Below are 72,089 nucleotides of genomic sequence, written 5' to 3'. Positions count from 1 at the left end.
GTCCCCTGGAGTGATGGTAGGGGGTTAAGTGTCCCCTGGAGTGATTGTATGGGGTTAAGTGTCCCCTGGAGTGATTGTAGGGGGTGAAGTGTCCCCTGGAGTGATTGTAGGGGGTGAAGTGTCCCCTGGAGTGATTGTAGGGGGTGAAGTGTCCCCTGGAGTGATTGTAGGGGGTGAAGTGTCCCCTGGAGTGATTGTAGGGGGTGAAGTGTCCCCTGGAGTGATTGTAGGGGGTTAAGTGTCCCCTGGAGTGATTGTAGGGGGTTAAGTGTCCCCTGGAGTGATTGTAGGGGGTGAAGTGTCCCCTGGAGTGATTGTAGGGGGTGAAGTGTCCCCTGGAGTGATTGTAGGGGGTTAAGTGTCCCCTGGAGTGATTGTAGGGGGTTAAGTGTCTTGCTCAAGGGAGAAGGTACGGTCGTTCTCAAAGCGGGACAGACACACTGATGGAACTTCACATCCTCTAACTCTACAGACTTACTCTTCCTGTAGAGGGCAGCACAGGAGAGGACACTTACTCTTCCTGTATAGGGCAGCACAGGAGAGAACACTTACTCTTCCTGTAGAGGGCAGCACAGGAGAGGACACTTACTCTTCCTGTAGAGGGCAGCACAGGAGAGGACACTTACTCTTCCTGTATAGGGCAGCACAGGAGAGAACACTTACTCTTCCTGTAAAGGGCAGCACAGGTGAGAACACTTACTCTTCCTGTATAGGGCAGCACAGGAGAGAACACTTACCCTTCCTGTAAAGGGCAGCACAGGAGAGGACACTTACTCTTCCTGTAGAGGGCAGCACAGGTGAGAACACTTACTCTTCCTGTATAGGGCAGCACAGGAGAGAACACTTACTCTTCCTGTAGAGGGCAGCACAGGAGAGGACACTTACTCTTCCTGTATAGGGCAGCACAGGAGAGAACACGTACTCTTCCTTCCTGTAGAGGGAAGCACAGGAGAGGACACTTACTCTTCCTGTAAAGGGCAGCACAGGATAGGTGACCACATAAAAAGGTTCAAATTTCCATTTTTCACTGTAACCCGAACAATAAAGTTGTAATGTATTTTGTTGGTGAATATAACAGTAACACTGAGGTTAGGGCTACTTGAAAGGCGACTAGCAGAACTTTAGCGTCTGAAACACCGGTGCTCTGTGTGTGGCTCAGTTGGTAGAGCATGACACTTGTATTGCCAGGGTTGTGGGTTCAATTCCCACAGGGGATGAAAATGTATGTACTCACTGCTGTAAGTTACTCTGGATCTGCTAAATTACTAAAAATGTGAGGGCTGTGTGTGTAGACCATGATGTGAGGGCTGTGTGTGTAGACCATGATGTGAGGGCTGTGTGTGTAGACCATGATGTGAGGGCTGTGTGTGTAGACCATGATGTGAGGGCTGTGTGTGTAGACCATGATGTGAGGGCTGTGTGTGTAGACCATAATAGAATAGCGCTGACATTGTGGGTTAGTTTTGCTTACTAAATCAAATTCTTACTAAACATGCGCGGAATAAAAACAGGCGAAGACCTTACCGTGAAATGGTTACCTGTACCCCCCCACAATGCAGTTCAAGAAATAGAGTTAAGAAAATATTTACTAAATAAAGTAAAAAATAAAATAAAGAGTAACACAATAAAATTACAAAACAATAACAAGGCTATATACAGGGAAAACTGGTACCGAGTCAATCTGCGGGGGTACAGGTTTGTTGAGGTAATTTGTGCATGAAGGTAGGGGTAAAGTGACATAGATAATAAACAGCGAGTAGCAGCAGTGTAAAAACAAACGGGGGGGATATCAATGTAGATAGTCCGGGATACAATTAGATTAATTGTTCAGCAGTTTTATGGCTTGGGGGTAGAAGCTATTAAGGAGCCTTTTGGACCTAGACTTGGCGCTCCGGTACCGCTTGCCATGCGGTAGCAGAGAGAACAGTCTATGACTTGGGTGACTGCAGTCTGACAATTTTTTGGGCCTTCCTCTGACTAGTAAATAGGTCCTGGATGGCAGGAAGCTTGCCCCCAATGATGTACTGGGCCGTACGCACTACCCTCTGTACTGAGAGTGATAAGTAGTTGTCTTACCTAGCTACTTTAAGAAGAATTCACTTACTGTCTCTCTGGAAAATGTATAGGGAATCGAAGATCAACAAAAACAAACAAACATTCAAAAAGTGTTGAATCTTTTCTTTAAATTCCAAACGTTTCCAAAACCGTATCGTAAACGAGGATTATTGACGTTACGAAAACGCTAAAAACAAAGCATCGGGATTGTAGTTCACATGGAGCCAGCTGTTTTCCATACCATCAGCTGAGAAGCCAAGACGGGGACCGGCTGTAAGGCACCTTCGGTTCTCCAGAGCTAAGCACACTGTAGATATATGGATAAGGCTCAAGTGCTCGATCTCAGGACATGTCTCCAAGGTAGTCCCAACAGATCAGGACCAACAGAGTCATGATAGACGGTACTAATGTAAAGATATAGCTAGCTTGCGCCCACAACTGCCATTACTCTTATTAATCAAATGTATTTTATAAATGCCATTTTTTTGCAGCAGCAGTTGTAACAAAGTGCTTCACAAATACCTAGCCTAAAAACCCCAAAGAGCAAGCAATGCAGAAACGAGGTGTAGGTTTTTACTAAATAAAATGACTTGGAGCCTCTGGACTTTGACTTGAGACTGATGGCTTTAAATGATCTGGCCAGGTTTTATAACATTTTTGTCACTCATTTTGTGGCACAGAGTCTCTGTGGATCACTCTCTCCACGCAGCCAGTAAACTAACATAGCAGGCATAAAAGAAACGCCTGAAACTCCATCCCCTACATACTGGTCTTGAGGAGAAGGGGGAAAAAACTGTTGGAGGAGGTTATTTTCTGCACTGTTCAACCAATCAAGTAAATGTGGAGGAGGAGTTAAGATGGAGCGTTGTCTTGTTAACAAAGAGTTTCTAAACCCAGAGGCGCAACATCCCGAGACTACCGGGAACGCTTGCTAAGCAGACCAGGCCGTGGTTTGGGGTTAGAGAAGTCATGAGAGCAGTGATTCATTCTTCGTTAGTTGTTAATTTTCTCTAAATATAAAAGGCACAACATAGATTCCAGCCAATGTCATAATTAGTTTAACATGTTATTACTCAAACCTCCTGAAAGTGATAAACTGACGTTTTCATTTCGTCACAAACAACTTTATATCGAAGGAGTGTCTTTGATGGCCTGCACATGGGCAGTACGGCGCCAGAAGACCGTTAGACCTGAAGACGTATTTCTGCTCATGAGCTTATCTGCCTATCTTCATACTGTATTGACTTTGTTGATAATGTCCAAAAGCAGAAGTCATTGTCACAGGCTCGCTTTCCATTTCCGCTGAAAACCGGATCATCACTAGTTACTACAGCCACAAAGTCTTAAACCCAACCCATTTCTACAATTGTTCTTCTTAAAATGTGATTTTAAACCTTAACCACACTGATAACCTTATGCCTAACCCTAACCTTAAATTAAGACCAAAGAGCACATTTTTGTTTTCATTAATTTTCATGATATAACCAATTTTGACTTTGTGGCTCTGCTATCTAGTGGAAACCCTCGGCAGAGGTTACCGCAGCCAGAGAAGGTATTGCAATTGCAAAAAAAATAAAAATAGATTGGCTAGTGAAATGTACACCTCGGGCCCTCTGATTGGACCAGCAAACTGTCAATCAACACAGGTCGGGAGAGCCAGAGCAGTGAGAAGGCTTTAGGAGGTTGCGAGTGTGACAGTGAATGGGAGAAGAAGAAGTAAAATTCATACATATATTAAATAGGCTAGATATAGCCTACCATTTGTATTGTATATCTTTGCCTATTTGATCTGGTCACTAACATAGGAATATGGTGCAATGCTGTAGGCCTATTTCAGAAACATCTAACCTGCTCTGCAGAACCAATAAGTTGCTCGGTCTTGACTTTTGACCAATGACCAGTCATTAGCGTGCAAAATCGAGTGCACATATCCAAGTTAGTGACCAGAATTAGCTTGTTTCGTGTTCTCTAGTTTTGCCTGGCAAAAACAGTAGCCTACCTACATTTAATATTATCCATATAAAGAAGGCTACCACTTAGCAATCTGCTAGGGATGCATCTTCGCCACAACAATAGGCAATTTCATTGATCATTTCCATTTTTTAAATATGCCTAGTTTGGGTGGGTTATAATTATATACAGTGTATTCGGAAAGTATTCAGACCCCCTTTTTTATATATAATTATTTATGACAAAAAACACAAGGAAGGGGTAACATTAAAGTATTAGAACATGAAGGACAAACAATACAGCATCAAGACACTATCAAACATGTATCAGTCTTTCTGCAACAGAGCCATCCTTATGTGTGAGGGTGCGTGTGCATGCTAGTAATATAATATATATGTCATAGTTTACTTTTTCATGATCACAATCTTGTGAAACCCAAACCCTCCAAGATCCCCCACAGTTCCCCAATAGCTGTCCCACAGTTCCCCAATAGCTGTCCCACAGTTCCCCAATAGCTGTCCCTCAGTTCCCCAATAGCTGTCCCTCAGTTCCCCAATAGCTGTCCCTCAGTTCCCCAATAGCTGTCCCTCAGTTCCCCAATAGCTGTCCCACAGTTCCCCAATAGCTGTCCCACAGTTCCCCAATAGCTGTCCCACAGTTCCCCAATAGCTGTCCCAGTTCCCCAATAGCTGTCCCACAGTTCCCCAATAGCTGTCCCACAGTTCCCCAATAGCTGTCCCACAGTTCCCCAATAGCTGTCCCTCAGTTCCACAATTGCTGTCCCTCAGTTCCACAATTGCTGTCCCTCAGTTCCACAATTGCTGTCCCTCAGTTCCACAATTGCTGTCCCTCAGTTCCACAATAGCTGTCCCTCAGTTCCACAATAGCTGTCCCTCAGTTCCACAATAGCTGTCCCTCAGTTCCACAATTGCTGTCCCTCAACCAATCAGAAAAAAGGAAAAGAAAGAAGAAAACAGAAAACAATGCAAAAAATATAAAACAAAATAATACATTTAAAACAAAGGACATCAAGGACAACTGAAATCATAACAGCAATGCCTACTGTATATGTTTGTGTGCATGTCTGGCACTATTACATGTATGTGTGTGTTCTTGTATGTGTTTATTTGAATGAGAGTGTGTGTATATGCATGTGTACAAACACCTGTACAGCATTAGCCTCAGGCAAACAGGCATTAGTTGTAAAAACACTGCCACTTAGTGTCATTCAAATGTACTTTTATTATGTTTTATTTTTACTTTTTTTTCTCCTTTATCTTTTGACCATCATTCTCTCTCTCACACAGCAACTCCACTCCCACTTGTCTCCAATTCCACATACCAACCCTCAGCTTCCCTCAGCCCCTCCCATCTATCTCTGCTGGCCACCCACTTCGTGTTTCTACGCAACACATATCTTTCAACTATGCTATGATGTTTAACGTACAATTTCAATCTATCTAATCGAATCTACAGATTGCGTGTTGAAGATAAATACTTTTACTAACAGTATTAGTATAATAAAATGGATTCCTCCCCCCACCCCCCTCAATCTACAGACAAAATCCCACAATGGCAAAGCGAAAACAGGGTTAGACAGTTTTGCAAATTTATTAAAAATAAAAAACAGAAATACCTTATTTACATAAGTATTCAGACCCTTTGCTATGAGACTCGAAATTGAGCTCAGGTGCATCCTGCTTCCATTGATCATCCTTGAGATGTTTCTACAACTTGATTGGAGTCCATATGTGGTAAATTAAATTGATGGAACATGATTTGGAAAGGCACACACCTGTCTATATAAGTTCCCACAGTTGACAGTGCATATCCGAGCAAAAAAACAAAATCATGAGGTCGAAAGGAATTGTCCTAGAGTTCCGAGACAGGATTGTGTCGAGGAACAGATCTGGGGAAGAATACCTAAACATTTCTGCAGCATTGAAGGTCCCCAAGAACACATTGTCGTCCAACATTCTTAAAATGGAAGAAGTTTGGAACCACCAAGACTCTTCTTAGAGCTAGCCGCCCAGCCAAACTGAGCAATCGGGGGAGAAGGGCCTTGGTCAGGGAGGTGACCAAAAACCCGATGGTCACTCTGACAAAGCTCCAGAGTTCCTCTGTGGTGATGGGAGAACCTTCCAAAAGGACAACCAAGTCTGCAGCACTCCACCAATCAGGCATTTATGGTTGAGTGGCCAGATGGAAGCCAGTCCTCAGTAAAAGGCATATAACAGCACGCTTGAAGTTTGCCAAAAGGCACCTAAAAGACTCTCAGAACATGAGAAACAAAACACAGTGGTGGTACTGGCCACAGGCGCCTAAGCAATGGAGAAAAAGGAGCAGCTGCATCTCCAATTTCAAAATAGGGGTGTAAAAGTATGTTTTTGCATCCCCACTTTTTTACCAGAAAAGTATCATAATCCATTGGGTAATGTCTCACTTTCAGTGATGAGTAATGTTTTGAGCTAGTCTGTATTAAAATAGATATGTCCATTTTATATAATCATTAATAACAGATCACATTTTGCACCCCCTCTGTGGTTTTGCCCACTGAAAAGTTTTACTTCAGTCCCTCACGCCACTGTTTTGGTTCAGTGCAGATAGAAAGCACTAGTTACACCACTGGTGTTTAAAATGAAAAGGCACCTGACAAAGAAAATTGTTTATCTGTTCTGTTGTGCTGTTACATTTGTATCGTTGTTTCATGTCACCGACAAGCACTTTGGCCTTGGTAGCGGCAGGTGAGCCAAACTTGCTTCGTTAGAAGATTGCGACCATATGCTCACACATCGATCATGGTGAAGCGGTACCTTTCATAGCAGACTACCATCAGGACCATTGAGAAAAATCCTGTGAAGTTGTAGTACTCGCTGCTTGAGATTGCCGGAGCTCGGACGCGAATAGGGGGAATACTTTTTCAGTCGAAAGCTCCTGCACGAAAACTGATGATTCAAACGATCCCCAAACTCTCTGGCAAGAAGTTCCCAAAATCCTCCTTCAGGACATGCCGGATAGCCTGGCACACTTCTGTGAAGATGGCACAAACTGTGGAGATTCCTAGCTTATAACTCGCAGCGATACTTTCCTGTGTGCTGCCATGCGCCAAAAAAAGGAAGGATCACAGACAGCCTTTGTGCAGCACTTACGGGCAAGCTGTGAGTTCTCTCGTACGAGAGGTAAGGGGCAAGCCGCTGAAACAAGTCGTCCAATCTGGCAATCTGAAAGTATTGAAAATGTCTTTCCTCGACAATGCTTCGCATCGGTTGGACAAGTTACGTGTCTTCTCCATCGTCCCCTCTTATAGTTTTCAGTGGACGAACTGGCCATTTTCTCAGCGTTTGTTTTCTTTCCCGTCTTCTCCTCTTGATTAGTAAGAGCAATTCAAGGTCTTGCTGTTCCAAGTTCGATCAATTGCAATTCATAGAGACATGTTTGCTTCTGCCGCAAAAAATTGAATCGTAAAGCATAGAACACCAGACGTGTACGTATGTAGCTAGCTAGCATTTGTAATAAAAAAGGCATACAACACCAGATCCGGAAGTTTCAAAATCTCGTCACTGACTCCAGTCAAAGAGTGCCTCGGACCCTCTTGCTTGGTAAGCTACTCTGGTTCCCCAAGCCCCTTACTGTATATGGGTCTTTCTATAAAAAAGGGTCCAATGTTGGATCAACATTACAAAATGGTTTGAAAATAAAATAAAAAGGATTTAGCTCACTGTAAAAATAAAATAAAAAACATAGGACTATACATCCTTTAAGCAGGGCTCATACAAACATTGGCAAGACAAATGTTGCACTCATGAGCAAAAGACGTTGAAAAGACATTGAAAATACGTATTTTGTGTGCTCACTTGAGTCTTGTAAATAGAAGTCTCTGCTTTGATCTAGTAAACATTCTTTACAGTCTTTATGCCAACAACGAAAATTCACACTCTGAAGACTGTGCGCCGGAGGCTTTCCAGGTCAACTGCACATGTGAAATGGAACAAGCAGATCCTTTCACCTCCACTGGCTGTGGTGATCTTCAGAAACTCCTCCACTATGAAGTGTTTTGCCCTCAAGACACGAAGATCCTCCCCTGGTTCGGATGTTTGAGGTGTAGTATAGTGTGCAAACTCTGGGAAATAGTCCTCAATTTTAGATTTCCCAGCCAAAACCTTCTCAACTAGAAGGTCCTGTTTGTTCAGGAAGAGGAAGACGGGACTGCCTAACAGCCACCTGTAGTTCCAGATGATCTTGAACAGGTGTAGTGCCTCATGAAGCCTGTTGGTCTCGTTGTCTTCCCGGCTCACCATATCGTAGCTGCTGCTGTCCACCACAAAAATAATGGCAGTAACATCTGAAAATTGCTGTAACCACTTCCTCATGCTTTCTTTCCTTTGACCTTTAACAGTAAAAAAATGACAAATGATACCGTCCTGATGGCAGTGTCTCTCTAAACATTGTTGTTTTGATATTGGAAAACGCGCTTTCGCCTCTTCGGGGCATTTTACATGCAAATATCTCATCTGTTCGACTATCGTTTTTTTCCCCAGATTCATCTGCTCCTAATACTAGTAACCGTTTACTTCTTAGGTAAATCTTTTTATCTTTTTCAATCTGTTTATCGATCCTTTTTGCTGCCCGCCTTGCCTTTTCCTTACTATGCTGGTCTCGGTGCTTATCGTCAAGAACATAAGCAGCCATTTTCCCGGAAACCCAATGATAGAAATGTAGTATATAAATAATACTAGATTCCTAGACTTCTTTAATATATGAACAAACAAAAAAAACGAGTACTCTTCAAAGTCTCCAGTCTATGAGAAAGACAAAGTGTTACACTAGACTAGCCTGTCCCCTATATAAAATCACTCCGGAGCCCTAGACGGTGGCAGAAGTTATCGCAAAAACATCGCAGTTAAAAAAAATGCGTAAACTATATTATTCAATTTTCTTGAGCGACTCACCACCACTGCGAAACGATAAAAAAAACAATTAAAGGGAGACTTCCTTATTCAGCCGAATCGAATGTCCTATTGTAGCGTAACTTCAGGAATTGTCCTTCAGCTTCCTTATTCAGCCGAATCGAATGTCTTGTGTAACTTCAAATACAGGTTTTGTCCCATTCCCCTCCTCCGAGGTTGTTTGCTTTGTGGTTGCCTAGAAGCCGCATTTTTGTTTCAGAATATGAAGAGGTTATGGTTCAAAGTCCCACTTGCTCTAATATCGAGGCAGCCTGTACGTACTTGTCTTGCACCAAGCAAAGTTTTTATTTCAATTTCTTAAGTAGCCTACGCTGACAGCCTGGTCTCATATACTAGACGTAACATAGTAAAAGTAAATCCGAGACACTGAAATGAGTATGATATGTTATATTTAATATAATTACATAAGACAGAATGTTGCTTGAGACAAAAGTAGGGTGGTTGATTGGGTGTATAACACAAATGTCTAGCAACCCAAACGTTTGTGTTCAAATCTCATCATGGAAAACTTTTGCATTTTAGCTAACTACCAACTTTGTAACTACTTACTACTTTTTATAGCTACTTTACAACTACTTTGCATGTTAGCATAACCTTAACCCGGATTTAACACCTAGCCAAAAATTGGAATTCGTAACATATGATACATTTGCAAATTAGTTACATATTATACGAATTGCAATTCGTAATATATATTGTATGATTTGCAATTCGTAACGTATAAGAATTGTAATTCGTATCATAAGAAATGGATGATGGACATCCCAAATTCAATACATACCATACGAATCATAATATACAGAATAGAGGTCGACCGATTATGATTTTTCAACGCCGATACAGATACCGATTATTGAAGGACCAAAAAAAGCCGATACCGATTAATCAGCCGATTAATTTTTATTTAAATTTGTAATAATGACAATTACAACAATACTGAATGAACACTTATTTTAACTTAATATAATACATCAATAAAATCAATTTAGCCTCAAATAAATAATGAAACATGTTCAATTTGGTTTAAATAATGCAAAAACAAAGTGTTGGAGAAGAAAGTAAAAGTGCAATATGTGCCATGTAAGAAAGCTAACGTTTAAGTTCCTTGCTAAGAACATGAGAACATATGAAAGTTGGTGGTTCCTTTTAACATGAGTCTTCAATATTCCCAGGAAAGAAGTTTTAGGTTGTAGTTATTATAGGAATTATAGGACTATTTCTCTCTATACCATTTGTATTTCATTAATCTTTGACTATTGGATGTTCTTATAGGCACTTTAGTATTGCCAGTGTAACAGTTTAGCTTCCGTCCCTCTCCTCGCTCCTACCTGGGCTCGAACCAGGAACACATCGACAACAGCCACCCTCGAAGCAGCGTTACCCATGCAGAGCAAGGGGAACAACTACTCCAAGTCTCAAAGCGAGTGACGTTTGAAACGCTATTAGCGCGCACCCCGCTAACTAGCTAGCCATTTCACATCGGTTACACCAGCCTAATCTCGGGAGTTGATAGGCTTGAAGTCATAAACAGCGCAATGCTTGAAGCATTGCGAAGAGCTGCTGGCAAAACGCACGAATGTGCTGTTTGAATGAATGCTTACGAGCCTGCTGGTGCCTACCATCGCTCAGTCAGACTGCTCTATCAAATCATAGACTTAGTTATAACATAATAACACGCAGAAATACGAGCCTTAGGTCATTAATATGGTCGAATCCGGAAACTATCATCTCGAAAACAAGACGTTTATTCTTTCAGTGAAATACGGAACCGTTCCGTATTTTATCTAACGGGTGGCATCCATAAGTCTAAATATTCCGGTTACATTGCACAACCTTCAATGTTATGTCATAATTACATAAAATTCTGGCAAATTAGGCGACACAAACTGTTGCATATACACTGACTCTGCGTGCAATGAAGACAAGAGAAGTGACACAATTTCACCTGGTTAATATTGCCTGCTAACCTGGATTTTTTTTAGCTAAATATGCAGGTTTAAAAATATATACTTCTGTGTATTGATTTTAAGAAAGGCATTGATGTTTATGGTTAGGTACACATTGGAGCAACGATACGCACCGCATCGATTATATGCAACGCAGGACACGCTAGATAAACTAGTAATATCATCAACCATGTGTAGTTAACTAGTGATTATGATTGATTGATTGTTTTTTATAAGATAAGTTTAATGCTAGCTAGCAACTTACCTTGGCTTCTACTGCATTCGCGTAACAGGCAGGCTCCTCGTGGAGTGCAATGTAATCAGGTGGTTAGAGTGTTGGACTAGTTAACTGTAAGGTTGCAAGATCGAATCCCCGAGCTGACAAGGTACAAATCTGTCGTTCTGCCCCTGAACGAGGCAGTTAACCCACCGTTTCTAGGCCGTCATTGAAAATAAGAATGTGTTCTTAACTGACTTGCCTAGTTAAATAAAGATTAAATAAAGGTGTAAAAAAAATATATATATATTTTTTTAATCGGCCAAATCGGTGTCCAAAAATACAGATTTCCGATTGTTATGAAAACTTGAAATCGTCCCTAATTAATTGGCCATACCGATTAATCGGTCGACCTCTATTACAGAATCATACTAATTGTAGTGTACCGTATTTACATTGACTATCTTACATCTACCCAACATTCTCTGGTCCACATTAGGGAAAACCCACACAACGTGTTGATTTATAGGGGAGAGTTGGGTATTCTGTGACCCACGGAGGCCTACATTTTCCATCACTGTGAAAAGGACATATTTTGTAGCTTTTGTATTGACATCTACAGTATATATGCCACTCTGTAAACACAGAAACCTTGATGTTATCTGAGTTACTGACTGCTGTATACGGAACGTGCCAGGATGATAGATATGACATACCGATTCAGCTGATGATATAGCAAACAAGTTACAACTCTTGTTTTTTGGAATTCGGTGTCACATTTCCTTTTTTGGAGGCCGAAATGTAGCTAAAACGTTGCTCTCCACAGCTCCAGGGTTAAAACTAGAATGCATACTATTGCATGTTAATCAAAAAAGGTCAATAGCTTCTCATGCAAGTATTATGGGATGGGGTAATCTCAAACCAAGTTGACTTTGTTGAGAGACCTCATCTCTCCAATCTATGCCGACTAGTTCCAATCTATTTTCTATTACTTTTAATTCACTTTACACAAAAATACAGGAATCTTCAATATCTTCCACCCCATTGGACAAAACCAACTGTTATTGGTTCAGGGACCTTGCCTCTACAATCCACAGAAATTACTTTTGTGCTTTTTGACATTGTACATTTTTTTATAATTTTTTATTGAATTGACATTTAAATACTTCCTTAAAACTTCAATAGCTACCATCCCATAATACTTGCATGAAAACAACCAACTGTTATTGGCATAGAATGTTCACTTTAAATCAACATCTTCGGGATGGTTTCCTTTTCATTTTCGTAAACAAGGGTAGCAGCCAGCTTGTTGAGTTTAATAGGACTATAGCGCCATCTGTTGAGCAGGAGGAGTACAGAGGTATACTGGCTGTCAAGTTGTGTGTGCTGCTGACGTCAAGCCTACAATATGTTGGTATGTGGAAGTGTGTGTCTGTGTGTGTGTATGCAGATGTCCAAGATGAGGACCCCATCTGGCCTTTGCTTCATCAACTTTTTATTTCCATAATTGTTACAAGGTACAACCGGGTAATAGTTCTGAAACAAACAACAACTGTAGTGACCTTTAACCCTCACTACAATACACTCTTAGAAAAAATGGTTCCAAAAGGTTTCTTTAGTTGTCCCCATTGGAGAACCGTTTTTGGTTCCATGCAGAACCCTTTCGGGTTCCATGTAGAACACTCTGTGGAAATGGGGAACGATTAAATTAAACAGAATACATCCAATATAAAAGGGAACAAAGATACATTATATACAGGGTTTCAAACATCTATCAAACATCAATTAAACACATTTTGTCCAAGCCATTTATAGTACAATATTACTGGGAATGGGAATGAGAGGGCTACTGAGTGTTGGAAAGGGATCACAGCAGTGATTGAATGAGGGTATGAGGCGTGAGATGAGGTGTTCAGAGGCTTGACCAGTGCAGGACAGGATTTTACTGGGCAGACATAAAACAATAACACAAGATACTACACAGTTAGACAACAGAGCTAAGAATGAGTTAGTCCAAGCAAGGAGTAAAATCATTGATGTGTAATAATGTGATTACTTTATGTAGACTCAATCACATAAACAATGTGAGAAAATTGATAGGGGGACTCACAGAGCTCGGAGAGGAAACATTCAATGTGCCAGTGGATGAGCGGGCACATGAGACCTGGCTTCAGTTCATGTCAGGAGAAAGTTGACAATGGTAGTGGAGAAGTCATCACCTCTTAATCAGGGAACAAGAGGGGACTTAGCTGTAAATACAAATAGCAGATACATTCCATTACAGCTGCGCCATTGTAGGTTTGGACAACAAGTTTCTCTATGAAGTCAAACTCAGACATCTCAAAATTCATAAAGTCAAACACAGACTGCGCATCTCGCCCACTTGACACATCAAAGTAGCCCAAGAAACGTTCCTGAATAAAGCCCTGGTCCTCCACATACCTGACGATAACTGACAACTGCAAGCAGAATGGTGGCACCATAGGTCCCAGAGCAGTGTGGCAATGTTTACCCCCTTGGGGCCTGGAGTTTTTCCTTATATGAACCCTATAAAGAATGACAGTGATCCATCAGTTGTAAAAAGGTTTCATATGGGACCAGTTTCCCTAATCAGGTCACATGGTTTTAAAAAAACTCCTGGTCCTGGGCGGGGATGAACCCCCTGTCAAACTGCAGCTACTTTATATCTGTTCATATAAATTATATTTAGACCGGATTAGGAGGGGGATTTCCTCTACCCAGACACAGACAACAGAACTCACAGGGCTGAGCTTTATGCATCTCTGCATCATGCAGGCCTATGCAACTGTAGGCCTCATCAAACATTTACTCACATCTGTCATCACTATTATGTTGATTCATTAATTCCAGTGAATCATTATGGATTAAAAACGTATAGGCAGCCTAGCCAGACCAATTTTAAATATAAACTAAATTTGATCACATTCACATTTTCTCCCGACAAATAAATTGACTATAAATACATAACGTTACCAATTAGTTTACCCTGATTAGATGGACAGGGCGCATAGGATGTAACGCTATGCAGCTGCTCTTATTAGTAGCCTACAGCTGATCAGACTGAAAAATTGCCTAATTTTCATCCCATACAGCATGTTAGATTTCTAATGTTTAGGTGTAGAGTTTTTTGCTTGGGTCTGTCCGGAGTGATTACGTGTTATCATCTTTGCTAAATAAATACTGGAGGGAAGTGGAAAGCCTACTTGAGCGCACGCGGGGAAAAAATGCGTTGCGTCAACCTCTCTCTTTAATCTACATTTTAATGGCTGATACGATGGCAGCTAATCAAATCATTCGGAAAAGACAGTCAAAAATTCGATATGTGGGTATTTATATGCGACCTGCTTTTGTTTTGCCGTTTAGCTGAACGATCGAAGTTCTTCAGGTCACTGTACCCACCTTTCGACCAAGCCTGAGACTTTCCAAAAATCAGGCAAGGCCAGCAATACAGGCGGCTGGACGAAAGGCTCCCTGTTAACCAGCTATACTTTTGATACAAGTTGAAATTGAACGCACTCACCTTATCATCCTCGTGAAACTGATCTCAGGCAGAGGTCGACCCTCACTTTTAATTAGCACCTTTTCCGTGTACCCCAAAGAATGAAGGGGGTTTTAACATAGAACCCCCATAATGCTCTGTGGCACAATCCCAATACAACACACTAGGTTCATTATCTGATCCTAATTCTATGATTGGATGGACAACATGTCCGTTCATACTGCTAAAGCTGTGATTGTTTGGAGGACATCCTCCGGTAGTGGTCATAATTACCATGTACACTACTTTTCAAAAGTTTGGGGTCACTTAGAAATGTCCTTGTTTTTGAAAGAAAAGCTACTTTTTTGTCCATTAAAATTAGAAATACAGTGTAGACATTGTTAATGTTAATGTTATAAATGAATACTGTAGCTGGAAACGGCAGATTTTTAAAGGAATATCTACATAGGCGTACAGAGGCCCATTATCAGCAACCATCACTCCTGTGTTCCAATGGCACGTTGTGTTAGCTAATCCAAGTTTATCATTTTAAAAGGCTAAATGATCACTAGAAAACCCATTTGCAATTATGATAGCACAGCTGAAAACTGTTTTCCTGATTAAATAAGTGATAAAACTGTCCTTCTTTAGAATAGTTGAGTATCTGGAGCATCAGCATTTGTGGGTTTGATTACAGGCTCAAAATGGCCAGAAACAAAGACCTTTCTTCTGAAACTCGTCAGTCTATACTTGTTCTGAGAAATGAAGGCTATTCCATGCGAGAAATTGCCAAGAAACTGAAGATCTGGTACAACACTAATCTAAACCCATAATAGATAAGAATCTGGGTTTGTTTTTGCTGTTTTTTGTTTTCACTAGCAAAGTGCAAAGAAATGTTAGTTCAGGTTCGGGGTGCGTTCCCGCTTGAATTTGGCTAAAAGGGCAGTGAATATGTTCGTACTTTAAGAAGTTGTTATAGAGCTCCTGTGTGTATCAGACACACAGTGTTTTCTCTTAGAGATGATTCTGAACTGAAGACACGTGTAACCACGTCTTAACCTATTGGCGATAGTCATTCACTCTGTCTCATATTGCAATGCATGCTATTTCTCAAAGGGTGTGAATCATTTCTGAAGGTAATGTATGCTATTTCTCAAAGGGTGTGAATATTTTCTGAAGGCCCTGTTTGCTATTTGTCAAGAGGTGTGAATAATTTTTGAAGGCACTGTTTGCTATTTGTCAAGGGGTGTGAATAATTTTTGAAGGCACTGTTTGCTATTTGTCAAGGGGTGTGAATAATTTCTGAAGGCACTCTATTGCTATTTGTAGTGTGAATATCATCACCTATAGACCTACAAAATTACGAGGAATGCATTTACTCAATTCAACAAATAGGATGTATTATTCACAAAATAATTGACACTCAAACAATTACAGTGTACATGAAATACATGATACTGTCACGTTCGTTTTCCTCCTCGTCTGAGGAGGAGCATGGATCGGACCAAAACGCAGAGTGATATGAATACATCTTCTTTTATTGGAGACGAAGACAAAACGAACACTATACAAAAAACCACGAACGTGACGCTACAAACGAAAGTGCACACACAGCTACTAACGTTAGACATAGACAATTACCCACAACACCTAAAGCCTATGGCTGCCTTAAATATGGCTCCCAATCAGGGACAACAATAAACAGCTGTCTCTGATTGAGAACCAAACCAGGCAACCATAGACTTTCCTAAACACCTACACTGAACACAACCCCATACATTCTACAAAACCCCCCTAAACAATACACACACCCTAAACTAGACAATACACACAAACATCCCCCATGTCACACCCTGACCTAACTAAACTAATAAAGAAAATCAATATAACAGAGGCCAGGGTGTGACAGATACAATGCATTCAGAAAGTATTCACACTCCTTGACAAATAGTATACAGTGCCTTCAGAAATCAAAGGGGCTATTTCTGTTTTGTTTTTTTAAATACACTTGCAAACATTTCTATAAACCTGTTTGCACTTTGTCACTTTTGGTATTGTGTGTAGATCGCTAAGAATGTATTTATTTAGGAAAGCGTCTGAAAACGAAAATGATTATTATGTAATTTGAGTGACAGAAATCCAATGTTTATATAAAATGTCTGCCTTTCCCCCACTATATTTTAACAGTTTAATAACTAAATTTAGTCATCAAATCAATGTCGTCTATATTGTTTCATGTAGTCTCAATAGGTGTCTGCAGCTTCACCATTGCACCACAATATAGCAGGGGATGTAAAGTCATAACACATGTGTTTTTCCAGCAGCGGACTATGATCGATAATGTCAGAAGCCGACATTGAAGTCTAACAAAAGAGCCCCCACAAAATTGTTATCATACATTTCTCTCAGCCAATCATCAGTCATTTGTGTTGAAGTGCTGTGCTTGTTGAATGTTCTTCCCTATAAGTATGCTGAAAGTTTGTTGTCAATTGTCAATGACCATATCCCCCGTGCATCCCGCAAAGGCGGAGGTGTTGCTAACATTTACGATAGCAAATTTCAATTTACAAAAAAAAAAATGACGTTTTCGTCTTTTGAGCTTCTAGTCATGAAATCTATGCAGCCTACTCAATCACTTTTTATAGCTACTGTTTACAGGCCTCCTGGGCCATATACAGCGTTCCTCTCTGAGTTCCCTGAATTCCTATCAGACCTTGTAGTCATAGCAGATCATATTCTAATTTTTGGTGATTTTAATATTCATATGGAGAAGTCCACAGACCCACTCCAAAAGTCTTTCGGAGCCATCATCGACTCAGTGGGTTTTGTCCAACATGTCTCTGGACCTACTCACTGCCACAGTCATACTCTGGACCTAGTTTTGTCCCATGGAATAAATGTTGTAGATCTTAATGTTTTCCCACATAATCCTGGACTATCGGACCACCATTTTATTACGTTTGCAATCGCAACAAATAATCTGCTCAGACCCCAACCAAGGAGCATCAAAAGTCGTGCTATAAATTCTCAGACAACACAAAAATTCCTTGATGCCCTTCCAGACTCCTTCTGCCTACCCAAGGACGTCGGAGGACAAAAATCAGTTAACCACTTAACTGAGGAACTCAATTTAACCTTGCGCAATACCCTAGATGCAGTTGCACCCCTAAAAACGAAAAACATTTGTCATAAGAAACTAGCTCCCTGGTATACAGAAAATACCCGAGCTTTGAAGCAAGCTTCCAGGAAATTGGAACGGAAATGGCGCCACACCAAACTGGAAGTCTTCCGACTAGCTTGGAAAGACAGTACCGTGCAGTACCGAAGAGCCCTCACTGCTGCTCGATCATCCTACTTTTCCAACTTAATCGAGGAAAATAAGAACAATCCAAAATTTCTTTTTGATACTGTTGCAAAGCTAACTAAAAAGCAGCATTCCCCAAGAGAGGATGGCTTTCACTTCAGCAGTAATAAATTCATGAACTTCTTTGAGGAAAAGATCATGACCATTAGAAAGCAAATTACGGACTCCTCTTTGAATCTGCGTATTCCTCCAGGGCTTAGCTGTCCTGGATCTGCACAGCTCTGCCAGGGCCTGGGATCGGGAGAGACACTTAAGTGTTTTAGTACTATATCTCTTGACACAATGATGAAAATAATCATGGCCTCTAAACCTTCAAGCTGCATACTGGATCCTATTCCTACTAAACTGCTGAAAGAGCTGCTTCCTGTGCTTGGCCCTCCTATGTTGAACATAATAAACAGCTCTCTATCCACCGGATGTGTACCAAACTCACTAAAAGTGGCAGTGATAAAGCCTCTCTTGAAAAAGCCAAACCTTGACCCGGAAAATATAAAAAACTATCGGCCTATATCGAATCTTCCATTCCTCTCAAAAATTTTAGAAAAAGCTGTTGCGCAGCAACTCACTGCCTTTCTGAAGACAAACAATGTATACGAAATGCTTCAGTCTGGTTTTAGACCCCATCATAGCACTGAGACTGCACTTGTGAAGGTGGTAAATGACCTTTTAATGGCGTCAGACCGAGGCTCTGCATCTGTCCTCGTGCTACTAGACCTTAGTGCTGCCTTTGACACCATCGATCACCACATTCTTTTGGAGAGACTGGAAACCCAAATTGGTCTACACGGACCAGTTCTGGCCTGGTTTAGATCTTACCTGTCGGAAAGATATCAGTTTGTCTCTGTGAATGGTTTGTCCTCTGACAAATCAACTGTGCATTTCGGTGTTCCTCAAGGTTCCGTTTTAGGACCACTATTGTTTTCACTATATATTTTACCTCTTGGGGATGTTATTCGAAAACATAATGTTAACTTTCACTGCTATGCGGATGACACACAGCTGTACATTTCAATGAAACATGGTGAAGCCCCAAAATTGCCCTCGCTAGAAGCCTGTGTTTCAGACATAAGGAAGTGGATGGCTGAAAACTTTCTACTTTTAAACTCGGACAAAACAGAGATGCTTGTTCTAGGTCCCAAGAAACAAAGAGATCTTCTGTTAAATCTGACAATTCATCTTGATGGTTGTAAAGTCGTCTCAAATAAAACTGTGAAGGACCTCGGCGTTACTCTTGACCCTGATCTCTCTTTTGACGAGCATATCAAGACTGTTTCAAGGACAGCTTTTTTCCATCTACGTAACATTGCAAAAATCAGAAATTTTCTGTCCAAAAATGATGCAGAAAAATTAATCCATGCATTTGTTACTTCTAGGTTAGACTACTGCAATGCTCTACTTTCCGGCTACCCGGATAAAGCACTAAATAAACTTCAGTTAGTGCTAAATACGGCTGCTAGAATCCTGACTAGAACCAAGAAATTTGATCATATTACTCCAGTGCTAGCTTCCCTACACTGGCTTCCTGTTAAGGCAAGGGCTGATTTCAAGGTTTTACTGTTAACCTATAAAGCGTTACATGGGCTTGCTCCTACCTATCTTTCCGAGTTGGTCCTGCCGTACATACCAATACGTACGCTACGGTCACAAGACGCAGGCCTCCTAATTGTCCCTAGAATTTCTAAGCAAACAGCGGGAGGCAGGGCTTTCTCCTATAGATCTCCATTTTTATGGAACAGTCTGCCTACCCATGTGAGAGACGCAGACTCGGTCTCAACCTTTAAGTCTTTACTGAAGACTTATCTCTTCAGTAGGTCATATGATTGAGTGTAGTCTGGCCCAGGAGTGTGAAGGTGAACGGAAAGGCTCTGGAGCAACGAACCGCCCTTGCTGTCTCTGCCTGGCCGGTTCCCCTCTCTCCACTGGGATTCTCTGCCTCTAACCCTATTACAGGGGCTGAGTCACTGGCTTACTGGTGCTCTTTCATGCCGTCCCTGGGAGGGGTGCGTCACTTGAGTGGGTTGAGTTACTGACGTGATCTTCCTGTCTGGGTTGGCGCCCCCCCTTGGTTTGTGCTGTGGTGGAGATCTTTGTTGGCTATACTCGGCCTTGTCTCAGGATTATAAGTTGGTGGTTGAAGATATCCCTCCAGTGGTGCGGGGGCTGTGCTTTGGCAAAGTGGGTGGGGTTATATCCTTCCTATTTGGCCCTGTCCGGGGGTATCTTCGGATGGGGCCACAGTGTCTCCTGACCGCTCCTGTCTCAGCCTCCAGTATTTATGCTGCAGTAGTTTGTGTCGGGGGGCTAGGGTCAGTTGGTTATACCTGGAGTACTTCTCCTGTCTTATCCAGTGTCCTGTGTGAATTTAAGTATGCTTTCTCTAATTCTCTCGTTCTCTCTTTCTTTCTCTCTCTGAGAACCTGAGCCCTAGGACCATACGTCAGGACTACCGGGCATGACGACTCCCTGCTGCCCCCAGTCCGCCTGGCCTTGCTGCTATTCCAGTTTCAACTGTTCTGCCTGCGGTTACGGAACCCCTACCTGTCCCAGACCTGCTGTTTTCAACTCTTAATGATCGGCTATGAAAAGCCAACAGATTTATTACTGATTATTATTTGACCATGCTTGTCATTTATGAACATTTTGAAAATCTTGGCTCTCTCTAATTTTCTCCTTCTCTCTTTCTTTCTCTCGGAGGACCTGAGCCCTGGGACCATACGTCGGGACTGCCGGGCGTGGTGGCTCCTTGCTGTCCCCAGTCCGCCTGGCCTTGCTGCTGTTCCGGTTTCAGCTGTTCTGCCTGCGGTTATGGAACCGCCACCTGTCCCAGACCTGTTGTTTTTCAACTCTTAATGATCGGCTATGAAAAGCCAACTGAAAATTATTCATGATTATTATTTGACCATGCTTGTCACTTATGAACATTTTTGAACATCTTGGCATAGTTCTGTTATAATCTCCACCCGGCACAGCCAGAAGAGGACTGGCCACCCCTCATAGCCTGGTTCCTCTCTAGGTTTCTTCCTAGGTTTTGGCCTTTCTAGGGAGTTTTTCCTAGCCACCGTGCTTCTACACCTGCATTCTAGCTGTTTGGGGTTTTAGGCTGGGTCTCTGTACAGCACTTCGAGATATTAGCTGATGTACGAAGGGCTATATAAAATAAACTTGATTGATTGATTGAATTTGTTTACTGTAAAATAACATTGTATCTGGTCAAACACCATTTTTTCCAAAAGTTTACCAAGGGTTGGTAACAGACTGATTGGTCTGCTATTTGAGCCAGTAAAGGGGGCTTTACTATTCTTAGGTAGCGGAATGACTTTTGCTTCCCTCCAGGCCTGAGGGGAAACACTTTTTTTCACCCCCTTTTTCTCCCCAATTTCGATCTTGTCTCATCGCTGCAACTCCCCAACAGGAGGCGAAGGTCAAGTCATGCATCCTCCAAAACATGACCACTCTTCTTAACACCCGCCCGCACCAATGTGTCGAAGGAAACACTGTTCAACTGACGACTAAGGTCAGCCTGCAGGTGCCCGGTCCGCCACAAGGAATCACTAGAGCCTTGGCTGAAGTCCCCCCGGCCAAACCCTCCCGACACTGGGCCAATTGTGCATCGACCTATGGGACTCCCGATCACAGCTGGTTGTGATACAGCCCGGGATCGAACCCAGGTCTGTGGTGATGCCTTTAGCACTGCAATGCAGTGTCTTAGACCGCTGCGCCACTCAGGAGGCTGCAAACACTTTCTGGTAGGCTTAAATTAAAGATATGGTAAAGAGGAGTGGCAATATTGTCCACTATTAACCTCAGTAATTTTCCATCCAAGTTGTCAGACCCCGGTGGCTTGTTATTGTTGATAGACAACAATACTTTTTTCACCTCTTCCACACATTTACTTTACGGAAATCTAAATTACAATGCTTGAATTTCATAATTTGGATGTGTAGTGTCAGCGTTTGTTGCTGGCATATCATGCCTAAGTTTGCTAAAGTATTTGTATCATTAATCTTTGTTTCATAGTGTAGTTTCTTCTTCTTTTTATTCAGTTTAGTCACATGATTTCTCAATTTGCAGTACGTTTGCCAATCGGTTGGGCTGCTAGACTTATTTGCCATACCTTTTGCCTCATCCCTCTCAACCATACAATTTTTCAATTCCTCATCACTCCAAGGGGATTTAACAGTTTTTACAGTCATTTTCTTAATGGGTGCATGCTTATTAGTAACTGGAATAAACAATTTTATAAATGTGAATAAGTGCAGCGCCTGGTTTCTCCTCATTACACACCACAGACCAGCAAATATTATTTACATCAACAACATATGAATCACTACAAAACGTATTGTATGACCTCTTATACACTATATTAGGAAAGTATACCTGTCTGTTGATATCACATACATTATCAAGCATTTCACACATATTATCCAGATACTGACTGTTAGCACTTGGTGGTCTATAGCAGCTTCCCACAAGAATGGGCCTGTAGCCATATTACATGCAGCCACACTTAGAAAAAAATTGTTCCAATGGGGCTCTGTGTTCTATAGAAGAACCCTTTTTGGTTCCAGGTAGAACTCTTTTGGGTTCCATTTACAGTTTTTCTCAGTCGCTTTGGTGCATTTCTTAGATCAAAAGTGCAATTCTTGATACTACTTGTACAAATTCCAAATCATCTAGTCACTTGTGCACATCATTAAAGCAATTTCTTATTCCTTTGAACAAATTGCAATTGATAATGTACAAGTGTCAGCTTTTTTCCACATTATCAATTGCTCATGTCATGTTGATCAAAATATAGTAGATGGTTCTCTGTTGAATAGTCTTACCCCTCAAAACATCTAGGCATTAGTTCCTTGCATAAGCCATTACATGCAAAATTGTTGAACTATTTGTCATAAACTGTCAAGCATAGTTTTACACATTTCTATTAGACCTTTTGTACAAAAACGTGAATTGATGAATCGTGCAGGTGAAATTGACCCTCACTCATGAAGGAATGTAAAGTGTTAGTTCCACCAACAATCAACCAGTTGTCTAAATTGCTCAAAGGTGCATCTCATGAAGAATCAATTGGCAAGCATATATAGACAGACCACAACACAGAGTTGCAATTTTCCAATAATGGATGGACCAGGAAACGAACAGGGTCAACAGCCAAGAGGAGGAAGAAGAGGAGCAAGGATGTGTGGTGGAAGGCAAAACAGAGGAAGAGGCAGAAGAGTATATAGGCGCATATCTGATGAGTTAAGGGCCACTATTGTAGACCATGTTGTCAATCATGGCCTTACAATGGCTGAGGCGGGTCGAAGGGTGCAGCCGAATATTGGGAGATCAACCGTGTCCTCAATAGTTCAAACGTTTTGAAGAGAGAACAGGTATGTCCACCAATGTACAGTGCACTGTTACTGTATATAAGCAGTATACTGTATACTTCCTACAATGCTTCATATTACAGTAGTCCACTTGTATTTCACAGCATACAGAAATATACTCTATACAGATACATACTGCACCTTACATGCACCCACCTGTATGTTTTACAGTAAAATGTGTGTTCGCATAGTTTTTGTCTATGTGAAAGTGTGCGATGCATCACTGCATTTTTCCCCACATAGGACTGCAAGATTACCTCAAACCGGTGGCAGAGGACGCCTTTTCACACCTCAACAGGAGGAGGCTATTTGCACCATGGTCCGAGCAAACAATGCCATGAGACTCAGGGAAATACAAAGGACCATTATAGAAGACAACGATGTCTTTGAAAACATCCATACGGTTAGCATCTCAACCATCGACAGGGTGCTGCATAGAAACCAGATGAGTATGAAACAGCTGTACCGTGTACCATTCCAAAGGAATGAGGACAGAGTTAAGGAGCTACGGTACCAGTATGTACAGGTAAAACATATATCTATGTAACTACTTTACAGCAACATTTTATAGTGATACATAGTACAGTAAGCATAAACTGCACACATTTCCATTGCTGTGGAAGGAACATGCAATATATGTACATTTTATGTCACTCTTCCTTACCAAAACAAATTCAACTGTGTGTTCTGGGATATAGCGTATAATGGAGTTGGAATCAAGTGAACCCTCTCACAACTTTGTATACGTGGATGAGGCTGGCTTCAACCTGACCAAATGCAGAAGGCGGGGTCGGAATATCATCGGTCACAGAGCTACTGTGGATTTGCCAGGCCAACGGGGAGGAAATATCAGCATGTGTGCTGCTATTTCGGAGCATGGTGCCGTAACCCATATCCCCCTTATAGGGCCATACAACACCCAGCATCTACTCAACTTTTTAGAGACTCTCTACAGGGCTCTCATCCCTGATGATGAGAGGGGTCTGTTTAGAGAGGATTTGCCAAAGTATGTGGTCATTTGTGATAATGTGAGTTTCCATCGATCAAACATCATAAGGCAATGGTTTGTGACCCACCCGAGGATGCTCATAGAATTCCTCCCACCTTATTCACCATTCCTTAACCCAATTGAGGAGTTATTTTCAGCATGGAGGTGGAAGGTGTACGATCGTCAGCCACACACACAGATGACCCTGCTGGCTGCAATGGATGCAGCATGCGAGGACATCACAGTAGACACCTGCAGAGGATGGATAAGGCATTCCAAAAGATTCTTTCCACGTTGCATTGGAAGGGAAAATATCCGGTGTGATATGTGAGAATATGTGGGCCGACAGACAGGAACGTCTGGATGTGTAGAGACAGCACAACAGTGCTGCGGGCAAAGTTGTGCCTTAGGGGTGGTTTCCTGTGTTTCTTTCTAATTTAGTTTTTTTTCCTTTGTGCCCCTTGGGTTGTCCAGTCTCTTTCAATCAATAACCCACATACAGTAATATGTAAATAGTACTGTTGAAATTGATATATGCCATAGAAGTGCAGCCTTGTGCATTTTCAATACAGTAACTGTCATCCAAACTGTAGCCTAAGTTTACATCAGGTAATACTGTCAAAGTACACAGTTACATTGACAACATGCCTAAACATTTTGACGATCTTGTTCGTGAACACTGACTCAATGACTTATCATTCTGATGACACTGACATGATCATTGGCATGAATATTTACTTTTGAGAGACGTACTAAGGGTTTTTAGTGACTGACTAGCTTTAGAAACATATCTATTGTATATTGCAGTTTGTACAAATTGTTCTGAGAAATGCACTTATTATTTTGCACATGTTAGGGATGATGTGAAAAATGCACCAAAGCGACTGAGAAAAACTGTAAAACCCTCTGTGGAAAGGGTTCTACATGAAACCCAAAAGGGGTTCTACCTGGAATCAAAAACCAAAAGCTCATTGGCAAGGGAAACATTGAGGGCCCAGTTGAAACAATCTAGCAAAAGCTCAAGACAGAGAGAGGCAAACAGGCGGAGTAGAAATATGAAATGCAAATGAAAGAAACCTGAACCAACTGTCACTGGTTTAAGCCATGTTCATTTAATTTGGAATAAGATTTTATTTTCATATTTACTATTATTATACTACTAAATTTAATTTTAAACAAATGGGAGAATGGTTGATTTAAAGACCCCCACAAAGTTAGATTTTTGGTGCATTTAAGGGAGCTCATGTCTCCTTCGGGGTGGCCCCTCCCCAAACTTCCCAGAAAGCTTGATGTCGTCTCATGTTATGATCATTTTAGACACTAGATGGAGCATGTATATAAGGAAACAGATTGGGTCAAGGCTAGGACTAGGAAGACTGTAGCCTTAGGTCAGGTGTTAGCTGAATTAGGCCTACTAGCCTATGCATATTTTGTTTTTACACTTTCATTTCCTATCAAATCTGGGCCATAAACCCCAACTTTATTCACAGGTTAGGTTAGAAACGGAATAAAGTACAGAGCAACCACTGATGGTTGGTGTACATCAGAGGCCCGTTCTACTGGTGTACACAGTAAAGCTTGCTGTCTCTAATAAGCACCAGTTGTGTTGAGTGTTGAAGTAAATAAACACCCAGTCTATTAATTCAAGTTTTACGGTATGGCTGTCTTTCAGAGGGTTTGAATTGAAGCAGCAAAAACACGTTTCCTTGATCTAGAGTCATCTTCTTCTCTTTGTCTTCAGATACCAATATTGAGGTCACCTTCAAAATGATAATGAATCTGAACCCTGGTCTCGCACGGGAGACACCAACGTCTTAACCGTTATCCCAACAGGGAAGTCCCACTTAAGCAGAGGGTGACACTGATTTTGAAGTCACAGGCAGAGCTACCTCTGGGGCTCCCGAGTGGTGCAGCAGTCTAAAGGCACTGCGTCTCAGTGCAAGATGCGTCCTTACAGTCCCTGGTTCGAATCCAGGCTTTATCACATCTGGCCGTGATTGGGAGTCCCATAGGACGGCGCACAATTGGCCCAGCGTCATCTGGGTTTGGCTGGGGTAGGCAGTCATTGTAAATAAGAACTTGTTCTTAACTGACTTGCCTAGTTAAATAAATAAAAATTTAATCATGAGACAATAAGTCCAACTCCTGTCCGCTACATTAGTCCAGGACTAGACATAGTCTAATCTGTGTCTGTGTAAACGTTACACAGTGGTGGATTCTGGGTAAACATCCCATAGTGGTGGACTCTGGGTAAACATCCCATAGTGGTGGACTCTGGGTAAACATCCCATAGTGGTGGACTCTGGGTAAACATCCCATAGTGGTGGACTCTGGGTAAACATCCCATAGTGGTGGACTCTGGGTAAACATCCCATAGTGGTGGACTCTGGGTAAACATCCCATAGTGGTGGACTCTGGGTAAACATCCCATAGTGGTGGACTCTGGGTAAACATCCCATAGTGGTGGACTCTGGGTAAACATCCCATAGTGGTGGACTCTGGGTAAACATCCCATAGTGGTGGACTCTGGGTAAACATCCCATAGTGGTGGACTCTGGGTAAACATCCCATAGTGGTGGACTCTGGGTCAACTGTCATGCCGTATCAGAACCCCAAATATAAGGTTGTTTAACTCCATTGTTTGTAAACAATGTAATTGGAAACAAACACTGCATATCTATTTGAGAGTGGTTACATCTCCAGCCCCATCCCTCTGCTTTTTACCAAAACAGTGGCGGGGTGGGCTTTGGTTATTGTTTGAATGTCACGATCGTCTTGACGTGGAAGAGAGGACCAAAACGCAGCGTGTGAAAAGTACATATTTTAATAGATGACGAAGACGTAACACGAATACTTAATCAAAACAAAACAACAGTGAAGCTACAAACGTTAGTGCATACACAAGCTACAAACGTTAAACATAGACAATTACCCACAAACACCTAAAGCCTATGGCTGCCTTAAATATGGCTCCCAATCAGAGACAACAATAAACAGCTGTCTCTGACTGAGAACCAAACCAGGCAACCATAGACTTTCCTACACACCTACACTGAACACAACCCCATACATACTACAAAACCCCCTAAACAATACACACACCCTAAACTAGACAAAACACACAAACATCCCCCATGTCACACCCTGACCTAACTAAACTAATAAAGAAAATCAATATAACAAAGGCCAGGGTGTGACATTGAACTGCAGATTGCCCCTTTAAATCATCGTCATTATACGGCAAATACACAATTGACTGGGGAGACATCAAATGCTTCGGATCACTTTCTGTTTGCATGACACCTCCAACGGAATTATGTTTGTGAGAGAAGAGAACACAGTGAAAGTAGTGTTCCCTGCCTACAGAGTGCTGTTCATCCCAAATGGCACCCTACTCCCTACATAGTGCACTACTTTTGACTATTGGCCCTTGTCAAAAGTAGTACACTATATAGGGAATAGGTTAACATTGGTGACACAGCCAGGAAATAGATGACACTTTGCACTGTGTGGGCTTGTGTTTATATAAATGGGCCCCTGCCTAGGACAGAATGTCACCACAGACAGACAGACAGACAGACAGACAGACAGACAGACAGACAGACAGACAGACAGACAGACAGACAGACAGACAGACAGACAGACAGACAGACAGACAGACAGACAGACAGACAGACAGACAGACAGACAGACAGACAGACAGACAGACAGACAGACAGACAGACAGACAGACAGACAGACAGACAGACAGACAGATAGATAGATAGATAGATAGATAGATAGATAGATAGATAGATAGATAGATAGAATTACAGGCTTAACGTGAGCTGTGTGATGATAGACATGTAAAGATGAGAGGTCCCCATTGGAACAGAGTTCAGTTGACTGTACAGAATTTCTTTGCTGTTTTTTTTCATAGAGTACATGTTAGATTTTCTTGTCACCATTTGAAAAGACACCCGTTATAATAACCTGGGAAAGTTTCCACATAGTATGGGAGCAGTAAATAATAATTTATATTTCGAAGGATAGTTAGTTGACTAAAATATATATCTGGCTCTGTCTACTACCGCTGCTTTCGACTATTTCATCAAATACTGTTTCAACACAAGTGGCAATGATGATGGAAGTGTTATTGCAATTGTCCAGAAGAATATGGACAATTGGTTTGTGGGAAAGAACATTTAAAAAAAAAAGTTGATTCTTGGCACTGTCCATCAATCATGTGGTTGCATCACACTGAATACATTGCGGTGGTTGTCTGTAAAGTAGTCGGCAGTGTTAGCTAATATAGGCTGTGCTGATTGTTTCCTGTCTGTCTCTGGCCAGTTCCCTGACTGACCTTTACTCCTGTTTCCAGATCTGTGACTAAAGAATCACTGTGTTTCTCAAATGTGAAAATCTGCCATCACCTTCAGTCTACATGAGAGAGAGAGACAGAGAGAACTAGAGAGAGAGAGAGAGAGAGAGAGAGAGAGAGAGAGAGAGAGAGAGAGAGAGAGAGAGAGAGAGAGAGAGAGAGAGAGAGAGAGAGAGAGAGAGAGAGAGAGAGAGAGCATTTCAGGAGACAGTACCTGTTCCAGCCTTATAGAACATAACAGGAGACAGTACCTGGTCCAGATGAAAGGTAGTGCTCTATGTATGGTGCCATTTGGGACCCAAGTACCCCAAACGCGTAACATTACCATGGTAACACGACTATGATAATCTCCAGTCTTTGTGTTTCACATTACTTCTGCTTTCACTCTTATGGTCCCAGTAATGTGGAATCCACACACACACACACACACACACACACACACACACACACACACACACACACACACACACACACACACACACACACACACACACACACACATTTTTTTTTCACCTTTATTTAGCCAGGTAGGCTAGTTGAGAACAAGTTCTCATTTACAACTGCGACCTGGCCAAGATAAAGCCCAGCAGTTCGACACATACAACAACACAGAGTTACACATGGAATAAACAAACATACAGTCAATAATACAGTAGAAAAAAGAAAAATCTATATACAGTGAATGCAAATGAGGTAAGAAAAGGGAGGTAAGGCAAAAAATAGGCCATGGTGGCGAAGTAATTACAATATAGCAATTAGACACTGGAATGGTAGATGTGCAGAAGATGAATGTGCAAGTAGAGATACTGGGATGCAAAGGAGCAAGATAAATAAATAAATACAGTATGGGGATGAGGTGGTTGGATGGGCTGTTTACAGATGGGCTATGTACAGGTGCAGTGCTCTGTGAGCAGCTCTCACACACACACACACAGGCATCTGGAGAACATGTGGGCATTAGACCAGAGACTTGGACTAGATTTATGAAGTGGAGTGTGTTCATGCGGAGTTGCTCTTTCACCTAATTTGCTGTTGTGTGAGAGTGTAAAACTACAGGGTGTAAAACTACAGGGTGTAAAACTACAGGGTGTAAAACTACAGGGTGTAAATCTACATGGTGTAACACTACAGGGTGTAAAACTACAGGGTGTAAAACTACATGGTGTAAAACTACAGGGTGTAAACTACAGGGTGTAAAACTACAGGGTGTAAATCTACATGGTGTAAATCTACATGGTGTAACACTACAGGGTGTAAAACTACAGGGTGTAAAACTACATGGTGTAAAACTACAGGGTGTAAAACTACAGGGTGTAAAACTACAGGGTGTAAAACTACAGGGTGTAAAACTACATGGTGTAAAACTACAGGGTGTAACACTACAGGGTGTAAAACTACAGGGTGTAAAACTACAGGGTGTAAAACTACAGGGTGTAAAACTACAGGGTGTAAAACTACAGGGTGTAAAACTACATGGTGTAAAACTACAGGGTGTAAAACTACATGGTGTAAAACTACAGGGTGTAAAACTACATGGTGTAAAACTACATGGTGTAAAACTACAGGGTGTAACACTACATGGTGTAAAACTACATGGTGTAAAACTACATGGTGTAAAACTACATGGTGTAAAACTACATGGTGTAAAACTACATGGTGTTCACCCAGTGTCCTACAGTGCACTACTTTTGATCAGGGCATAATGCACTATGCAGGACATGTTTGTCCTCTACAAATAGAAGACAAATTGTGCAAGCTATTTTTATGTCTGTTATAGATTATGGGGATATTATTTACATGCATGCTACGGCATCAACACTTAAATCGCTGGATGCTACTTATCATTGCGCACTTAGGTTTATTACGGGTGCTAGCTACAGAACTCACCACTGTGTTTTATATCAAAACGTGGGTTGGACTTCGCTGTCCATGAGAGGAGAACAACATGCTCTCGTGTTTGTCTATAAAGCACTTCTGAATAAGCTACCTAATTATTTATCATCACTCATCAATATTAGAATTAGAATTCCTAAAACCAGGTCTCAACATGGATTACGCTTGAGGCCCATGCGATTTCCACAGAGTTGGGTATGGCTGCCTTCTCCTGTTACGCTCCTTGCCTATGGAATAGCCTGCAGACTAAACTTAAACTTGAGACTCTTGTCCCCCTGTTGTTTTATTTTTGTATTGCTTGTAACTGTTTCGGGTAATGCAAGTTCTTGTGCTGTTAGGTTATTCTACTATGTGTAAATGTAATCTGTTGCTGTATTTTTTTTGTGTTATCTGTGATTGTTTTGTTTGTCTAGGTTAGTTTTTTAATCATTGTACCTAAACTGTCTGTGTGAACATGTATACGCAGGGCCCAGCTGTAAAAGAGACCTTGGTCTCAGTCTGTGTTCCTTGTTGAAATATGAAATAAAGGTATAATATTAAAAAATGTGTGTGTTTATGTGTGTTTATGTGTGTTTATGTGTGTTTATGTGTGTTTGTGTTGATGTGTGTGTGTTGATGTGTGTGTGTGTGTGTGTTGATGTGTGTTTGTGTTGATGTGTGTGTGTTGATGTGTGTGTGTGTTGATGTGTGTTTGTGTTGATGTGTGTGGGTTGATGTGTGTGGGTTGATGTGTGTTTGTGTTTTGTGTTGATGTGTGTGTGTGTGCTGATGTGTGTGTGTGTGTGCTGATGTGTGTGTGTGTGTTGATGTGTGTTTGTGTTGGTGTGTGTTTGTGTTTTGTGTTGATGTGTGTGTGTTGATGTGTGTGCGTGTTGATGCGTGTTGGTGTGTGTGTGTGTTTGTGTTTTGTGTTGATGCGTGTTGGTGTGTGTTTGTGTGTGTGTGTTGATGTGTGTGTGTTGATGCATGTTTTGTGTTAATGTGTGTGTGTTGATACATGTTTTGTGTGTGTAAATTCAGCCGTGAAATTCTAAGGAGGAAGTGACATTGATTATTTACATTTAGAAGGTGTGTGTTGTTATGTTACCTCTTTCGGCGGAGGCAGCTCAGTTCGGCCTTGTGACCGCCAAGAGTTAGTGGACACTGACATGGTGATTTCCAGGAGACACTGACATTGTGATTTCCAAGAAAGGGGCCGAAGTTTTTTATTTATTTAATCTTTATTTAACATGGCAAGTCAGTTAAGAACAAATCCACAATGGCCCCCTATTCCCTATATAGTGCACTACTTTTGACCAAAGCCCTATGGGGGAAGCCCTTAAAAATGCACTACTTTACTGGGGAGGCACTTTGGCCTTGGGAAGGTCAAGTGTTAGTGAATTCTTGGTCATGGTCATTTCCAAGACAGGGAGCTAGGGAGCTAGGGAGCGAGGGAGTTCGGGAGCTAGGGAGTTAGGGAGCTAGGGGGTTAGGGAGCTAGGGAGTTAGGGAGTTAGGGAGTTAGGGAGCTAGGGGGTTAGGGAGCTAGGGGGTTAGGGAGCTAGGGAGCTAGGGGGTTAGGGAGCTAGGGGGTTAGGGAGCTAGGGAGTTAGGGAGCGAGGGAGTTAGGGAGCTAGGGGGTTAGGGAGCTAGGGAGTTAGGGGGTTAGGGAGTTAGGGAGCTAGGGGGTTAGGGAGCTAGGGGGTTAGGGAGCTAGGGGGTTAGGGGGTTAGGGAGCTAGGGAGCTAGGGAGCTAGGGAGCTAGGGAGTTAGGGAGTTAGGGGGTTAGGGGGTTAGGGAGCTAGGGGGTTAGGGAGCTAGGGAGCTAGGGAGCTAGGGAGCTAGGGAGCTAGGGAGCTAGGGGGCTAGGGAGTTAGGGAGCTAGGGGGTTAGGGGGTTAGGGAGCTAGGGGGTTAGGGGGTTAGGGAGTTAGGGGGTTAGGGAGTTAGGGGGTTAGGGAGCTAGGGGGTTAGGGAGCTAGGGGGTTAGGGGGTTAGGGGGTTAGGGAGCTAGGGGGCTAGGGAGCTAGGGAGCTAGGGAGCTAGGGGGTTAGGGAGCTAGGGGGTTAGGGGGCTAGGGAGCTAGGGGGTTAGGGAGCTAGGGAGTTAGGGGGTTAGGGAGTTAGGGAGCTAGGGGGTTAGGGAGCTAGGGGGTTAGGGGGTTAGGGAGCTAGGGGGTTAGGGAGCTAGGGAGCTAGGGGGTTAGGGAGCTAGGGAGCTAGGGGGTTAGGGGGTTAGGGAGCTAGGGGGTTAGGGAGCTAGGGGGTTAGGGAGCTAGGGAGCTAGGGAGCTAGGGGGTTAGGGGGTTAGGGAGCTAGGGAGTTAGGGGGTTAGGGAGCTAGGGAGCTAGGGGGTTAGGGAGCTAGGGAGCTACGGAGCTAGGGGGTTAGGGAGTTAGGGGGTTAGGGAGCTAGGGAGCTAGGGGATTAGGGAGTTAGGGTGTCCCACATGACACTATTCCCGTGTAGTGTGCTACTTTAGATCAGAACACAATGGGCCCAATGGCACTGGTTAAAGTTAGTGCACTATATAGGAAAAAGGGGGTTATATGGAACTCGCAAAAGGGTCTATTTTTTTGTCTGTTACTGTCACAGTAGGACTTGATCCAGACTTTCAGATCAAAATGATTGACAGCTGACCCAAATGTGAAAAAGACACGTATATTTCTAAATCGAAAAGGGCGGCGCACAATTGGCCCAGTGTCGCCCAGGGTCTGGCCGGGGTAGGCCGTCATTGTAAATAAGATGTTGTTCTTAGCTGACTTGCCTAGTTAACTAAAGGTTTTTAAAAATTACCTTGAGGACTAAGATAGTTACAGTAAGAGAAGGATTGAGTCCCAAATGGCACCCTATTCCCTATATAGTACACTTCTTGACCAGGACCTGTTCGTCCTAAATGAGCCCTGGTCAAAAGCAGTGCTCTATATAGGTAATATGTGGTCATGTTAACTCTGGCTAGACAACAGAGGAGTTGTGATTAAACCATTACCATTATTCAGTATTGTAGTTGTGATTAAACCATTACCATTATTCAGTATTGTAGTTGTGATTAAACCATGACCATTATTCAGTATTGTAGTTGTGATTAAACCATGACCATTATTCAGTATTGTAGTTGTGATTAAACCATTACCATTATTCAGTATTGTAGTTGTGATTAAACCATTACCATTATTCAGTATTGTAGTTGTGATTAAACCATGACCATTATTCAGTATTGTAGTTGTGATTAAACCATGACCATTATTCAGTATTGTAGTTGTGATTAAACCATGACCATTATTCAGTATTGTAGTTGTGATTAAACCATTACCATTATTCAGTATTGTAGTTGTGATTAAACCATTACCATTATTCAGTATTGTAGTTGTGATTAAACCATTACCATTATTCAGTATTGTAGTTGTGATTAAACCATTACCATTATTCAGTATTGTAGTTGTGATTAAACCATTACCATTATTCAGTATTGTAGTTGTGATTAAACCATTACCATTATTCAGTATTGTAGTTCTGATTAAACCATGACCATTACTCAGTATTATACAGAGTTCAACTATTCCACTGGGTGAAGTATTCCTTGAGGTGGAAAGCATGTGGAATGTGACGCCGATGAGCATTTGAGATGAAGAGATGCAGTCACCCACTCCCAAAACGTTTCCAAATGGTATGTACAGTAACTGAAGAACTCGACCAGAAACTCAATCAAATCCAAGCTATAGTGTTTATTGGGATCAAAACATTTAAATATAGGCTTTAAAAAGCAGACTTACCACCGGAAACAAACCATTACATACAATCTAAATGATAAATTATATACAACCGATATTGTCTACATACTGCACGGCCCATCCAAATCAGCTAGGAAACCACCAATATTGTTATTTTCTTTCTTGTTAAGGGACATTTCATCAATCCTTTACAAAGACAGAAAATATTTAACTTCCAAAAGGTCTATAATGTATTAAGGCAACCATGTGTAGCTGGGTGAACTGCTGAATGTATACAATAGGGCTGCGTCTTAAAGGGCACCCTATTCCCTATATAGTGCACTACGTTTGACCAGGGCCCATAGTGCACTATATAGGGAATAGGGGTGCTATTTGGGATACATACTAGATTTCCTTCAATACGGTGACCTGGGTTATTGACAGCCTGTAAAGTGTCCTGTGCTGATCAGTATTACCGTCAGGTGACTTGGATTTCACAGCGTTGTAACACAATTGGCAAACAACAACAACAACAACAACAACAACAACAACAACAACAACAACAACAACAACGTGTTTACAATACTAATGTAAATATATTACTCGCATCCTAAACTTTGATACCTTTAATTCAAAAACTATAACAGCTAAAAGGGTTGACAAAGTCAATTATAATAATAAAAAATAATATATATATATATATAAAGGATATATGTGTGATAAATAACAATTCAGTAAGATATATTTGAATTAAAGAAACGTCACATATCTAAATACGCAATGAAAGGAACAAAGAAATCACACTATCATGAAGTCCATCATCCCGTTTTCAGACTGTTATGAAGCAGAACATACCAAACCCAGTTTAACTTCTTGATTGGAATGTAAAACCATATATATATTATTATATAAACATATACTGTTTTTACACTATTATGTTGACCCGGACTATGCTGTGTTGGCTCTCTCAAACACTTCTACAGATCTTTGGCTGAAATCCTGACTTGAGATTTGAGAACGTAACTAGAATCCTCGATGCAGATCATGACCCGGGTACATAGGGGGCCACCGTATGGGGAATAGGGTGTCATTTGAGACTCGCCCATACATCCACTTAACCAGAGGGTACACTCTTCCACTAACCAGTTACTACAGTAATATCTACAGTATATGACCTCAATGCTCTGGTGATGGGGGTAACGATGACGATGATGGCGATGTGTCTGTGGCAGCGTCGTTCAGGCCTTGTTTGAAGAAGCTGCCCTTCATCTTCAGTCTGTGGATTCTGCAAACAGACACAAACACATAGGGTTGGGCAAAGGAAGTATGTCATTGGGTGGGCTGCAACTGATCATGTCATATCTCTTTTCCTGCTCCCGTTAGTCACATGGTCAGGAAGAACTCCCTAACTATATTGAAACCGACCAATGGAAATAAGATACTTCTTTGTGTTATCCTATAATATTTTATGTTATACTTGATTATTTTTGATGAGTGAATTGCCATTGCATTGGTTTGTGGCTGTATATTTTTTCTCTTGTGTAATAAATTAAATCAACCAAGTTAGTGTCACCGAGTCTCTTACCTCTCATGCGTCCTGCTGTTCTGATCCTCTTTAGACTTGGTGAAGGTCACAGGGTCACCTCCTTGGACCAGGTGAGCAAACTTCCCGTCACTTTCCGCTCTGAAAATCACCCTGCAGGAGAAGAAAGTCACAATCACCATCTTACACACATACACTTAAAATCCCTCCATTCATCTCAACTCAAGATACTCACTGTGGATTGTTGACTAGAGTAGAGTTCAGTATAGCAGAGTACAGTAGAGTAAAGTAGGGTAGAGTAGAGTAGAGTAGGGTAGAATAGAGTAGGGTAGAATAGAGTAGGGTAGAATAGAGTAGGGTAGAGTAGGGTAGAATAGAGTAGGGTAGAATAGAGTAGGGTAGAATAGAGTAGGGTAGAATAGAGTAGGGTAGGGTAGAATAGAGTAGGGTAGAATAGAGTAGGGTAGAATAGAGTAGGGTAGGGTAGAATAGAGTAGGGTAGAATAGACTAGAGTAGGGTAGAATAGAATAGAGTAGAGTAGGGTAGAATAGAGTAGAGTAGGGTAGGGTAGAATAGAGTAGGGTAGGTTAGAGTAGAGTAGGGTAGAATAGAGTAGAGTAGGGTAGAATAGAGTAGGGTAGGGTAGAGTAGGGTAGAATAGAGTAGAGTAGGGTAGAATAGAGTAGGGTAGGGTAGAGTAGAGTAGGGTAGAGTAGAGTAGGGTAGAATAGAGTAGAGTAGGGTAGAATAGAGTAGAGTAGGGTAGAATAGAGTAGGGTAGGGTAGAGTAGGGTAGAATAGAGTAGAGTAGGGTAGAATAGAGTAGAGTAGGGTAGGGTAGAATAGAATAGAGTAGAGTAGGGTAGAATAGAGTAGGGTAGAATAGAGTAGAATAGGGTAGAGTAGAGTAGGGTCGAATAGAATACAGTACAGTATAGCAGAGTAGAGTAGAATACAGTACAGTACAGTAGAGTAGAGCGGAGTAGAACAGAGTCGAGTCAAGTAAACTTTTCAGCCCACTCTACTGTACTGTGTTCTACTCTACTCTACTGTACTCTACAGTACTCTACTCTACTCTACTAGAGTTAAGTCAATCAAGTAGTTCCCTAAGGTAAGTTCATATACAAGAGATAGATATGGTAGACTGCAGTAGACAGATGAAAGTAGATGCTGACTTGGACTGGGTCTCTCCCGTTTTGACTCTAATCCTGCGGATCATGAACTCGTTTGAGTTGAAGAAAGAGAAGTAAGAGTCACTGTCCCACTGCAGCGTGACTCTCAGCAGCTCTCCCAGGTCTACGTCAGTGGTCAGTAGGAAGGACACAGTGGTGTTGGTGGTCACGTTGGACCTGTGTTGGGGGGTTAGCACAGTTAGGTAAACGCATATGAAATAAAACAACCACAACTTTTACAACGGGGTGCTGGGCCAGAAATAATTATTTGTTTTGCTCTATTATAAATCAGCAGTGCACGGGAATTACGCACAACTTCACTGTACCATTTCAATAGACAATGTAAAGTAACACTGAAGTAACCTAATGTAAATCGACTGTAAACTAAACAGAAAATTAACACAAAAAAAGACATAACTTGGTACTAAATTGTAAGAAGTTTAATGTTTAGCAGAGCTGCTTACAGAATGAGTTGGATGTCCTCCTTCTCTCCGCGGGTTCCATAAAGAGACACTATGAAGGGCTGCTCGTTCAGACTCAGGTTCTGCTGCTTGAAGACATGGAACTTTATCTGGTAGTGGAAGACTGAGGGTGGAGAACAGGACAGATTGTTTACGCATCATAAACAAGACGAAGAAGAAGTAAAAGGAGAAGAATAAGAAGGAAGAGAACTTAGAAACTACAATACGGAACTTTGACAAGCTTTCTCAGTTTGATCTGCATTGTTTAGGAACACACCGACCCAGCTATCAATCAGCTGTTTAACAGATTCACCAACCCACCTTTGAAGGGCATACTGGCGCCGGTCTTCAGGTACATCTTGGCGCTCCTGGTGGTGCGTATCTTGTTGACCCCGAAGCCCAGGTTGTTGCAGCGGTTCTTACGGCAACTGAGACACAGGCCCCTGTTGAAAGCGTCTTTGGAGTTGCAGCGGTAGGCCGTGCTTTGCTGCTGTTTGTTCACCAGCGAGTCGATGAACAGGTGCACAGAGCGCTCGTGGGCGCACTTCACGATCTGATCCATGTCTGTTTCAATCAAATAAATCAATACATGCAGGGTATGGCACAGGAGAGGAATAGTTATGAGTGATGTGTGTCGGACATTATGTTCACCTTTAGAACACCAATGCAGAGCGAGTGTCCTCTTACTACTAATCGCCACACTGTACTGTTGTGTTGAACTACAAAACTACAAAACTAAAAAACATCAGCGTTTACCCAATCCATTCCTCTCATTCTCCCGGCTGTTTTGAACATTCTGTTCCGTTCCAGCATTAGTACGTTTCATTCAACACGTAACGTCTTGATGATGAGTTGGATAGAATCAGATGTTGTAATGCTGAAATACAACGTAAATGTGCAACAGGCACATCTGAAGGTCAATGAAAAACAGATTGGGAAACAATGATGTTCTCTTGTGTGTGCTTTTTTTGTCCTACACTTGTGTAATGATTTTTTTTTTTTTTAATCACCACAGTGTGAATCCAGGGTTGGTCGAGGACGAGGCTAAGTCTGATAAGTCTACTTAGATACCAGGAAGAGAAATCCAATAATTATATATGGAATTCTATGACTGTAGATATAGTTCTATCAAACTACAGTGTGATTGTTTGTGGGATTTGGAGTTAAGCCTGGGTCTACTTACTGTAGATGCCTAGTTCTACAGAGCCCTACGGTGGAGGTGTCATAATACCCATAAAACCTAGCGGTCAAACAGGGAAATGGTTCCAATCGTTTTTCCTCCATTTATTTTTCCCATAGGGAATTTTAGAAACACTTAAAATAAGGGCTGTGTTTCATGTAGGCTTTACCCTGGCATGACGTTTTGATAACCATGTAAATCTTTCTTGGACAAGGTGACTTTTATCAATATATTCGGCTTTATTTACTCTCAGATTCTAAATTGCTAATTATCATCAAAGTAGACATCATGCCAGACTACAAATCCCTGCTAGTTCCTGCACGTCATCTCTAGCTGACACCTTTGCTAAAGAAGTATTGTGTCAATTTAAAACTTGCACAAGACAGTTCACAGAATTGTAAATGTAATTGTAAAGTCATTACTAAATTTAGCACACATTAGATAGTTAATCCAGAGATTCTTACCTTTCCCTTGATTCGGCAGTCTCATCCTGATCATCATGGTATTTGTAGTTCTTTATGATAGCCACATTAGCAGCTAATTAGCATTTCATTTTGGAGGTAAATACAGGCAAATGATAAAAGTCACCTTGTCCTAGAGAGACTTACCATGGTTATCAAAATGTTACGCCCTATGGGAAAAATGAATGGTGGAGAAATGATTGAAACCGTTTCCTTGTTTGACCGCTCTCTGCTGCCCTACATACATAGACATGGAATCACTGGTCATTTTAATAATGTTTACATACTGCTTTACTCATTTCATATACATGTATATGCTGTATTCTATTCTACTGGATTTTAGTCAATGCCACTCCAACATTGCTCGTCCTAATATTTATATATTTGTTAATTCCGTTCTTTTACTTTTAGACTTGTTAATTGTTGTGAATTGTTAGATACTACTGTACTGTTGGACCTAGGAACGCAAGCATTTCGCTACACCCGCAATAACATCTACTAAATATGTGTCTGAGGCCAACCTTTTTTATGTTGATTTGATTTGATATTTTATGGGTATTATGACTCATACTGTGGTACTCTATTAAACTACAGTGTGAGGGTTTGTGGGAGTTGGAGTTGGAGTTAAGCCTGTGTCTTCTCACTGTAGATGCCTAGTTCTATTGAACTACAGTGTGAGGGTTTATGGGAGTTGGAGTTAAGCCTGTGTCTTCTCACTGTAGATGCCTAGTTCTATTGAACTACAGTGTGAGGGTTTATGGGAGTTGGAGTTAAGCCTGTGTCTTCTCACTGTAGATGCCTAGTTCTATTGAACTACAGTGTGAGGGTTTATGGGAGTTGGAGTTAAGCCTGTGTCTTCTCACTGTAGATGCCTAGTTCTATTGAACTACAGTGGGAGGGTTTGTGGGAGTTGGAGTTAAGCCTGTGTCTTCTCACTGTAGATGCCTAGTTCTATTGAACTACAGTGTGAGGGTTTGTGGGAGTTGGAGTTGGAGTTAAGCCTGTGTCTTCTCACTGTAGATGCCTAGTTCTATTGAACTACAGTGTGATGGTTTATGGGAGTTGGAGTTAAGCCTGTGTCTTCTCACTGTAGATGCCTAGTTCTATTGAACTACAGTGTGAGGGTTTATGGGAGTTGGAGTTAAGCCTGTCTTCTCACTGTAGATGCCTAGTTCTATTGAACTACAGTGTGAGGATTTATGGGAGTTGGAGTTAAGCCTGTGTCTTCTCACTGTAGATGCCTAGTTCTATTGAACTACAGTGTGAGGGTTTGTGGGAGTTGGAGTTGGAGTTAAGCCTGTGTCTTCTCACTGTAGATGCCTAGTTCTATTGAACTACAGTGTGAGGGTTTGTGGGAGTTGGAGTTGGAGTTGGAGTTAAGCCTGTGTCTTCTCACTGTAGATGCCTAGATCTATTGAACTACAGTGTGAGGGTTTGTGGGAGTTGGAGTTAAGCCTGTGTCTTCTCACTGTAGATGCCTAGTTCTATTGAACTACAGTGTGAGGGTTTGTGGGAGTTGGAGTTAAGCTTGTGTCTTCTCACTGTAGATGCCTAGTTCTATTGAACTACAGTGTGAGGGTTTATGGGAGTTGGAGTTAAGCCTGCGTCTTCTCACTGTAGATGCCTAGATCTATTGAACTACAGTGTGAGGGTTTGTGGGAGTTGGAGTGAAGCCTGGGTCTACTCACTGTGGAGGCCAAAGCTTCTCATCATGTCTACGGTGTGCCGGAAGGAGCAGCCTGGCTGCGCGGTTCCTCCGTTGGGGTAGATGTCCACGTGGCCCACGGGTCTCTGGATACCGATACTGAGATCTGGAGACCCCCTGGTGTTGGTGTGGAGGACGTCCACAAATGTTGCATCGTCGGGAGACAGGCGGTTTAGGTGCTCAGCGTATTCGAAGCGAGGCCCTGCCGGATCCAAGCCTGACAGAGAGAGCAGGACAGGGAGAGGGACATTAGAGAACTGGTATCTAACAGAACTACTATAATCTGCTCTGTTGTTAATAATAGTTAGTAACTACTGCATATATTCAGAACACTGTCAGCCTGCTGTTATGGTGCCAGCCTGCTGTTGTGGTGTCAGCCTGCTGTTGTGGTGTCAGCCTGCTGTTATGGTGCCAGCATGCTGTTGTGGTGTCAGCCTGCTGTTGTGGTGTCAGCCTGCTGTTATGGTGCCAGCCTGCTGTTGTGGTGTCAGCCTGCTGTTATGGTGCCAGCCTGCTGTTGTGGTGTCAGCCTGCTGTTATGGTGCCAGCATGCTGTTGTGGTGTCAGCCTGCTGTTGTGGTGTCAGTCTGCTGTTGTGGTGTCAGCCTGCTGTTATGGTGCCAGCCTGCTGTTGTGGTGTCAGCCTGCTGTTATGGTGCCAGCATGCTGTTGTGGTGTCAGCCTGCTGTTGTGGTGTCAGTCTGCTGTTGTGGTGTCAGCCTGCTGTTGTGGTGTCAGTCTGCTGTTGTGGTGTATTAGAACACATGGTTCAAGGTACAAGCCTTTTGAGTGTTAAACAGCAGTATTTTGGGGTGTTATAAATATTCATTTCGAGGGTTATAAATAGTCCTTTTGGGTGTTATAAATAGTCATTTTGGGTGTTATAAATAGTCTGTTTGGGTGTTATAAATAGTCTGTTTGGGTGTTATAAATAGTCCTTTTGGGTGTTATAAATAGTCATTTTGGGTGTTATAAATAGTCATTTTGGGTGTTATAAATAGTAATTTTGGGTGTTATAAATAGTCCCTTTGGGTGTTGTAAATTGTCCTTTTGGGTGTTATAAATAGTCCTTTTGAGTGTTATAAATAGTCCGTTTGGGTGTTATAAATTGTAACGGTTTTCTTCCTGGGATGAAGGAGAGGACCAAAACGCAGCGCGGCTAGTGTTCAACATGATTTAATAAAGAATACGTGAACACTACAAACAACAAAACAAGAAATGTGAAAACCGAAACAGTCCTATCTGGTGCAGAACACAAAGACAGAAGACAACCACCCACAATCCCCAACACAAAACAAGCCACCTATATATGATTCTCAATCAGGGACAACGATTGACAGCTGCCTCTGATTGAGAACCATATTAGGCTGAACACAGAAACAGACAAACTAGACACACAACATAGAATGCCCACCCAGCTCACGTCCTGACCAACACTAAAACAAGCACAACACATAAGAACTCTGGTCAGGACGTTACATAAATAGTCCGTTTGGGTTTTATAAATAGTAATTTGGGTGTTATAAATAGTCCTTTTGGGGTGTTATAAATAGTCCTTTTGGGGTGTTATAAATAGTTATTTTGGGTGTTATAAATAGTTGTTTTGTGTGTTATAAATAGTCCTTTTGGGTGTTATAAATAATCATTTTACATTCATACAAGTTCTCACTGATAAAAAGAATATGTGTAACATGAGTTGTTACTCCCTCAAACTGACCTCGACCTGAAGTTAGTTCAGTAGGACCTCTGAAAGGTCCATCCAGCGTTCTTAAGGCCTAAAGGCATTGCCTTAAACTGATACAGGTCAAATAAGGAGTTGTTACTGCCTTGGTTTCGGCCCTGGCCTGAACCGTTATGTTATCTGAGGTGGGTAATGGCATGCTTAGTTATACAAATAAGTTGAGATGGATGGGAAGGGCAAAGAAAAGACAGTGGTAACCTGTATCAGTTTATCGGCCTGTATCAGTTTAAAGCCATTACCCAGAAGCCTTCGGGCCTGTATCAGTTTAAACCCATTACCCAAAGCCTTCGGGCCTGTATCAGTTTAAAGCCATTACCAGAAGCCTTCGGGCCTGTATCAGTTTAAAGCCATTACCCAAAGCCTTCGGGCCTGTATCAGTTTAAAGCCATTACCCAGAAGCCTTCGGGCATGTATCAGTTTAAAGCCATTACCCAAAGCCTTCGGGCCTGTATCAGTTTAAAGCCGTTACCCAAAGCCTTCGGGACTGTATCAGTTTAAAGCCATTACCCAAAGCCTTCGGGCCTGTATCAGTTTAAAGCCATTACCCAAAAGCCTTCGGGCCTGTATCAGTTTAAAGCCATTACCCAAAAGCCTTCGGGCCTGTATCAGTTTAAAGCCATTACCCAAAAGCCTTCAGGCCCGTATCAGTTTAAAGCCATTACCCAAAAGCCTTCGGGCCTGTATCAGTTTAAAGCCATTACCCAAAAGCCTTCGGGCCTGTATCAGTTTAAAGCCATTACCCAAAAGCCTTCGGGCCTGTATCAGTTTAAAGCCATTACCCAGAAGCCTTCGGGCCTGTATCAGTTTAAAGCCATTACCCAAAGCCTTCGGGCCTGTATCAGTTTAAAGCCATTACCCAAAAGCCTTCGGGCCTGTATCAGTTTAAAGCCATTACCCAAAAGCCTTCGGGCCTGTATCAGTTTAAAGCCATTACCCAAAAGCCTTCGGGCCTGTATCAGTTTAAAGCCATTACCCAAAAGCCTTCGGGCCTGTATCAGTTTAAAGCCATTACCCAAAAGCCTTCGGGCCTGTATCAGTTTAAAGCCATTACCCAAAAGCCTTCGGGCCTGTATCAGTTTAAAGCCATTACCCAAAAGCCTTCGGGCCTGTATCAGTTTAAAGCCATTACCCAAAAGCCTTCGGGCCTGTATCAGTTTAAAGCCATTACCCAGAAGCCTTCGGGCCTGTATCAGTTTAAAGCCATTACCCAAAGCCTTCGGGCCTGTATCAGTTTAAAGCCATTACCCAAAAGCCTTCGGGCCTGTATCAGTTTAAAGCCATTACCCAAAAGCCTTCGGGCCTGTATTAGTTTAAAGCCATTACCCAAAAGCCTTCAGGCCTGTATCAGTTTAAAGCCATTACCCAAAGCCTTCGGGCCTGTATCAGTTTAAAGCCATTACCCAAAAGCCTTCGGGCCTGTATCAGTTTAAAGCCATTACCCAAAAGCCTTCGGGCCTGTATCAGTTTAAAGCCATTACCCAAAGCTTATTGGCCTTAAGCATACTGGAGTGACCTTTCAAATGGGCTGATGTAGGGAGTTCTTGGGAAACTGTGAGATGTCACCTTTTTTTGTCTATATAGATGACGTCCTCGTCTACTCCCCCAACAAGTCTCAATGCTATCTTCAGCAAACTCCATGATGCCAACTGGTTAACAAAAAACAGCTGTACAGCTTCTCACTAGGTCTAGGCAATCTCACTCACTCTAAGGGAGGGGAAATGAGTTGGGTGTTTACTTAAGCAGTGATTGGCTGACCAAAGTGGGGTGACTGCACATTGATAGACAACAAACCATTATAACTGCTATAGGGGTGCAACGTAAATACCAAAAAATAATTCGGGGAAAACTTGTATATGTTAGGTTTAGAACAGAGCCTAATGACACAGCAGTGATTAGGTTGATTGACAGATGGACAGACACCATACGAGGGCTGGGTCCTACCCAGAGCCACATACTTCTCTGTTATATATATTTTTTGGTCCTACCCACAAGCGATATTACTCTGTTATCTGGCTGTGGTCTGGTCCTACCCACCAGTGATATTACTCTGTTATCTGGCTGTGGTCTGGTCCTACCCACCAGTGATATTATTCTGTTATCTGGCTGTGGTCTGGTCCTACCCACCAGTGATATTACTCTGTTATCTGGCTGTGGTCTGGTCCTACCCACCAGCGATATTACTCTGTTATCTGGCTGTGGTCTGGTCCTACCCACCAGTGATATTACTCTGTTATCTGGCTGTGGTCTGGTCCTACCCACCAGTGATATTACTCTGTTATCTGGCTGTGGTCTGGTCCTACCCACCAGTGATATTACTCTGTTATCTGGCTGTGGTCTGGTCCTACCCACCAGAGATATTACTCTGTTATCTGGCTGTGGTCTGGTCCTACCCACCAGTGATATTACTCTGTTATCTGGCTGTGGTCTGGTCCTACCCACCAGAGATATTACTCTGTTATCTGGCTGTGGTCTGGTCCTACCCACCAGTGATATTACTCTGTTATCTGGCTGTGGTCTGGTCCTACCCACCAGTGATATTACTCTGTTATCTGGCTGTGGTCTGGTCCTACCCACCAGTGATATTACTCTGTTATCTGGCTGTGGTCTGGTCCTACCCACCAGTGATATTACTCTGTTATCTGGCTGTGGTCTGGTCCTACCCACCAGCGATATTACTCTGTTATCTGGCTGTGGTCTGGTCCTACCCACCAGCGGGTCCCTGAGTAGCAGAGTTGAGGTGGATTGAGAGATGGTTATATGTCTCTATTGGTCCTACAGAAACCTGCTCATACAGGCACCGTACGAGGGATGAGAGCATCTAAGTCCTACCCACCAGTGATCCTGTTGACCTTGTTGTTGGTCAGGTTTCCAGCTACGCCAGCCACGTGTGCTCCCAGGCTGTAGCCCAGCAGGTGGAGGTTCTTCAGGTCATACTTCAGATCCATCTGAGGGGAGGTATCATTTACTTTTAACAGAGGATTGGTGCATTTCAGATCCACATAAATAACTGCACATTTCAAGTAAGAGAACACATGGATTATGGTTCTGGAATGATCAGTGTGGTAGAACAGTCAACTATCAATCAAACTGCATCGATCTCCATTGCTAATTCTCTCTCTCTCTCTCTTGTCATCCTCCATCTCTCTCTCTCATCACCCCATCTCTCTCTCTCTCTCTCGTCACCCCCCTCTCTTTCTCTCGCTCTCTCTCTCTCTCTCTCTCTCTCTCTCTCTCTCTCTCTCTCTCTCTCTCTCTCTCTCTCTCTCTCTCTCTCTCTCTCTCTCTCGTCATCCCCCATCTCTCTCTCTCATCACCCCCCCATCTCTCTCTCTCTCTCTCGTCACCCCCCCATCTCTCTCTCTCTCGTCACCCCCCCCCTCTTTCTCTCTCTCTCCTGCTTTCTTTCTTTCTCTCCTTGCTAATGCAAATATACAGATCACAGATCAGGCAAATAAAGCAATTTGAGCACCCGGAAAAAATCTTAATGTAAAATATCACCCTGTTACATGATAACTTTCCCACAATACAAGAAATGTAGAACATGTAGTGCATTTGAGGTTTCAAAAGGATTCTGAAGTTTGTAATTTCTACGTAGAAATTTCAGATTAGATTTTCCCTTATGAAAAAAGTATCAACCCCTACAAAAATGTCGATTCATAATAATTCACATTTCCTGTTGATGCAGGATTATGTTCCTGCTGTAGCAAACTGGCTCAAATTAAGACCCAACATCTGTATATAAATCCAGGGGTGAAAGTACGGCAGATACGGCAAAATAAATAGTGGGGGTACGCCATACCTGTAAAACATGAGCCTATCACAACAGGTGGTATGGCCTACTCTCCAAATTGCGATGTGGTTCGACGAGAAACACATTTTGCCAAGGCAGATATGAGTGGCCGACACCGAGACACGCGCGGAAAGCAATGGACACATAAATTCTAGCCTAATGACAATCGCCAAATGTCATTACACTTTTTTTGCCATTTTGTGTAAAAGATGTCTCTTTCTATTCACCTCTGTTTGGTGGCTGGAAATATGTTACGCGTGGATGAACGGGCGCTGGGTACACCTAGTAAAGGAACCCTTTGATGTGATTGGTTGACAATCAGATGAAAACATCACGATTGGTTGTGCCACGTCAAAAGGTAATACATTTTAAAAGTTAAATTACAAATCTTTAGACTAGTGCCACAATGATCCTATTGAATTAATAGGGATTCTATATGGATTTCCATGATTAAGAGGTACTGTTACGGGAATAAATTACATCTACTTTCGCCCTTGTATAAATCCAATATATTATCATTACAGTATCGTACCAAAACGGCATCATGATCAAACCCTCACCTCCAGCCAGTTGATGAGCCTGGCCAAATCCTTTCCAACCAGCTTGGTGTTGGCAGCAGAGTTGGGGTAGTAGTGCTGGGCCCGGTCCAGCCAGTCCACCACTAGAACGTTGGCATTGGGCACACGCTCAAACAGGGCCGCTACCAGCTTGTGGATCCAGCTCTCAAACAGACCTGCCACCTAGAACACAAGGCAGGAAGATACAAGTGTATTAGGGATGACTTACAGGTTCGTTAGGGCAAACCTCAAAGACACACTATTCCCTATGTAATACACTACTAACCAGACCCTATGTAGTACACTACTAACCAGACCCTATGTAGTGCAGTACTAACCAGACCCTATGTTGTACACTACTAACCAGACCCTATGTAGTACACTACTAACCAGACCCTATGTAGTACACTACTAACCAGACCGTATGTAGTACAGTACTAACCAGACCCTATGTAGTACACTACTAACCAGACACTATGTAGTGCAGTACTTACCAGACCCTATGTAGTACACTACTAACCAGACCCTATGTAGTGCAGTACTAACCAGACCCTATGTAGTGCAGTACTTACCAGACCCTATGTAGTACACTACTAACCAGACCCTATGTAGTGCACTACTAACCATACCCTATGTAGTACACTACTAACCAGACCCTATGTAGTACAGTACTAACCAGACCCTATGTAGTACAGTACTAACCAGACCCTATGTAGTACCGTACTAACCAGACCCTAAGTAGTGCAGTACTAACCAGACCCTATGTAGTGCAGTACTAACCAGACCCTATGTAGTGCAGTACTAACCAGACCCTATGTAGTACACTACTAACCAGAAACTATGTAGTGCAGTACTTACCAGACCCTATGTAGTACACTACTAACCAGACCCTATGTAGTGCAGGCCTAACCAGACCCTATGTAGTGCAGTACTTACCAGAGCCTATGTAGTACACTACTAACCAGACCCTATGTAGTGCACTACTAACCATACCCTATGTAGTACACTACTAACCAGACCCGATGTAGTACACTACTAACCAGACCCTATGTAGGGCAGTACTAACCAGATCCTATGTAGTACACTACTAACCAGACCCTATGTAGTGCAGTACTTACCAGACCCTATGTAGTACACTACTAACCATACCCTATGTAGTGCACTACTAACCATACCCTATGTAGTACACTACTAACCAGACCCTATGTAGTACACTACTACCCAGACCCTATGTAGTGCAGTACTAACCAGATCCTATGTAGTGCACTACTAACCATACCCTATGTAGTACACTACTAACCAGACCCTATGTAGTGCAGTACTAACCAGACCCTATGTAGTGCAGTACTAACCAGACCCTATGTCGTGCAGTACTTACCAGATCCTATGTAGTGCAGTACTAACCAGACCCTATGTAGTGCAGCACTAACCAGACCCTATGTGGCAGCACTAACCAGACCCTATGTAGAGCAGTACTTACCAGATCCTATGCAGTGCAGTACTAACCAGACCCTATGTAGTGCAGCACTAACCAGACCCTATGTGGCAGCACTAACCAGACCCTATGTAGTGCAGTACTAACCAGACCCTATGTAGTGCAGTACTAACCAGACCCTATGTAGTGCACTACTAACCAGACCCTAGGTAGTGCAGCACTAACCAGACCCTATGTAGGGCAGCATTAACAAGACCCTATGTAGAGCAGTACTAACCAGACTCTATGTAGTGCAGTACTAACCAGACCCTATGTAGTACAGTACTAACCAGACCCTATGTAGTGCAGTACAAACCAGATCCTATGTAGTGCAGTACTAACCAGACCCTATGTAGTGCAGTACTAACCAGACCCTATGCAGTGCAGTACTAACCAGACCCTATGTAGTGTAGTACTAACCAAACCCTATGTAGTGCAGTACTAACCAGACCCTATGTAGTGTAGTACTAACCAGACACTAGGTAGGGCAGTACTAACCAGACCCTATGTAGTGCAGTACTAACCAGACCCTATGTAGTGCAGTACTAACCAGACCCTATGTAGGGCACTACCAACCAGACCCTATGTAGGGAAGTAATAACCATACCCTATGTAGGGCAGTACTAACCAGACCACCATATGTAGTGCAGTACTAACCAGACCTTATGTAGTGCAGTACTAACCAGACCCTATGTAGTGCAGTACTAACCAGACCCTATGTAGTGCAGTACTAACCAGACCCTATGTAGTGCAGTACTAACCAGACCTTATGTAGTGCACTACTAACCAGACCCTATGTAGTACACTACTAACTAGACCCTATGTAGTGCAGTACTAACCAGACCCTATGTAGTGCAGTACTAACCAGACCCTATGTAGTGCAGTACTTACCAGATCCTATGTAGTGCAGTACTAACCAGACCCTATGTAGTACAGCACTAACCAGACCCTATGTGACAGCACTAACCAGACCCTATGTAGAGCAGTACTTACCAGATCCTATGTAGTGCAGTACTAACCAGACCCTATGTAGTGCAGCACTAACCAGACCCTATGTGGCAGCACTAACCAGACCCTATGTAGTGCAGCACTAACCAGACCCTATGTAGTGCAGCATTAACCAGACCCTATGTAGAGCAGTACTAACCAGACTCTATGTAAGGCAGTACTAACCAGACCCTATGTAGTGCAGTACTAACCAGACCCTATGTAGTGCAGTACAAACCAGATCCTATGTAGTGCAGTACTAACCAGACCCTATGTAGTGCAGTACTAACCAGACCCTATGCAGTGCAGTACTAACCAGACCCTATGTAGTGCAGTACTAACCAGACACTAGGTAGGGCAGTACTAACCAGACCCTATGTACTGTAGTACTAACCAGACACTAGGTAGGGCAGTACTAACCAGACCCTATGTAGTACAGCACTAACCAGACCCTATGTGACAGCACTAACCAGACCCTATGTAGAGCAGTACTTACCAGATCCTATGTAGTGCAGTACTAACCAGACCCTATGTAGTGCAGCACTAACCAGACCCTATGTGGCAGCACTAACCAGACCCTATGTAGTGCAGCACTAACCAGACCCTATGTAGTGCAGCATTAACCAGACCCTATGTAGAGCAGTACTAACCAGACTCTATGTAAGGCAGTACTAACCAGACCCTATGTAGTGCAGTACTAACCAGACCCTATGTAGTGCAGTACAAACCAGATCCTATGTAGTGCAGTACTAACCAGACCCTATGTAGTGCAGTACTAACCAGACCCTATGCAGTGCAGTACTAACCAGACCCTATGTAGTGCAGTACTAACCAGACACTAGGTAGGGCAGTACTAACCAGACCCTATGTACTGTAGTACTAACCAGACACTAGGTAGGGCAGTACTAACCAGACCCTATGTAGTGCAGTACTAACCAGACCCTATGTAGTGCAGTACTAACCAGACCCTATGTAGGGCACTACTAACCAGACCCTATGTAGGGAAGTACTAACCATACCCTATGTAGGGCAGTACTAACCAGACCATATGTACTGCAGTACTAACCAGACCTTATGTAGTGCAGTACTAACCAGACCCTATGTAGTGCACTACTAACCAGACCCTATGTAGTGCAGTACTAACCAGACCCTATGTAGTGCAGTACTAACCAGACCTTATGTAGTGCACTACTAACCAGACCCTATGCAGTGCAGTACTAACCAGACCCTATGCAGTGCAGTACTAACCAGACCCTATGTAGTGCAGTACTAACCAGACCCTATGAAGGGCAGTACTAACCAGACCCTATGTAGGGCAGTACTAACCAGACCCTATGTAGTGCAGTACTAACCAGACCCTATGTAGGGCAGTACTAACCAGACCCTATGTAGTACACTACTAACCAGACCCTATGTAGTGCAGTACTAACCAGACCCTATGTAGTACACTACTAACCAGACCCTATGTAGTGCACTACTAACCATACCCTATGTAGTACATTACTAACCAGACCCTATGTAGTACACTACTAACCAGACCCTATGTAGGGCAGTACTAACCAGATCCTATGTAGTGCACTACTAACCATACCCTATGTAGTACACTACTAACCAGATCCTATGTAGTGCAGTACTAACCAGACCCTTTGTGGCAGCACTAATCAGACCCTATGTAGTGCAGTACTAACCAGACTCTATGTAGGGCAGTACTAACCAGACCCTATGTAGTGCAGTACTAACCAGACTCTATGTAGGGCAGTACTAACCAGACCCTATGTAGTGCAGTACTAACCAGACCCTATGTAGTGCAGTACTAACCAGACCTTATGTAGTGCACTACTAACCAGACCCTATGTAGTGCAGTACTAACCAGACTCTATGTAGGGCAGTACTAACCAGACCCTATGTAGTGCAGTACTAACCAGACCCTATGCAGTGCAGTACTAACCAGACCCTATGCAGTGCAGTACTAACCAGACCCTATGTAGTGCAGTACTAACCAGACCCTATGTAGTGCAGTACTAACCAGACCCTATGTAGTGCAGTACTAACCAGACCCTATGTAGTGCAGTACTAACCAGACTCTATGTAGTGCAGTACTAACCAGACCCTATGTAGTGCAGTGCTGACCAGACCCTATGCAGTGCAGTACTAACCAGACCCTATGTAGTGCAGTACTAACCAGACCCTATGTGGTGCACTACTAACCAGACCCTATGTAGTGCAGTACTAACCAGACCCTATGTAGTGCAGTACTAACCAGACCCTATGTAGGGCAGTACTAACCAGACCCTATGTGGTGCACTACTAACCAGAACCTATGTAGGGCACTACTAACCAGATCCTATGTAGGGAAGTACTAACCAGACCCTATGTAGGGCAGTACTAACCAGACCATATGTAGTGCAGTACTAACCAGACCTTATGTAGTGCACTACTAACCAGACCCTATGTAGTGCACTACTAACCAGACCCTATGTAGTGCAGTACTAACCAGACCCTATGTAGTGCAGTACTAACCAGACCTTATGTAGTGCACTACTAACCAGACCCTATGTAGTGCAGTACTAACCAGACTCTATGTAGTGCAGTACTAACCAGACCCTATGTAGTGCAGTGCTAACCAGACCCTATGCAGTGCAGTACTAACCAGACCCTATGTAGTGCAGTACTAACCAGACCCTATGTGGTGCACTACTAACCAGACCCTATGTAGTGCAGTACTAACCAGACCCTATGTAGTGCAGTACTAACCAGACCCTATGTAGGGCAGTACTAACCAGACCCTATGTGGTGCACTACTAACCAGACCCTATGTAGGGCACTACTAACCAGATCCTATGTAGGGAAGTACTAACCAGACCCTATGTAGGGCAGTACTAACCAGACCATATGTAGTGCAGTACTAACCAGACCTTATGTAGTGCACTACTAACCAGACCCTATGTAGTGCACTACTAACCAGACCCTATGTAGTGCAGTACTAACCAGACCCTATGTAGTGCAGTACTAACCAGACCTTATGTAGTGCACTACTAACCAGACCCTATGTAGAGCAGTACTAACCAGACTCTATGCAGTGCAGTACTAACCAGACCCTATGTAGTGCAGTACTAACCAGACCCTATGTAGTGCAGTACTAACCAGACCCTATGTAGTACACTACTAACCAGACCCTATGTGGTAGTACTAACCAGACCCTATGTAGGGCAGTACTAACCAGACCCTATGTAGTGCACTACTAACCATACCCTATGTAGTACACTACTAACCAGACCCGATGTAGTACACTACTAACCAGACCCTATGTAGGGCAGTACTAACCAGATCCTATGTAGTACACTACTAACCAGACCCTATGTAGTGCAGTACTTACCAGACCCTATGTAGTACACTACTAACCATACCCCATGTAGTGCACTACTAACCATACCCTATGTAGTACACTACTAACCAGACCCTATGTAGTACACTACTACCCAGACCCTATGTAGGGCAGTACTAACCAGATCCTATGTAGTGCACTACTAACCATACCCTATATAGTACACTACTAACCAGACCCTATGTAGTGCAGTACTAACCAGACCCTATGTAGTGCAGTACTAACCAGACCCTATGTCGTGCAGTACTTACCAGATCCTATGTAGTGCAGTACTAACCAGACCCTATGTAGTGCAGCACTAACCAGACCCTATGTGGCAGCACTAACCAGACCCTATGTAGAGCAGTACTTACCAGATCCTATGCAGTGCAGTACTAACCAGACCCTATGTAGTGCAGCACTAACCAGACCCTATGTGGCAGCACTAACCAGACCCTATGTAGAGCAGTACTTACCAGATCCTATGCAGTGCAGTACTAACCAGACCCTATGTAGTGCAGCACTAACCAGACCCTATGTGGCAGCACTAACCAGACCCTATGTAGTGCAGTACTAACCAGACCCTATGTAGTGCAGTACTAACCAGACCCTATGTAGTGCACTACTAACCAGACCCTATGTAGTGCAGCACTAACCAGACCCTATGTAGGGCAGCATTAACAAGACCCTATGTAGAGCAGTACTAACCAGACTCTATGTAGTGCAGTACTAACCAGACCCTATGTAGTGCAGTACTAACCAGACCCTATGTAGTGCAGTACAAACCAGATCCTATGTAGTGCAGTACTAACCAGACCCTATGTAGTGCAGTACTAACCAGACCCTATGCAGTGCAGTACTAACCAGACCCTATGTAGTGTAGTACTAACCAGAAACTATGTAGTGCAGTACTAACCAGACCCTATGTAGTGTAGTACTAACCAGACACTAGGTAGGGCAGTAATAACCAGACCCTATGTAGTGCAGTACTAACCAGACCCTATGTAGTGCAGTACTAACCAGACCCTATGTAGGGCACTACCAACCAGACCCTATGTAGGGAAGTAATAACCATACCCTATGTAGGGCAGTACTAACCAGACCACCATATGTAGTGCAGTACTAACCAGACCTTATGTAGTGCAGTACTAACCAGACCCTATGTAGTGCAGTACTAACCAGACCCTATGTAGTGCAGTACTAACCAGACCCTATGTAGTGCAGTACTAACCAGACCTTATGTAGTGCACTACTAACCAGACCCTATGCAGTGCAATACTAACCAGACCCTATGCAGTGCAGTACTAATCAGACCCTATGTAGTGCAGTACTAACCAGACCCTATGTAGGGCAGTACTAACCAGACCCTATGTAGTACACTACTACCCAGACCCTATGTAGGGCAGTACTAACCAGATCCTATGTAGTGCACTACTAACCATACCCTATGTAGTACACTACTAACTAGACCCTATGTAGTGCAGTACTAACCAGACCCTATGTAGTGCAGTACTAACCAGACCCTATGTAGTGCAGTACTTACCAGATCCTATGTAGTGCAGTACTAACCAGACCCTATGTAGTACAGCACTAACCAGACCCTATGTGGCAGCACTAACCAGACCCTATGTAGAGCAGTACTTACCAGATCCTATGTAGTGCAGTACTAACCAGACCCTATGTAGTGCAGCACTAACCAGACCCTATGTGGCAGCACTAACCAGACCCTATGTAGTGCAGCACTAACCAGACCCTATGTAGTGCAGCATTAACCAGACCCTATGTAGAGCAGTACTAACCAGACTCTATGTAAGGCAGTACTAACCAGACCCTATGTAGTGCAGTACTAACCAGACCCTATGTAGTGCAGTACAAACCAGATCCTATGTAGTGCAGTACTAACCAGACCCTATGTAGTGCAGTACTAACCAGACCCTATGCAGTGCAGTACTAACCAGACCCTATGTAGTGCAGTACTAACCAGACACTAGGTAGGGCAGTACTAACCAGACCCTATGTAGTGTAGTACTAACCAGACACTAGGTAGGGCAGTACTAACCAGACCCTATGTAGTGCAGTACTAACCAGACCCTATGTAGTGCAGTACTAACCAGACCCTATGTAGGGCACTACTAACCAGACCCTATGTAGGGAAGTACTAACCATACCCTATGTAGGGCAGTACTAACCAGACCATATGTACTGCAGTACTAACCAGACCTTATGTAGTGCAGTACTAACCAGACCCTATGTAGTGCACTACTAACCAGACCCTATGTAGTGCAGTACTAACCAGACCCTATGTAGTGCAGTACTAACCAGACCTTATGTAGGGCAGTACTAACCAGATCCTATGTAGTGCACTACTAACCATACCCTATGTAGTACACTACTAACCAGATCCTATGTAGTGCAGTACTAACCAGACCCTTTGTGGCAGCACTAATCAGACCCTATGTAGTGCAGTACTAACCAGACTCTATGTAGGGCAGTACTAACCAGACCCTATGTAGTGCAGTACTAACCAGACTCTATGTAGGGCAGTACTAACCAGACCCTATGTAGTGCAGTACTAACCAGACCCTATGTAGTGCAGTACTAACCAGACCTTATGTAGTGCACTACTAACCAGACCCTATGTAGTGCAGTACTAAGGAGACTCTATGTAGGGCAGTACTAACCAGACCCTATGTAGTGCAGTACTAACCAGACCCTATGCAGTGCAGTACTAACCAGACCCTATGCAGTGCAGTACTAACCAGACCCTATGTAGTGCAGTACTAACCAGACCCTATGTAGTGCAGTACTAACCAGACCCTATGTAGTGCAGTACTAACCAGACCCTATGTAGTGCAGTACTAACCAGACTCTATGTAGTGCAGTACTAACCAGACCCTATGTAGTGCAGTGCTAACCAGACCCTATGCAGTGCAGTACTAACCAGACCCTATGTAGTGCAGTACTAACCAGACCCTATGTGGTGCACTACTAACCAGACCCTATGTAGTGCAGTACTAACCAGACCCTATGTAGTGCAGTACTAACCAGACCCTATGTAGGGCAGTACTAACCAGACCCTATGTGGTGCACTACTAACCAGACCCTATGTATGGCACTACTAACCAGATCCTATGTAGGGAAGTACTAACCAGACCCTATGTAGGGCAGTACTAACCAGACCATATGTAGTGCAGTACTAACCAGACCTTATGTAGTGCACTACTAACCAGACCCTATGTAGTGCACTACTAACCAGACCCTATGTAGTGCAGTACTAACCAGACCCTATGTAGTGCAGTACTAACCAGACCTTATGTAGTGCACTACTAACCAGACCCTATGTAGTGCAGTACTAACCAGACTCTATGTAGTGCAGTACTAACCAGACCCTATGTAGTGCAGTGCTAACCAGACCCTATGCAGTGCAGTACTAACCAGACCCTATGTAGTGCAGTACTAACCAGACCCTATGTGGTGCACTACTAACCAGACCCTATGTAGTGCAGTACTAACCAGACCCTATGTAGTGCAGTACTAACCAGACCCTATGTAGGGCAGTACTAACCAGACCCTATGTGGTGCACTACTAACCAGACCCTATGTAGGGCACTACTAACCAGATCCTATGTAGGGAAGTACTAACCAGACCCTATGTAGGGCAGTACTAACCAGACCATATGTAGTGCAGTACTAACCAGACCTTATGTAGTGCACTACTATCCAGACCCTATGTAGTGCACTACTAACCAGACCTTATGTAGTGCACTACTAACCAGACCCTATGTAGTGCAGTACTAACCAGACCTTATGTAGTGCACTACTAACCAGACCCTATGTAGTGCAGTACTAACCAGACTCTATGCAGTGCAGTACTAACCAGACCCTATGTAGTGCAGTACTAACCAGACCCTATGTAGTGCAGTACTAACCAGACCCTATGTAGTACACTACTAACCAGACCCTATGTGGTAGTACTAACCAGACCCTATGTAGGGCAGTACTAACCAGACCCTATGTAGTGCAGTACTAACCAGACCCTATGTGTTAGTACTAACCAGACCCTATGTAGGGCAGTACTAACCAGACCCTATGTAGTACACTACTAACCAGACCCTATGTGGTAGTACTAACCAGACCCTATGTAGGGCAGTACTAACCAGACCCTATGTAGTGCAGTACTAACCAGACCCTATGTGGCAGTACTAACCAGACCCTATGTAGGGCAGTACTAACCAGACCCTATGTGGCAGCACTACATTAGGGTTACTGTTTAGGTAGACCTGGACCTGGTTATGTCATTGCTGTGGTATAGGCCCATGTTGCTGTAGGACATCTGTGGTGTCTGTTGGTGGTATATTGATGTGAAGGTGAGGTGTGTGGTATTGTCCTCTGTGGTGTCTGTTGGTGGTATGTTGATGTGAAGTTGAGATGTGTGGTATTGTCCTCTGTGGTGTATTGCTGTGGAGTTGGTATGTCCTTCCTCCCTAGTGTTGTGGAGTTGGTATGTCCTAGTGCTGTGTAGTTGGTATGTCCTTCCTGCCTAGTGCTGTGGAGTTGGTATGTCCTTCCTGCCTAGTGTTGTGGAGTTGGTATGTCCTAGTGCTGTGGAGTTGGTATGTCCTTCCTGCCTAGTGTTGTGGAGTTGGTATGTCCTTCCTGCCTAGTGCTGTGGAGTTGGAATGTCCTTCCTGCCTAGTGCTGTGGAGTTGGTATGTCCTAGTGCTGTGGAGTTGGTATGTCCTAGTGCTGTGGAGATGGTATGTCCTTCCTGCCTAGTGCTGTGGAGTTGGTATGTCCTTCCTGCCTAGTGCTGTGGAGTTGGTATGTCCTAGTGCCGTGGAGTTGGTATGTCCTTCCTGCCTAGTGCTGTGGAGTTGGTATGTCCTAGTGCTGTGGAGTGGATGTCCTGTGCGTGAGTTGGTATGTTCTAGTGCTGTGGAGTTGGTATGTCCTTCCTGCCTAGTATTGTGGAGTTGGTATGTCCTTCCTGCCTAGTGCTGTGGAGTTGGTATGTCCTAGTGCCGTGGAGTTGGTATGTCCTTCCTGCCTAGTGCTGTGGAGTTGGTATGTCCTAGTGCTGTGGAGTTGGTATGTCCTAGTGCTGTGGAGTTGGTATGTCCTAGTGCTGTGGAGTTGGTACGTCCTTCCTGCCTAGTATTGTGGAGTTGGTATGTCCTTCCTGCCTAGTGCTGTGGAGTTGGTATGTCCTAGTGCTGTGGAGTTGGTATGTCCTAGTGCTGTGGAGTTGGTATGTCCTAGTGCTGTGGAGTTGGTATGTCCTAGTGCTGTGGAGTTGGTATGTCCTAGTGTTGTGGAGTTGGTTTGTCCTAGTGCTGTGGAGTTGGTATGTCCTAGTGCTGTGGAGTTGGTATGTCCTTCCTGCCTAGTGCTGTGGAGTTGGTATGTCCTTCCTCCCTAGTGCTGTGGAGTTGGTATGTCCTTCCTGCCTAGTGCTGTGGAGTTGGTATGTCCTAGTGCTGTGGAGTTGGTATGTCCTAGTGCTGTGGAGTTGGTATGTCCTAGTACGTTGGAGTTGGTATGTCCTAGTGTTGTGGAGTTGGTATGTCCTAGTGCTATGGAGTTGGTATGTACTAGTGCTGTCGAGTTGGTATGTCCTTCCTGACTAGTGTTGTGGAGTTGGTATGTCCTAGTGCTGTGGAGTTGGTATGTCCTAGTGCTGTGGAGTTGGTATGTCCTAGTGCTGTGGAGTTGGTATGTCCTAGTGCTGTGGAGTTGGTATGTCCTAGTGCTGTGGAGTTGGTATGTCCTTCCTGCCTAGTGCTGTGGAGTTGGTATGTCCTTCCTGCCTAGTGCTGTGGAGTTGGTATGTCCTAGTGCTGTGGAGTTGGTATGTCCTAGTGCTGTGGAGTTGGTATGTCCTAGTGTTATCTCTCCCATGTGCCCAAAGTAATGGCCCCTCTGGGATAATACATGATATGTGTTAAATGTCATTGACAGAGCCTGAGGAATTCCCATTAGGGTAAAGCACACATAACAGCATGTAACAGCTTGTGACAGCATGTAGCAGCTTGTAACAGCATGTAACAGCATGTATCAGCTTGTAACAGCATGTAGCAGCTTTTAACAGCATGTAACAGCATGTAACAGCATGTAGCAGCTTTTAACAGCATGTAACAGCATGTAACAGCATGTAACAGCTTGTGACAGCATGTAGCAGCTTGTAACAGCATGTAACAGCATGTAGCAGCTTGTAACAGCATGTAGCAGCTTTTAACAGCATGTAACAGCATGTAGCAGCTTGTAACAGAATGCAACATCATGTAACAGCATGTAGCAGCATGTAACAGCTTTTAACAGCATGTAGCAGCATGTAACAGCATGTAGCAGCATGTAACAGCATGTAGCAGCATGTAACAGCATGTAACAGCATGTAGCAGCTTGTAACAGAATGCAACATCATGTAACAGCATGTAGCAGCATGTAACAGCATGTAGCAGCTTTTAACAGCATGTAACAGCATGTAGCAGCTTGTAACAGAATGCAACATTGTAGCAGCATGTAACAGCATGTAGCAGCTTGAATGCAACATCATGTAGCAGCATGTAACAGCATGTAGCAGCATGTAACAGCATGTAACATCATGTAACAGCTTTTAACAGCATGTAACAGCATGTAGCAGCTTGGACCAGGCTACACTCCTGTTATTCAGGTGACCTGGGACCAGTCTACATTCCTGTTATCCAGCTGATCTGGGACCAGTCTACATTCCTGTTATTCAGGTGACCTGGGACCAGTCTACACTCCTGTTATCCAGGTGATCTGGGACCAGTCTACACTCCTGTTATTCAGGTGATCTGGGACCAGTCTACACTCCTGTTATTCAGGTGATCTGGGACCAGTCTACACTCCTCTTATCCAGGTGATCTGGGACCAGTCTACACTCCTCTTATCCAGCTGATTTGGGACCAGTCTACACTCCTCTTATCCAGTTGATCTGGGACCAGTCTACACTCCTGTTATTCAGCTGATCTGGGACCAGTCTACACTCCTCTTATCCAGCTGATTTGGGACCAGTCTACACTCCTCTTATCCAGTTGATCTGGGACCAGTCTACATTCCTGTTATTTAGGTGATCTGGGACCAGTCTACACTCCTGTTATTCAGCTGATCTGGGACCAGTCTACACTCCTCTTATCCAGCTGATTTGGGACCAGTCTACACTCCTCTTATCCAGTTGACCTGGGACCAGTCTACATTCCTGTTATTTAGGTGATCTGGGACCAGTCTACATTCCTGTTATTCAGGTGATCTGGGACCAGTCTACATTCCTGTTATCCAGCTGACCTGGGACCAGTCTACATTCCTGTTATTCAGGTGATCTGGGACCAGTCTACATTCCTGTTATTCAGGTGACCTGGGACCAGTCTACATTCCTGTTATTCAGGTGATCTGGGACCAGTCTACATTCCTGTTATTCAGGTGACCTGGGACCAGTCTACATTCCTGTTATTCAGGTGACCTGGGACCAGTCTACATTCCTGTTATCCAGGTGACCTGGGACCAGTCTACATTCCTGTTATTCAGGTGATCTGGGACCAGTCTACACTCCTGTTATTCAGGTGATCTGGGACCAGTCTACATTCCTGTTATCCAGCTGATCTGGGACCAGTCTACATTCCTGTTATCCAGGTGACCTGGGACCAGTCTACATTCCTGATATTTAGGTGACCTGGGACCAGTCTACATTCCTGTTATTCAGGTGACCTGGGACCAGTCTACATTCCTGTTATTCAGGTGATCTGGGACCAGTCTACATTCCTGTTATTCAGGTGACCTGGGACCAGTCTACATTCCTGTTATTCAGGTGACCTGGGACCAGTCTACATTCCTGTTATCCAGGTGACCTGGGACCAGTCTACATTCCTGTTATTCAGGTGATCTGGGACCAGTCACACTCCTGTTTTCAGGTGATCTGACCAGTCTACATTCCTGTTATCCAGCTGATCTGGGACCAGTCTACATTCCTGTTATCCAGGTGACCTGGGACCAGTCTAAATTCCTGATATTTAGTGACCTGGGACCAGTCTACATTCCTGTTATTCAGGTGACCTGGGACCAGTCTACATTCCTGTTATTCAGGTGACCTGGGACCAGTCTACATTCCTGTTATTTAGGTGACCTGGGACCAGTCTACATTCCTGTTATTTAGGTGATCTGGGACCAGTCTACATTCCTGTTATTCAGGTGACCTGGGACCAGTCTACTTCCTGTTATTCAGGTGATCTGGGACCAGTCTACATTCCTGTTATTTAGGTGACCTGGGACCAGTCTACATTCCTGTTATTCAGGTGACCTGGGACCAGTCTACATTCCTGTTATTCAGGTGACCTGGGACCAGTCTACATTCCTGTTATTCAGGTGACCTGGGACCAGTCTACATTCCTGTTATCCAGGTGATCTGGGACCAGTCTACATTCCTGATATCCAGGTGACCTGGGACCAGTCTACATTCCTGTTATTCAGGTGATCTGGGACCAGTCTACATTCCTGTTATTCAGGTGACCTGGGACCAGTCTACATTCCTGTTATTCAGGTGACCTGGGACCAGTCTACATTCCTGTTATCCAGGTGATCTGGGACCAGTCTACATTCCTGATATCCAGGTCCCTGGGACCAGTCTCATTCCTGTTATTCAGGTGATCTGGGACCAGTCTACATTCCTGTTATTCAGGTGACCTGGGACCAGTCTACATTCCTGTTATCCAGGTGACCTGGGACCAGTCTACATTCCTGATATTCAGGTGATCTGGGACCAGTCTACATTCCTGTTATCCAGGTGACCTGGGACCAGTCTACATTCCTGATATTCAGGTGATCTGGGACCAGTCTACACTCCTGTTATCCAGGTAGCTACTTACCGACCAGCCATGTATGATGGCGAACGTGGGTAAGCTGATGTTGAAGCCACACTGTGTGACTGTATTCTTTTTGCCTGGCACCAGGTAACACAGATCCTCCTCTGGCTCTTCGACTGAACGCACTGAGAACTTGGTCTCTATGTCAGTGTAGTCCAGTATCCAGTCTGTACCGATGCCTGGAGGGACAGAGGGAGAGATTAAAGACATGATCCCCACTTTGTATCAAGTGTTTCTAAAACATTTAGTACATGGCAATTAATGACCTATTATGCTGGCAGATACAGTAACAGTATAGGCACAGATGTTTATAGACACCGGTGTTCAAAGACACCGGTGCATATTCTCATGGGTTCAAAAGCACAAAATGGCCCTTAAGACTGTAGAGGTTCAACCAGAGAGAACTAGTCATTCCTCTCTCAGATTGCAAAATTATAAAATCATCCCAAACCTCATAATTTACAATATTTTGTTAAAGTTTAAAAACATAATCTGATACATATTTAAATATGAATATGCATACATAAAAATATGGTTATAAGGAACAGGATTCATGTACATATGAATGTGTCATGATTTCGTGAAATCTCTTCTAGCCCATATGTTCAGGTGATCTGGGACCAGGGTCCTCTTATCCTAATAAAACACCAACAGGTTAGGGGAGTTTTGTTCCTCCGAATAATGAACTGTCTGTCAGAGCTCAAAACAGGTTCATGGAAACTGCCTTCATGGAAACTGCCTTCATGGAAACTGCCTTCATGGAAACTGCCGTCATGGAAACTGCCTTCATGGAAACTGCCTTCATAGAAACTGCCTTCAAGGAAACTGCCTTCGTGGAAACTGCCTCATCCAAATCCCAACTTTCCAATTCCCGTGGCACAAATGTTGCAATTGTTAAAAAACTCACCGCACCTTTTATCAACAGCACATAGCCTATTATAATCTGTTTACAAAACATAAATGTATTTATATTTTTTACATAACTTTTTGTATTCAGAATAATGCATGAATTAATTTGAGAAAATAAAAGAATCGTCCAACTTACTGAGAGCAGGAGTTTCAATGTTGAAGACAGACTCATATGATGACTTGATACAAATCCCAATTATGATCAACCAGGTGATTTCTTTTCCCATAGTACAGTTGATTCAATTTAATTAAAGAACTTTCCAAAATGAAAAAGGAAATTGTTCGTCACTTTAATCCGCTGGAATGTATTTTACAGCTTGTAAAAGTCTATTTTTGTAAAGTTGTCCAACTACGTAATATGATATTCACTTGAACTTGAAGGTTTCAAATGGTGTATTTATATCGGCCCCGTAGACGCATGTAAATCCAACCCTATTTCTATTGGTCTAAAACATGGGCAAGGCGTGGACAACCTTCCCAAATGGGGACAATGTCAACAAATCACGTGTCTGCTTCAGGGCTACTGTTCTTTCCCGAGTACTTACCTGGTATGGTACACTGACTGTGTATAAAAATACACACACACACACACACACACACACACACACACACACACACACACACACACACACACACACACACACACACACACACACACACACACACACACACACACACACACACACAGTAGGCATGCATACACTATATATACAAAAGTACGGGAACACTCCTTCAAATTAGCAGATTCGACTATTTCAGGCACACCCATTGCTGATAGGTGTGTAAAATAGAGCACACAGCCATGCAATCTCCATAGACAAACATTGGCAGTAGAACGGCCTTACTGAAGAGCTCAGTGGCTTTCAACGTGGCACCATCACAGGATAACACCTTTACAAGTCAGTTTGTCAAATTTCTGCGCTGCTAGAGCTGCACTGGTCAACTGTAAGTGCTGTTATTGCGAAGTGGAAACGTTTAGGAGCAACACCTGCTCAGCCGCAAAGTGGTAGGCCACACAAGTTCACAGAACGGGACCTCCGAGTGCTGAAGCGCGTAGAGATCCCGACTGCCTTTGAAAGCAAGGTCAGCACAAGAACTGTTCATCAGGGAACTTGATGAAATGGGTTTCCAATGCCGAGCAGCCAGATCACCATGCGAAATACCAAGCGTCGGCTGGAGTGGTGTAAAGCTCGCAACTATTGGACTCTGGAGCAGTGGAAATGCTTTCTATGGAGTGATGAATCACTCTTCACCATCTGGCAGTCCGACGGACAAATCTGGGTTTGGTGGATGCCAGGAGAACACCACCTGTTCCAATGTATAATACCAACTGTAAAGTTTGGTGGATGAGGAATAATGGTCTGGGGATGTTTTTCATGGTTCAGGCTAGTCCCCTTAGTTCCAGTGAAGGGAAATCTTAACACTACAGCACACAATGACATTCTATATGATTCTGTGCTTCCAACTTTGTGGCAACAGTTTGGGGAAGAACCTTTCCTGTTTCAGCATGACAATGCCCCCGTGCACAAAGCGAGGTCCATACAGAAATGGTTTGTTGAGATCGTTGTGGAAGAACTTGACTGACCTGCACAGAGCCCTGACCTCAACCCCGTCGAACACCTTTGGGATGAATTGGAACGCCGACTGCGAGCTAAGCCTAATCGCCCAACATCAGTGCACGACCTCACTAATGCTCTTGTGGCTGAATGCCCACAGCAATGTTCCAACATCTAGTGGAAAGCCTTCCCAAAAGAGTGGCAGCTGTTATAGCAGCAAAGGGGGACCAACACAATATTAATGCCCATGATTTCAGAATGAGATGTTCGACGAGCAGGTGTACATCACCTTTAGCTTATTATATAGACCATTTACTGTTGTAGTAAATATTAGTAATGGCTAATATTCTATGCATTGTAGAATTACTCACTTTAGCAGACAGCAACCTATATTATTGTAATAGTATGTCCAAAATAATACACAATTATGATATAAGACTATAACCATAATTAATATAATAAATCATTCAATTTTAGCCTATCCACACATTTCTAGTTCAGCACCCATGCCTCCATCTCAGACAATCTGATAGGCTGCCCTTTTTTAGTTCAACCCCCATGCCCCCATCTCAGACAATCTGATAGGCTGCCCTTTTTTAGTTCAACCCCCATGCCCCCATCTCAGACAATCTGATAAGCTGCCCCTATTTAGTTCAACCCCCATGCCCCATCTCAGACAATCTGATAGGCTGCCCTTTTTTAGTTCAACCCCCATGCCCCCATCTCAGACAATCTGATAAGCAGCCCCTATTTAGTTCAACCCCCATGCCCCCATCTCAGACAATCTGATAAGCTGCCCCTATTTAGTTCAACCCCCATGCCCCCATCTCAGACAATCTGATAAGCTGCCCTATTTAGTTCAACCCCCATGCCCCCATCTCAGACATCTGATAGGCTGCCCTTTTTAGTTCAACCCCATGCCCCCATCTCAGACAATCTGATAGCTGCCCCTATTAGTTCACCCCCATGCCCCCATCTCAGACAATCTGATAAACTGCCCGTATTTAGTTCAACCTCCATGCCCCCATCTCAGACAATCTGAAACTGCCCCTATTTAGTTCAACCCCCATGCCCCATCTCAGACAATCTGATAAACTGCCCCTATTTAGTTCAACCTCCATGCCCCCATCTCAGACAATCTGATAAACTGCCCCTATTTAGTTCAACCCCCATGCCCCATCTCAGACAATCTGATAGGCTGCCCTTTTTTAGTTCAACCCCCATGCCCCATCTCAGACAATCTGATAGCTGCCCTTTTTAGTTCAACCCCCATGCCCCCATCTCAGACAATCTGATAAGCTGCCCCTATTTAGTTCAACCCCCATGCCCCCATCTCAGACAATCTGATAAGCTGCCCCTATTTAGTTCAACCCCCATGCCCCCATCTCAGACAATCTGATAAGCTGCCCCTATTTAGTTCAACCCCCATGCCCCCATCTCAGACATCTATAGGCTGCCCTTTTTTAGTTCAACCCCCATGCCCCCATCTCAGACAATCTTAAGCTGCCCCTATTAGTTCAACCCCCATGCCCCCATCTCAGACAATCTGATAAGCTGCCCCTATTTAGTTCAACCCCCATGCCCCCATCTCAGACAATCTGATAAACTGCCCCTATTTAGTTCAACCCTTGCCCCCATCTCAGACAATCTGATAAACTGCCCCTATTTAGTTCACCCCCATCCCCATCTCAGACAATCTAGCCTGCCCTATTTAGTTCAACCCCCATGCCCCCATCTCAGACATCTATAAACGCCCCTATTTAGTTCAACCCCCATGCCCCCATCTCAGACAATCTGATAAGCTGCCCCTATTTAGTTCAACCCCCATGCCCCCATCTCAGACAATCTGATAGGCTGCCCTTTTTTAGTTCAACCCCCATGCCCCCATCTCAGACAATCTGATAAGCTGCCCCTATTTAGTTCAACCCCCATGCCCATCTCAGACAATCTGATAAACTGCCCCTTTTTAGTTCAACCCCCATGCCCCCATCTCAGACAATCTGATAGGCTGCCCTTTTTTAGTTCAACCCCCATGCCCCCATCTCAGACAATCTGATAAACTGCCCCTATTTAGTTCAACCCCCATGCCCCCATCTCAGACAATCTGATAAGCTGCCCCTATTTAGTTCAACCCCCATGCCCCCATCTCAGACAATCTGATAAACTGCCCCTTTTTAGTTCAACCCCCATGCCCCCATCTCAGACAATCTGATAAACTGCCCCTATTTAGTTCAACCCCCATGCCCCCATCTCAGACAATCTGATAAGCTGCCCTATTTAGTTCAACCCCCTGCCCCCATCTCAGACAATCTGATAAGACTGCCCTATTTAGTTCAACCCCATGCCCCCATCTCAGACAATCTGATAGGCTGCCCCTTTTAGTTCAGCACCCATGCCCCCATCTCAGACAATCTGATAGGCTGCCCCTTTTTAGTTCAACCCCCATGCCCCCATCTCAGACAATCTGATAGGCTGCCCCTTTTTAGTTCAACCCCCATGCCCCCATCTCAGACAATCTGATAGGCTGCCAATGCCTGTTCTCTTCAAGAACACACCATCCACAGTTAGCGTGCTTCTGCTGTTATTGACGTTTGACACATTATTTTGCCATTTAGCCTACCACATGTTGTAAGGTTTGTCACTGATGTCGCTCATGTCCCATGTCTCAATAACTGTATTTCATCGTTAATCACAAGCACCAATGAAACATCAAAGATACCTGTTTCACTAAGGCAGGTATAGGACTGTAATAAATGATGACATCATTTACCAATGTGAATTAATATCATCCCATGGGCTGTAAAAAAATTAAAATAAAAATAAAATAAAAAAGAAGCTTAGCAGTAGCAAACATCTGTCTAAAAATAACCATTTTGAAATATGTTGAAATATTGTTTAATCATTCCTGACAATTTCTCCATTCTCATATGCAACCATCGCACTTGCAAGACTCATGAAATACCAGACAGAAATTTGTGCTCACTGGACATCTCACAGAAATAACATCATGCCATAGAAATCTGATTGCTTAGAATAGAAAAGATTAGAATAACTGTATTTCTCCCAGAGGGAACTTCAGTTTGTGACAAGTGGGATAACATATGTATACAGGACCGTCTTCAGTTGATCCTTATTGGATTTGACAGGTTGTGAAGACTCAGTAATGATAATATAGGGGAGTTTTTAAAGGCTCTTAGGTCAGGAACTATTCAATCAGATTTGTTCAATTACCTCTAATGTGACCTGGTGGAACATTCATTCCTTGAAATCAAAAGGGGCTTCAGGTGGGAAATCACTTATAGTATTATCTATGAAACTCGTTCATCTTTGATGTTTTCCACGGTTGTTACGAGAGGAGTTACAGTGTAACACCTGAACCAGACAGCTACAGTACGTCAGAAATGGTACATGTTTTTTCACCATGTTGTTAAAGAGTTCACCTTAGAACAGTCTCGTAGACAGGTATGTGTTTTGCACATTCATGTGACATAATGTAGCAACATTTTATCCTATATTCTAAGCATTATCCAGAAATTAGAATTAGACCCAAAATGAAAGGAATTGCCTGAGGACGGTGCCGGAGGACGGTGCCGGAGGACGGTGCCGGAGGACGGTGACGGAGGATGGTGCCTGAGGATGGTGCCGGAGGACGGTGCTGGAGGACGGTGACGGAGGACGGTGCCGGAGGATGGTGACGGAGACGGTGCCGGAGGATGGTGCCTGAGGACGGTGCCGGAGGATGGTGACGGAGACGGTGCCGGAGGATGGTGCCTGAAGACGGTGCCGGAGGATGGTGCCTGAGGACGGTGCCGGAGGATAGGACCTTTTTTTGACACCGCCTGGTATACAGGTCTTGGATGGCACTGGCCTGTACGCACCACCCTCGGTAGCGCCTTGCGGTCGGACGTCAAGCAGTTGCCATACCAAGCGGTGATGCAGCCAGTCAAGATGCTCTCAATGGTGCAGCTGTAGAACTTGAGGATCTGAGGGCCCATGCTGAATTTTTTTCAGCCTCCTGAGGGAGAATAGGTGTTGTCATGCTCTCTTCATGACTGTGTTGGTGTGTGTGGACCATGATACTTCCTTAGTGATGTGGACACCGATGAACTTGAAGCTCTCGACCTGCACCACTACAGCCCCAATGATGTGGATGGGTGCATGCTCAGCACTCCATTTCCTCCTTTGTCTTGACCACGTTGAGGGAGAGGTTGTTGTTCTGGCACCACACGGCCAGGTCTCTGACCTCCTCCCTGTAGGCTGTCTCATCATCGTCGGTGATCGGGCCTACCACCATCGTGTCTTCAGCAAACTTAATGATGGTGTTGGAGTCCTGCGTGGCCACGCAGTTGTGGGTGAACAGGGAGTACAGGATGGGGACTAAGCAATGAGCGATGGTCTTTTAGTCAGGTTATCTTGGAGTTCTTGGGCACAGGGACTATGGTGGTCTGCTTGAAACATGTAGGTATTACAGACTGCTAGCCTTGAAGCGAGCATATAAGGTATTTAGCTCGTCTGGTAGGTTTGCGTCACTGGACAGCTCACGCCTGGGTTTCCCCTTGTAATTTGTTATACACTATATATACAAAAGTATGTGGACACCCCTTCAAATGAGTGGATTCAGCTATTTTAGCCACACCCGTTGCTGACAGGTGTATAAAATCGAGCACCCAGCCATGCAATCTCCATAGACAAACATTGGTAGTAGAATGGCTTTACTGAAGAGCTCAGTGACTTCCAACGTGGCAACGTCATAGGATGCTGTCTTTCTAACAAGTCAGTGGCTGAATGGAAGCAAGTCCCAGCAACAAATGTTCCATCACCTAGTGGAAAGCCTTCCCAGAAGAGTGGAGGCTGTTATAGCGGCAAAGGGGGGACCAACTCCATATTAATGCCCATGATTTTGGAATGAGCAGGTGTCCACATACTTTTGGTCATGTAGGAAAGTTTGCAAGCCCTGCAAAATCCAACGAGTGTCAGAGCTTGGTCCTGTACTGACGCTTTGGCTATTTGAGCACGTCATTGGTACTTCCTGTTTGAGTTTTTGCTTTTAAGCAGGAATCAGGAGGACAGATTTGCCAAAATGGAGGGCGAGGGAGAGCTTTGTATGCGTCTCTATGTGTGGAGTGAAGGTGATCTAGAGTTGTTTGTCTCTAGTTACACAGGTGACCTGCTGGTAGAAATGAATTAAAACATATTTCAGTATTCCTGCAGTAAAGTCACCTGCCACTAGGAGTGCCACATCTTCGTGTCTTCTTGCTTACGTCCCTATGCAGCTCGTTGAGTGCGGTCTTAGTGCTGTTCTTGTCCTGCAGTACCTATGAAAACGCATACACTGTCTCTATCTCCATATGAAATAAATGAGGTCTCTTGTAACCTGGGCCCCTATTCATAAAGAGTCTCAGAGTAGGACTGCCGATACAAAAGAGTTGATATATTTATACTGAACAAGAAAATATAAACGTAACATGTGAAGTTGGTCCCATGTTTCATGAGCTGAAATAAAAGATCCCAGACATTTTCCATACGCACAAAAAGCTTATTTCTCAAAAAATTATTGTTTACATCCCTGTTAGTGACCATTTCTCCTTTGCCAAGATAATCCATCCACCTGACAGATGTGACATATCAAGAAGCTGATTAAACAGCATGATCATTACACAGTTGCACCTTGTTCGAGGGACAATAAAAGGCCGCTCTAAAATTTGCCGTTTTGTTGCACAACACAATGCCACAGACGTCTCAAGTTTTGAGGGAGCGTGCAATTGGCATGCTGAATGCAGGAACGTCCACCAGAGCTGTTGCCAGAGAATTGAATGTTCATTTCTCTACCAATTTCATTTTAGAAAATTTGGCAGTACGTCCAACCGGTCTCACAACCGTAGACTAGGTGTAATTACGCCAGCCCAGGACCTCCACATCCGGCTTATTCACACACGGGATCGTCTGAGACCAGCCACCCAGACAGCTGACGAAACTGAGGTGTATTTCTGTCTGTAATAAAGCCCTTTTGAGGGGAAAATTTAATTCTGATAGACTGGGCCTGTCTCCCCAGTGGGTGGGCCTATGCCCTCCCAGGCCCACACATGGCGGTGCCCCTGCCCAGTCATGTGAAATCCATAGATTAGGGCCTAATGAATTTATTTAAATTGACTGATTTCTTTATATGAACTGTAACTCAGTATAATCATTAAATTGTTGCATGTTGCGTTTATATTTTTGTTAATTATAATAATTATTAATTAGACTAAACCTGAACAGTACATCGAGTCGCACTTTCCTCAAGTAACTTATGAGTCTTCAGTCCAGTAACCTATGAGTCTTCAGTCCAGTAACCTATGAGTCTTCAGTCCAGTAACCTATGAGTCTTCATTCCAGTAACCTATGAGTCTTCAGTCCAGTAACCTATGAGTCTTCAGTCCAGTAACCTATGAGTCTTCAGTCCAGTAACCTATGAGTCTTCAGTCCAGTAACCTATGAGTCTTCAGTCCAGTAACCTATGAGTCTTCAGTCCAGTAACCTATGAGTCTTCAGTCCAGTAACCTATGAGTCTTCAGTCCAGTAACCTATGAGTCTTCAGTCCAGTAACTTATGAGTCTTCAGTCCAGTAACCTATGAGTCTTCAGTCCAGTAACCTATGAGTCTTCAGTCCAGTAACCTATGAGTCTTCAGTCCAGTAATGGTAGAGAATGGTGCTTGTAACTTCAGGGGAGTGGGTTCGTTTCATGCTGTGAACACCCATATGAAAATGTATGCACACCTTACTGTAAGTCGCTTTGGATGAAAGTGTGCTAAATTACATATGTTATGTAATGTACAGTGCCTTCAGAAAGTATTCACACCCCTTTACTGTTTCAACATTGTGTTGTGTTACAGCCTGAAATTAAAATGGATTAAATTGAGATTTTTTTGTCACTGGTCTACACACAATACCCCATAATGTCAAAGCGGAATTATGTTTTTAGAAGTGTTTACAAAAATGATTCAACGCCTTTGTTATGGCAAGCTTAAATACATTAAGGAGTAAAACTATGCAGCTCCGCAGAGTACCAGGACCTCCGGGAGGGGTTCAGTAAGGGCCGGGCCACTTCGCTTCCGCATCACCGACCGGTATCCAAGGTCAAGCCATAAGCGCTGGCACACCGCTACAGCCCCGCGGCTACACCCCCTGAAGCCGAGACCTTCCCCCCACCCGCTCCAAGATCATTAGCCCCTCAGTCTGGAGGTATCCTCTGTTGCCTCGTACACCCTCTGTATTTCTCCTACCTTTTCTGTGTCTAGAGTCAAAACCATGTCTGACTGCTATTTGTCTTCTGTTTCTAGGCCCATCCCTCCCCCTGTGTCATCAATGGCCAGCCAGCATACACGGTGACAGGCCTCCTGAGGCTTCGACCACAGGGCAGGGGTTTCCAGTACCTGGTTGACTGGGAGGGTTATGGCCCGGAGGAGAGGTGCTGGGTTCCCGCTAAAGACATCTTGTACCCGGCCCTCATCGTCGACTTTCACCGCCGGCACCCCAGTGAACCAGGCATCCGCCAAGGTGGAACGCCAAGTGGCGTCCCTAGAGGGTGGCAGGACGGGCTCTCCAAACCTTTAGATAGAGACAGAACATCTCTGAATCCCTCTCTAAACCTTTAGATAGAGACAGAACATCTCTGAATCCCTCTCTAAACCTTTAGATAGAGACAGGACATCTCTGAATCCCTCTCTAAACCTTTAGATAGAGACAGAACATCTCTGAATCAAACTCTGACTCTGTACAGGTACCCCCCTGTATATAGTCTCGCTATTGTTATTTTACTGCTGCTCTTTATTTCCTTGTAACTTTTATTTCTTATTCTTATCTGTATTTTTTTTAACTGCATTGTTGGTTAGGGGCTTGTAAGTACCTATGAGGTAGAAAACGGCATGAGGTAGAAAAGAGGCATGAGGTAGAAAAAGGCATGAGGTAGAAAAGAGGCATGAGGTAGAAAAAGGCATGAGGTAGAAAAGAGGCATGAGGTAGAAAAAGGCATGA

General features: G+C 43.5%; 1 protein-coding gene across 1 annotated transcript; it reads right to left on the bottom strand.

The window, feature by feature from the left end:
• Positions 1–34,298: 34,298 nt before the first annotated feature.
• On the bottom strand, positions 34,299–62,876 carry LOC120056135 (lipoprotein lipase-like). The gene is made up of 10 exons (XM_039004337.1): positions 62,656–62,876; positions 61,614–61,789; positions 46,913–47,092; positions 45,396–45,507; positions 40,805–41,038; positions 37,797–38,039; positions 37,479–37,599; positions 37,018–37,191; positions 35,884–35,994; positions 34,299–35,583 (listed from the first exon to the last, which is right to left on the bottom strand). The coding sequence occupies exons 1-10, from the start codon at positions 62,744–62,746 to the stop codon at positions 35,475–35,477; spliced, it is 1,551 nt and encodes a 516-aa protein (XP_038860265.1). The 5' UTR covers positions 62,747–62,876; the 3' UTR covers positions 34,299–35,474.
• Between the last annotated feature and the right edge of the window lie 9,213 nt (positions 62,877–72,089).

Source organism: Salvelinus namaycush, chromosome 11, assembly GCF_016432855.1.
Source record: "Salvelinus namaycush isolate Seneca chromosome 11, SaNama_1.0, whole genome shotgun sequence".
Taxonomy (NCBI): Eukaryota; Metazoa; Chordata; class Actinopteri; order Salmoniformes; family Salmonidae; genus Salvelinus; species Salvelinus namaycush.
The sequence above is the reverse complement of the archived record's forward strand: the minus strand, read 5'-3'. Positions and strand labels throughout refer to the sequence as shown.

Coding starts and splice junctions, on each gene's coding strand:
- LOC120056135 (XM_039004337.1), bottom strand. CDS start 62,746: ATGGGAAAAGAAATCACCTGGTTGATCATAATTGGGATTTGTATCAAG. Junction 61,790..62,655: donor CATTGAAACTCCTGCTCTCA/GTAAGTTGGACG, acceptor CTGTCCCTCCAG/GCATCGGTACAGACTGGATA. Junction 35,995..37,017: donor ACGGGAGAGACCCAGTCCAA/GTCAGCATCTAC, acceptor CTTCTCCTGCAG/GGTGATTTTCAGAGCGGAAA.